Consider the following 72089-nt stretch of genomic DNA (forward strand, 5'->3'; position numbering starts at 1 on the left):
CTCCAATTTAGAAAACACAACTTTTTTTTTTATAAAGCTCTGACTTGTATTATGAGTCCGTGGTCTGGGAGAGAGTCTGTAACTCTCTGTCTCCAAAATACAGGATATAATGACCAAAGCTGGGAAATTAATCAATCAATCAATCTTTATTTATAAAGCACTTTTCATACAAAAAAAGTAGCACAAAGTGCTTTACATGGTTAAAAGCACCCCACCCCGCCCTCCAACTAACCCCCCACACTCTCATTAACATAAACAATCATGAATGCACCCATATCCCCCCCAGCCAGGCTGAGAGGACCCCCAGAGCCCCAGCAGCCACGGTCGATCACAGCCCCGGTGCAGAGAGCCCCCTCCGAGGAAACACTGGAGATATGTCACAATAGGATATATACAGGGTAAAAAGATAAAGTAAATAAGAACGGGATACAATAGAAATAGTAAGAAGATAAAAAATGAGTAAGAATAAAATCAATAAATATTAGGTAAAACCTAAATTAATAAATAGAATAACAGGATAGAATAAATAAGCATAAAATAAATAAACGTTAGGTGAAAGATAAATTAAAAAGGTGGTCTTGAGCCTGTTCTTAAAAACATGTACGTTCTCTGCGGCCCTGAGCTCCTCCGGCAGGCTGTTCCACAGACGAGGACCATACCACTGAAAAGCTGCCTCTCCGTGAGTATGTGTGCTGTCTTTGGGAACAGTCAAAAGGCCAGTACCAGAGGACCTCAAGGTCCGCGAGGGTTCTTATGGTAAAAGCAGATCTGAGAGATAAGACGGCCCAAATCAAATTCAAATTCAAATTTTATTTGTCACGTACACAGTCATACACAGTACGATATGCAGTGAAATGCTTGGACAACTGCTCGTGACCTAAAGAAAAAAAAAAAGGAAATAAATAGGAAATAAATAGGAAATAAATAGGAAATAAATAGGAAAAATTAAAAAGGGTAAATTTAACTAGGAGGGAATAAGATATAAATTAAGGTTAAAAATGAAATAACTGTACAACACAAATTAGAATGAAGGGTAAATTTAACTGGGAGAATAACATAAAATATATAAATTAAAGTTGAAAATAAAATAACTGTACAACAAAATACACAATATAGAACTATATAAGAATGTATGAAGAAATATAAATAAATAAATATATACACAATAACAGCAGCTGTACAAGTATTAACTGGAAATGAAGAATATAGTGACCAGTGTTGTGCAATCCACATTATGTCTTGTGCAGTGCAAATATGCTTAAAGTGATTTAAGTGATGAAGTGAAAACAATGTCCAGAAAGTCCAGTGTGTGTGTAAGAACCATATGTGTGGGTCAGTACTGTGTGGTGGTGTGATTGAGAGACCGTATCGCCTGTGGGAAGAAGCTCCTCCTCAGTCTCTCTGTGTTGGTCTTCAGGGAGCGGAATCGCTTTCCTGACCTCAGCAGAGAGAACAGTCTGTTGTTGGGATGGCTGAGGTCCTTCACGATCTTCCTGGCCTTGGTCCAGCACCGCCTGCTGTAGATTGAGTGCAGGTCAGGGAGCTCGGAGCGGATGGTGCGCTCAGCTGACTGCACAACCCTCTGTAGAGCTCGTCTGTCCTGCATGGTGCTGTTCCCGAACCAGGTTAAGATGTTTCCCGTCAGGATGCTCTCTATGGTGCACGAGTAAAAGTTCCTGAGCACCTTGGAGGGCAGTTGGAAGTCTCTCAAGCGTCTGAGGTGGTAGAGACGCTGTCGGGCCTTTTCACCACGGTGTTGATGTGACAGGACCATGACAGGTCCAGCGTGATGTGAACTCCGTGGTATTTGAAGCTGTCCACTCTCTCCACTGGGCACTCGTTGATGACAGGGGTCTGGTAGTTCCTCTCCTGCTTAGTGCTGAAGTCCACTATCAGCTCCTTTGTCTTACTGACGTTTAGAAGGAGGTTGTTCCTCTGGCACCAGTTCTCCAGATTCCTAATCTCCTTCAGGTAGGCCGTCTCGTTGTTATCAGAGATCAGGCCCACCACGACGGTGTCGTCAGCAAACTTGATGATGGTGGTGGAGCTGGTAGTGGCCACGCAGTCATATGTGTACAGAGAGTACAGCAGGGGGCTCAGAACACACCCCTGGGGGGCTCCAGTGCTGAGAGTGGTGGAGGCTGAGACATGTCCGCCCATCCTTACTGCCTGTGGTCTGCCAGTTAGGAAGTTGGAGATCCACTGACACATAGATGAGCTGAGTCCCAGATGCTCCAGCTTGGTGGTGAGTGTGGAGGGAATTATGGTATTAAATGCAGAGCTGTAGTCTATGAAGAGCATTTTAACATAATTCCCCCTTCTAGTGTCCAAGTGAGTGAGTGATGTGTGGAGGAGATGAGAGATGACATCGTCTGTGGAACGATTTGGACGGTAAGCGAACTGTAGTGGGTCCAGTGTGTCTGGTAGTGAAGAAATGATGAAGTCTCTGACCAGGCGTTCAAAGCACTTCATCACTACTGAGGTGAGGGCTACAGGGCGATAGTCATTGAGAGAAGCAGACCATTAAGACATTTAAAAACCAATAAAAGAACTTTAAAATCGATCCTGAAATACACGGGGAGCCAATGCAGCGATTCTAAAACCGGTGTACTGTGGGCCCACCCTCTGGTCTTCGTCAGCACACGAGCTGCAGTTTTGTAAAAGTTGTAAGGGTGATATATTCTTTTTGGGGAGACCAGAGAGCAGGGCGTTACAGCAATCAATGCGACTGGTAATAAAAGCATGCATCAACATATATAGCTGAATTTTTTTAATATTTTGTACACAATAACAGAATAATTTCAGAAAAACACAAAATGACTGGTGTCAATATTATTTGCCCCACAAAAAAGGTCGAATATAAAACAATATTGCAAATATTGCACAGTTGAAAAAAAAAAAGCACTACAGCTCAGTTGTTCCCGCCATCCTTTGTCCTCCTGTTTCCCCTCCCTCTCCCCTCCAACGACGAGTTTGATGGTGTTACGGATTCAAATATTGGGGATGGATACAAGAGGAAAAACCACAATAACAACACTGGTCCGACCGGGTTGAGTCAAACGATGATTTTAATGATCACACGCGTGGGAGATGGACACCGTACGCAGACAGCATCAGATCTCAAAATGGTGGAGCATTGATCAAACTCTTATAGCCTCTGGTGCCTCCACCTTATCATAAAAGCCTAAACATTCACATGCTTTCTCTCACACGGCGCCTAAGCTACGACCTTGGCTCCCTGTTTATCTGCTCCTGCTGAGATGGGGCAGAAAACTCCAGCATGTTCTGTTCTCTTCTAATCAGACAAATAAGGCGATGACTTTCTGCGAACAGTATTTCTTATAACTCAGCAGTATAATGCATCATGAAACAATATCATTCATTCACAATAAATCAGCAGTCTAATGTAATGCAAATCAGTTTAACAAATGCAATAGTTATCACCTTCTTCTAATTCAGGAGAATAATGCAAACTAAAACTACATAATAATTCACAATCTTCAATTAGGGGTCTAACGTGGCATAAAATAATATTATAATACCACACTGGCAAACTTCTCCCAATGTTTCCACTGAAGGGGTTGAAAGTTAAAAAGCGCCGAAGGTTAAGTTAGGTTTGGAGTAAATCATGGATGTGCGCACGTGTTTGTGTGCAGCTTGTAGTGAAAAACGTGCGTGCAGAATTCATGCAGACATGTGTAACTGGTCGTTTTGAGGTAGAAAAGAGTGATGCGCGGTCAAGCTGGTAGTTGAAAGTGTCAGTCAGAGTAGAAGAGCATTGTGTAAAAATGCAAGTAATAACAAAAAAGTGCAAGTCATTAATCGCATCACCCTGAAAAACCTGAGTAAGGAGTGCAGCTCCTGATGAAAGGAGGAGCACTGAAAACCAGGAAATGATGTTTCTGGAACAGTCTGATGACTGAAGCTGGATGTTTGAAGTCTCAGTGAACTGCTTGTCTTTTCCCCACAGCTCCTCCCTCAGCGATGTATATGGCTATATGTTATGAACAATGTGCTGATGTCCGTATCAGGTAACAAACAGCGTGACACAAATGGAGAACATTGTGTCCACTCGATAATATGCTGCTCTAAAAAGGCTCCATCCTGCAGGCAAGTCGGCCCAGCTTTACTCGCACAGCCTGCCAGCTCTGTTTGAACAGAAAGGACATCTGCACAAGAAACACAGCAGCCTGTCGCTCAGCACCAACCGCCTCACTGAGCGGATCAGTCTCAGGTACGACACGCCATCACAGATGCAGGGAAACAGGAGCTGTAGGTGCAGCAGTGTTAATAATGTCATGTATGATGCTACCACTTGATTTTGAGGAAGGAGGATACTGTAAACCCAATTTTGTCTGCTTGTTCTGACCTGGATATTCTCTGTTGGCCACAGAAAGTTTACCATATCTGTAAAGATTCCTGACACTAAAGGTTGTAGGAGGTGCAGTGTAGGTAAGCAATGCCGAGTTACTCTGGTCAGTCTGTTTGTTCACGGAGAACAACTGCAGACACTTAGTCCTGCTCTCGCTGTTTCAGCAAGAAACCCATACACAGATAGTACATATCTGTGCGGGGCTGTCCCATCTGGCCTGGTTTTACTCTTGTGGTATGAGCCTCTTCAAAAGTTCATGCATCTAAAGGTTTGTACAGATATGTCGAACTTGCCACCTGAATAAATGTCTTCCTTTCTAACTCTAACCCTATTTCCACAATGCAAACCAGCCATTAGACCTGGATTACATAAAAGTAGACAGACAGCATATCAAAATCTGAAGCTGAAGAATGTAATTGATTTTTTTTAATAACATATGCATACTTTTTATTCAAGCCCAACAAGATTTTAGAGACTAAATAAAAGAAACGTTGTATAAACGCCGTCCAAAAACACCAACAGCACCTTCTCTGGGTCCAAGCTCATGTAACTGAATGGTTACCATGTGTTTTCTGTGCTACAGGAACAGTGTTATCAGCACACAGTTCAACGCCAGCATGCACCATTAGATCACATAGCACAGATAATTGACAGTTTTTTTGTGAATGTCTCGCACATTTCATAACGATAATGTATGTACTGTGAGAACAGAGCTCTGTGTTAAGCCTGTCTGCAGTCCTAACACAGTGCTGCTTGGAGAAACACGCCTGTGTCACAACATTATGGAAAAGTGGCATCAGTCCAAAGACGTGCAGTTAGGGGATGGATGGATGGATGGATGGATGGAAGGATGGATCGACGGGTGGATGGATGGATGGATGGACGGGTGGATGGATGGATGGACGGCTGGATGGATGGACGGATGGGTGGACGGGTGGATGGATGGATGGACGGGTGGATGGATGGATGGATGGACGGATGGATGGATGGATGGATGGATGGGTGGGTGGATGTTTGGACGAACAGATGGACGGGTGGATGGATGGATGGATGGATGGATGGATGGATGGATGGACGGCTGTACGGATGGACGGGTGGATGGATGGATGGGTGGGTGGATGGATGGATGGATGGATGGGTGGATGGCATCGGTTTATCTTTAATCTCAAGATTTAATAATCATACAAGAATTCTGTTGTGCTGTTTTTGACGGTTGTATGAACAGGTTCAGCTCAGGTTTAACAAGCATCACTTAACCATCCATGAGAATTTATTTAGTTTTTTTTGTTTTCCTTGGTGACTGTTTCACAGCAACTCGCCATCAGACTCCCAGATTCTCTTCTCAGCTGTGTGTTGGAGTGAGAGACTGTAGTAATGATAAACCACCAACCGGCCAACAGCTCAGGTTTGATATTATAGAGCTGAACGGCGCTCCTGTTCCAGTGCCAGGTAGGACCGTTTCTGCGTGTCTCTGCTGACTTCCTGAAGCTTCAAGCTTCAACTTGTTGCAACAAGCTTCCTTCTTTCCGTGCATCAGGAGATAGTGGAGCACTCAGAGTCGTGCAGGTAACCCAGCTGGACCGAGACACTGTTCTCATCACCTTGGAAAGTAAGTCCCCTCGCATATTGTGAATCCTTCAAATGTCTTTCATGCTCATTCTCAATCTGTGTACTGTTTGGACAGGAACTGTAAAGATCGTGAACCTGCAAGGACTTCCATCCAGACAGCTGGCTGCAGAAATAGTCTTTGACTTCCCCATTGAAACACTAGGTAGAAATAATGATGTGACAAACAAAGTGAATGAGAGCTGATGTGTGTCCTGAAAGCTGAGTGACACCTCCTGTTCTGTCAGTCTGCTTGCAGGATAGTGTGCTGGCATTCTGGAAGCATGGCCTCAAAGGGAGGAGTTTCCATTCAGATGAGGTGATGAACTAGTAAATTCATCCAACGTTGGCTGAGCTCGTATCATGTGCTTATCATATTAGTTCTAAGTCATTACACATGTGAATTTTCACTTTATGTGCAGGTAACACAAGAAATTACAGATGAGAGTCGTGTGTTCAGAGTTCTGGGAACAAACAGGTATGTTAACTGTATGCTGACAAGAGCTATCAATCACTGTGAGAAACTAGTAATCCTAGTACATCAGAAGTAATCAGGATAGTATTTTTCTTGATACTATTGTTAATAGACCTGGAAGTGATTTTCAGAGTAGCATGTGGAAGTAGCATGAATACTGCTAGCATTAATGGTAGCATTAAAGCAGGAGTCACACTAGAGTGTTTGTTCTGTTGGTTACTCAGATCCAAGGATTTAGGAAATGCAGCCTATGTGTTTGCATGCAGCCCTCCAAAGAAAAACAGCCATTAAAGTTACCAACTACCGTCTACCTGACACTTTGTACAGAAAACTACTTTCCTTAGTGCTAATTTTCTTTATTCTAGTGCCAAATCACAACAATAGTCACTTCAAGACACTGTATATTTTAAGATAAAGGCCCTGCAATTATGGTGCACAAAGGTGAAAAACTCCCTTTTAGCAGGTGAAAACCTGAACCAGGCTGGGGGAGGGGCGGGCATCTGCTGCGATTGGTTGGGGGGGTGAGAGGAGGAAGACGGGACAAAGACAACCTGGGGAAGAGAGCCAGAGAATATTCTCAACTAATGATTGAATGCAGAGAGGTGTTTAAATAGATAGTGAGTGAAAAGGGCGACTGAAGAAGAAACACTTGGTGCATCACGGGAACCCGCCAGCAGCCTAGACTTAGGCTAACTAAGGGAGGATTCAGGGAAGAAAGGAAAGTTTGAAGCCTAATGTTAAAAGTAGAGAGGGTGTCTGTCTCCCAAACCCAAACTGGAAGCTGGTTCCACAGAAGTGGTGGCTGTAGTTCAGGTGGGGGAGCAGGTCACCTACTCCCCGTCTACATGCCAGATATCCTGCATGAAAGTTGCTCTTCGGTGCATCCGTCAGAGTATGAATGGGTGTGAACGGGTGAATGAGGCAAGCTTTGAGTGCTCAGAGTAGAAAACCACTATATAAGAACCGGTCCATTTACCATTTACCAAGAGGGGCCTGGAAACCGAAGGGTCTGGCTCCCATTTTACTTTTAAATACTTGGAACGAAGTGCTCTAATGGGGTGATATGGTACTATAAGGTCATTAAGATAAGACAGGGGCTGATTATTCAAAACCTTTTATGTGAGGATTTTGAATCTTTTATTCTGGATAAAACAGGGAGCCAATAAATGTTCTGTTTCTAGTCCCTGTCAGGACTCTCGCTGCAGCATGTTGCTCAGAGCAGTCTGGAATTGATTTTTGACTAAATAATTAAAACTAATAATAATATATTACTATATTATATTACTAACAAATCCAGGACACCCCTGTTGATCCAGCAGCTCTTAATGAAGTTTGTAATAAGAATCGTGGTGAGTTCATTAGAAATATTTCACTTTTCTTTTTTAAATCAGTCATTACTGGAATCATCTGAAGTGCAAAAACAGTGGGATTATATATGAGAAGGACGGACTCAAAGACTGTCGTGTATCACATATGTATTACATCGATGTCCAAAATCAATGCATCATTAATGAAACTGAAACAAAAGTACTGAATTTCATGTGGAAGACCAAACCTCAGCATTCAGGAAAGTCTTATACAGGAGCAAAGATAATGGACGTTACCCGGAGTTTTCCACTGTGAAACCAGGAATAACAGCTTAAAAATGTTTCTGTGATCTAAATCATTGTCAGCCTGGCAGGCAAATAGCGTGGACACCAAAGTTTGTGAACGTGATAACCTGAGAACAAAGACATGTAGGATTTTAAATCGGTACTGTTAAGGTTCAAAATACTGGGGATGGAGACAAGAGAAAAATCACAATAACAACACTGGTCCGGTCGGGTTAAGTCAAACGATGATGATCACACGCGTGGGAGATGGACACTGATGCAGACAGCCTCAGATCTCAAAATGGTGGAGCATTGCTCAAACTCTTATAGCCTCTGGTGCCTCCACCTTATCATAAAAGCCTAAACATTCACATGCTTTTCTCTCACACGGCGCCTAAGCTACGACCTTGGCTCCCCGTTTATCTGCTCCTGCTGAGTTGGGGCAGAAAACTCCAGCATGGTCTGCTCTCTTCTAATCAGACAAATAAGGCGATGACTCTCTGCAGCAGTATAATGCATCATAAAACAATATCATTCATCCACAATAAATCAGCAGTCTACTTTAATGCAAATCAGTTTAACTAATGCAATAGTTGTCAGCTTCTTCTAATTCAGGAGAATAATGCAAACTAAAACTACATAATAATTCACAATCTTTAATTAGGGGTATAACATGGCATAAAATAATATTATAATCTAACAGTACCATAGGTGTGTCTACTGGGAGGCTGAGGCTTGGCGCTGCTGGCTGCCAGTACTAAGTATTATTATACAACCCTTATTTAGTTGATCTTATCTTCTTTCCTTGTGTTTCAGTTAGTTTTTACTCAAACTGGGTGTAGAAGGAATCCCTGCAAAGGTTTCTTTTTCTTCTGTGTTATGGTTTATGTATTTCTCAGCTCTTTGCTTCCTTTTTTCTACTTTAAACTTGTTTGTATGCTGTTGTGTAAATGTTCACACTTATCATAAAGTTTAAAAAAGTAGTAGGCGTGGTGATGAGCAGGAACAGGAGTAAAACTCCAGTAAGTGTACCAGTACTGTACCAGTGTGTAGCATTAAAGTCAAACTACAGTGGTTGTAGTATCAGTAGAGTAGTGTTAGTACTAGAGGTGGGAGGAGTAGAAGCAGGTGGAGGCACTGGCTTTAGGTTAGTACTGCCTTTCTCTGGTTCTCCTTTACAACTCATCTCCTTCTCATTTGCTGACAATGTGCAGAGCCATCATCCTTCAGAGCACACCGACTGATGACCCGTCAGCACTGAGCAGCCTGTACATCCTGACAGGACACGAAAGCAGCTACTGAGAGAGGACACGGGGCTCATTCGACGGTGTTACCAAAGAAAAGCACAGCCTGTCTGTAACTGTGGGGTGGAAACGATGCTCTGTTTCACTGAGGCTGTGCCAGGAAACGGTTCAATGCTGGGAATGACAAATGTTAGGAAGGTATCCTGCTGACTGTCCAGCCTTCACCTGTACACAAGACACCTGTCAAGGTCCTCGCTGGGGTTATAGTTGATAAAGCTTTCTAGCTTTTCTTGTCTATTCAGCTTACCTGCTTAAATCAGACCTTTCTGTTAAAGCTAATGCAGACTCCACTGATCCGCCCGCTCAGTGTGGACGGGAGAATAACCTGAACATGGCCTCTGGGACATCATCATACTGATGTTATGAAGCGCTCAGTCAGGTTTTCTTCTTGATCAGACTGAGGGGCAGACTGAGTGTGTTTTGGTGCCTCAACATTCAGTCATATTCTGTAAAGCCATTTTCTGTCTGCATGCTGCACATAACCTCTTTGGACCAGAGTGCTGTGACACCTACACCTTACACCTGCAGGAGCTGCTCGGCCATAGAAAGCTGCTCTGTGAAGTGCACGGCTTTTTTGCCAGTGTTGATTTTATGGGTTTAATGTAATAACTAATTTTTCACATCATCGTCTGAGTCGTAATCCCAACGAGGAAACCTGGAATGTAAAACTTGATGGACGCTCCAGCTGAAGAGTGAAGTGTCAGACTTTTAATGGATCTTTCAAGCATTAGCGTACTTACAATGGCAGAAACAGTGCCACGTCTAAAGCATAGGAGCCATCTTCATCTCATTCTTCCCATTTCATGCAAGTTTCTTCTCATCCTCAGATGGACAGAATTTGGTTTGCTGACTTCATTCAGTCACACCATACTAGAGCATAAAAAGTGGAAATAAACTGGTCAGTAAGAAAGTGTGATGCTTGAAAGTATAGCGTAAGGACAGCAGCAGCACTGCATTTACAGCTGATATGATGACTTCAGCATCTTTAAAGAACTGTGAAGGAATTATCAGTGCTAACACAACCTTAAGCACGTGATGTGACCGTATACACTGCTTACACTTTCAGTATCCTTACTTAAAGAGAACATCTCAGAAAAAAGTACAGTTAGCAAGAAGCTTTGAGAACAAGGCAGTGTTATTGTATGCTAACCACCGTGGTGGTGTAGCTTGTCCTGATAAAAAGTGAATGTGGTCACATTATACTTGTTAACTAAAATGAAAAAATAAAATAATTCCACTACATGGGTAAAGATATTTATGATATTTATGGAAAGGATACTATAAAAGTAACACTGGCCTTTCCATGAGAGAAACTTGAAGTACAGTATGCATGTTGAGATTAATGTTTGTTTAATATGTTTTTGCTACTATGTGAAGATGTGATGTTATTAACAACACAGAATAGACAGAAATAAAGATTTTCATACTCTTGGAGTTTTATGAAGAGTTTGTTGGGTTGTTCTTCTTTGAATGTGTGGATCGATGCTTCTGCGATTTATATCTTAATCCTTCAATTTGTAAAAAACATTTTGAATTCCGTTTGAGAAGATAAATGAAGGTTCTTGCGTTCAAGTGGAGGCTCTAGCAGACTGAGAAAGTAACTGCATAACTGGTCAAAGGAGCTTGTAAAGAAACACGTCTGGACTTCTTTAAGTTACTTGAAGACGTTTCACCTCTCATCCGAGAAGCTTCTTCAGTTCTAAGGTCAAATGGTGGAGAGTCCCAGATAACTGCATAACTATGTTATTCCTGCACCCATAGCAGCAAGTAAGTGAAGGCAGTGAGGAGCGCTGATGAGTTCTCAGATCACTCAGTCAGTCTCTGAGCGTCACCTTTATTGTGATCGCGCACTTTAAGCTTTCATGCCTGTATTTTTGCACAATTGTGATAATACTGTATTGAAAGAAATCTGTGCACAGACGAACATGGGGTGGCTTTGCTCAGGTAGTAGAGGAAGGTGCTTCAATCCCCGTCTGCATGCCAAATATCCCTGGGCAAGATACCAACCCAGAGTTGCTCTCCGAATGTGTGTGAACATTACACAGAAAGTGCTTACAGAGAAAAGTGCTTGCGTACACCTGAATGAGGCAAGTTCTTTAAAGTGCTTTGAGTACTATATAAGAACCAGTCCATTTACATCGCCAAAGCACTCAATACTCTCTTTACAAAGTTCTCTGTAGTTTGTTTCTCCAGCACCATATTTGACCGCGGTCAAGTGAGCCCTCACTTACGACCACACAGTCAAGCCAGCCGCACCTAAAATGTTGTTGCACTATTCTTATGCATATTACGGTACGGGTGCCGACTGGCTTAGAAATGCAGTCTTTTGTGTCCTGACCAGAGATGGGCAGTAACGCGTTACTTGTAATCCGATTACTTTTTTCAAGTAACAAGTAAAGTAAGGGATTACTATTGCAAAAACGATAATTAGATTACCGTTACTTTCCCGTAGGAACGCTGCGTTACTAAAACAGTGATTTTTTTGCGAGAATGTCTCATGACAGTGACGTAAGCAAGTGCAACGTCCGTGACAACAGCTGTGTGCAGATCAACAATGGATAATATATCGAGTGCGGGAGAGAGTATGAGCGTGCAGCGTTTAAAGCGTGGAAGTACTGACCTTACTTTGAGTTTGATTCCATAAAAAGTGACAAAAACATTAGTGTCCGTTGTGCGTGGGAAGAAAACTTCTTTTTACGGCGAAAAAACCCCCTAAACTTCCAAGCAAGCACCGAGTGCGCTACGACGTAATGGGAAAGTCACAGAGAAACTCGCGGATTCTTCAACTGACCGCGGCACACCTGCACCAGGGTAAACCTCCGCCTACCCTACTCCTGCTTTACAGGTGAAAATAGAGCCAAAGGACCGCTAGTCTTTGATTTTATTTATTTTCTGCTGTGTTTTACTTGCATCTATTTGAAAGAGTGAGTGTAAACACAAAAAATATTTTATTTTATGTGCTGGAATGGGCAGAAAATAAGTTTAAATATTAAACAAATTTCTTCCAGTCAGAGAATGTTACATATAATTCAATTTTTGCTTGATGCATAAAGTTAAAAGATTAAAACTAATTAAACAAGTTTTAAAAAGAGAGACTTTTCCATTTGATTACATTTTATATGATGAATTATGCAGAAAAAGTAGAATTGGGCTGAAAGATCTATCGCTTTATCACCTATTCAGGTTGTAAATCGTGTTTTTTAAAAGTAACTAAGTAATTAATTACTTTTGAAAATAAGTAATCAGTAAAGTAACAGGATTACTTTTTGGGGGAAGTAATCAGTAATTAGTTACTGATTACTTTTTTCAAGTAACTTGACCAACTCTGGTCCTGACACTATTGTACTTCACAATCCACTCCCAGTTTTGGTTCATCTCCACTTTTCCACTTTTTCCACTCCACCCTGTGATCCACAGCCCAAATTACTGTACGATTCAGAGAAAATTAACAGTAAAATTTACCCAATTTACTGTACTGTACTCTATATTTTCTCATATTTGAGCTCAGATTACAGGAAAACTGTAAGAGGTGACACTGATATCTCACTAGATTCTGACTCTGGGTGACCCCCACACACCCAAGATTACTGTACGGTTTCTGAGATTGCTTTGTTAACCCTCTCAAGGCAGGCATTGCAGATATGCAACAGTTAAAAGCTAACAACCTGATCACCCCACATACATATTTCATGAGTTTTTTACTCAGAAGTACCACTGCAGGTATTCTTTTGTGCATTAGCAACAAAAACTTAATTTGAGCCTGAGAGGGTTAAGCATGAGTATGACAAAGGCTAAGAAAATATACTGCCTACAATAATATCAAATTTAAACAACAAATTACAAAATTGCCACACCTGCTGTTATTGCCAGGTGTTCGATAGAGCATTATTTAGTCATAAAAAATACATATCACTGAAATATCATCAGTAAAAGAAACACTCTGTCATGGTCCTGGGTCGGTGACCCAGTGCTTTTAGTTATCATTTTCTAGTTTATTATGATGATGATTATTATTATTATTGTTTGAGTTCTATGTGTGATATTCGGTCTGCCTTTGAGTCTGTGTCTCTGTCTGTCTATGGTGTCACCCCATCTGTTTGTGAAGCTGTCTGTTTAGATCTGTGTCTTGTTTGGTTCCCCGTGTCTGAGTTTCCTGTTTTATTGTGAAGGTCTCTGTCTGATGTGAGTATGTTCAGTTTACATTTCCCCTGTCCCATCAGCTCTGATTTCTCCCAGCTGTGTTGCCCTCCTGTCTCTCATCCCCTGATTACTGGTGTGTGTGTATTTAAGCCCTGTGTGTTCTCCTGCATGTTGCCGGTTTGTCTGTATTACTCAGTGTATCCACCGTGCCTTCGCCTTGCTTTTCATCGTCATTCTCCTCTGCTCGTTTTCAATCAGGATTGTGCTCTGTAGTTTAGTTGTTTCCCAGTTTAGTTTAGTTCGAGCCCCGTTTGCTGTTTGTCCACATTCTTTTTGTGTTCAATAAATCACCTTCACTTCTCCACGACTGCCTGTGATTGGATCCTCATTTATTCCGCACGGCTCGCCTCGGCAGCCGTGACACACTCACTATGTAAGACATGTTAGCAAATTCAGTTAATAAATAATGTATCAAATCTATACAGATGTTTGAAGGTATATTGCAAAGCATGTTTGTTTCTTATGGCTTACAAATGTGTTTGCCTTTAACATAATTTACATTTCATTTATACAGTTTCACAGACGAAACAAAATAGGTTTCCTGAACTGTTCTTCGTGGCCTAATTTTGAATCCTTCTGAGGGGGATGCATTATCCATGAAGGTGGGCAATTTGTTCGTCGATCTCTGACCCTCGCTGACTCTGACGCCTCCTAATTCTGCTTCCAGCCTCGCTGATTAATTTGTTGTCACTGATGCTGTCACCAGTTGTACACAACATCTCTGTTTGTCCACCAGTCTAATCTGTAATTCAGGTGAACCCAGAATTACCTGCATCTTTGTAATGTTTCAGAAAATATACACTATATGTTGATGGGCTTTGTCCCACTTTTCTTTCCTTTATAAGTAAGAATCTCTGTGGTTTTAATGACAATTCATATACAGATTGTGGAGGACATTTTATTCAACACTCAAAAAAGTTCCTCACCAGCAGACTGTAGTACAATTTCAGCCCACAGTTAATAAACCCATCCAATGCAGCGTTATCAGAGAAATTATGCAAGTGTTATGTTTGTATGTATTGGTAATCTATTTATCATTTATCATGATTCCTGCTCTGATGATTACTTTCTTCTCCTTCTGTAATTTTAATAGATAAAGGATGTTGAACATTAAGCTCCAAACAGGATGAATGAGGAAGACCACAGAGGAGAATCGTGGATGTAGTGAAAGAATATATGCAGATGGTTTTTTTCATGGTGGAGGAGCAACTTCTGATACCATCTTAAAGAAAAAACACATAAAATTGAAGAGTAAAAATAATGACAACAATATGTCTAAATTTTTTATTAAGTTTTTAGAGCAAATGCAGTCTTGTCATGGTCAGAGTTGCCCACTCATATTTAACTAATTCAAATACAATTACTCCATTTAAATGCTTATGTTCTAATAAAAGGCATTGTTTAATACTTCTGCCATGACAACCCAAATAAATCAATGAGAGGGAAACGGGAAGATTAGTCGTCAGGCAAGGTTTACTGTTCATTTACCATGCCTTGATAACAGTAAGCTTAACAAAAGAAAAATGTTGGCGACGAGAAAAGGTGTTCTGTCAAAACATCCTACCGTAGCGTAAATTTATAGTCTTGTCTATCAATCCGTGCTACCTTATCAGAATATGCTACCTTACGTGGTTAATGGCTCCGTTGTATAGGTAGCGTGTTCAGATGGCCCAATCACACTATTAAAACATGCTTCCTGCTGGGATTTATATAGGTAGCGTGTTCAGATGACCCAATCACACTATTAAAACATGCTTCCTGCTGGGATTTATATAGGTAGCGTGTTCAGATGACCCAATCACACTATTAAAACATGCTTCCTGCTGGGATTTATATAGGTAGCGTGTTCAGATGGCCAAATCACACTATTAAAACATGCTTCCTGCTGGGATTTATATAGGTAGCGTGTTCAGATGGCCAAATCACACTATTAAAACATGCTTCCTGCTGGGATTTATATAGGTAGGGTGTTCAGATGGCCAAATCACACTATACATAACATAAGTGGTGGCTCGTCCGGGATCTTTGGACATTTTAGTGGAGACTGAATGTCAGTTTGTTTTGCTTTTAAGTGGGTGAGTGATGGTGTTCAGTGTAATTGAGCAAACTCCCTTTAGTGTGTTTCAGCTGGGTGACTGTGCTGCCCTTCCATCGAAGCACTTGTTTGTTGTTTTGCTTTATTGTTTTAGTTTGTGTTTGGTGGCTATCCTGGGTGGGGGTACGCTTCAGAGTTTGGTAGGAGACTAAATCTCTGGTCTGCTGCCTGCTCTCGAGTTCGCGTTTAAAGTTGCCTCGAGCCTGGTACACCACTGAAGACTAGGGTAGGGAAAGTAAGGGATTTGTTGTTTTTAGTGTACTTTTGGTTTTGTGTTGTAGCAGGTCAGGTAATCATTTTGGGTTTGACTGTTGTGCTCTTTTGTGTTGGTCACATGTTACTTTTTGTGTGTTCAGTGTGGCAACTTCAGATCCTCATGTAGGGGCATCCATGCTTAAAGATGCCAACTTGCTTCAGAGGAACTTTTAATTTGTTTAGGGGTCCTAGAGGAACCCTTTTAAGGGAGGAGGTGTTACGTCCCTCTGCAGCTTCTAATCGTCTCAGTGTTTTCAGCTGGTGCTAATTGGCCACACCTAGTCAGGTGTGGATAAAAGCATACCTGAGGCAAGCTTCCCAGCAGTGCACTAGTCTTTACCTTGGTGGCACCAGCCATTTTAGCCAACCTGGTTTTCCATTTTAGGATGAAACCTCTTCTCACCCACACTCTGCTATTCATCTCTGTTTTTATGTTGCGGCTTTTGAGCTGGGTCGTAACACTGAAGATTACAAAGATCAACATTAAGACCAGTCTGTGCATTCAAAGCAGTGACAGAAAAGAGTGTGGGGCATTAACCCCCACTCACTGAAATGGCATCCAAGATGCCTTCATAACTTTAAGAAAAGGAAAGAAAAAAGGCAATAAAATGCAACAGCCTTTAAATTTGGTTTTATTTGTAGAGTAAATGTAATAGCGTACATGTTAAATAAACATTTAATTCCCACGAAACATACTAATGATATGGCAGACATCGAAACAGGTAAAAGAAACAATCATATTTATTCATTTTCATTAATTTAAAATACCCTTTACAAAGTATATATATAGAAACATAATCCAACATATGTGGAAAAAAAACAAAAAAAACTGACACCCTGCTTTAAACGCACATATATAAAAGTTACTCTTTTAATAATTTCTACTTTGTTGTCCTGATGACGCAGTCGTTCACCTGCATGTGGTGCAATCCAATTAGGCTGTCAGTAGTACTTCAGGTCTCCCAGCCCTTTGCCAGACAGGAGGAGACACCAACCCCCAGGTAACTCAAACAAAGATGTATTAATATAACATAAAACAGAGCTTTGACCTTGCAAGGTTAATATGTGTGCACGCCATATAAACATTGGAAGGTGTGATGGAAAAATGAATACATTTAATAAAGAAACGATATTGAACAATAAATGGAATATTTTAAAGTAGTGACTGTAAATTAAACTAAAGTGAATCAACGGGTGGTGAGGTGTGGAGCTTACCATGTGTGGCATGCCATCACACATGGCAACTGTCATGACCAACTCAGCGTGGAAACCTGAGATGAACCTAAAAAGTAGAAAACTCAGGGTTTTTTTTTTAAAATAATTTCTACTTTTTGTTGGCAGTCGCTGTCCTGATGACGCAGTCGTTCACCTGTGGGGGAGAAAACAAAACAAAATTGTCAAAAATGTTAAAGTTACAGTGAAACTTCAAATCCTTGTACAATTCAGTGGTATTTATACTGTAAACTTAATCCCTATGCTGTAAACTGACATGTAACTCTAGGAATCACTCATTTCAGCCACCTTTGCCACCATTTTCCACATTAATTAGAAGAAGAAATGAAATAAATGAATCGATTAGCTCAAAGAAATTCCACTGCAGACGAGTGTTTTGGTGGTTAAACTGCAAAGCAAGCCACGCACATGGTGCAGGCCACTTCTGTGGGCTCTATCAGGGATTTATGTGACTAGTCGACTAATTGTCACTAGTCTGTATCAGACTTACCAGTCGTTCAATCTAATTGTTAACATTTTAATTGATGCCCAATGCTGGTACATTGTGTTCTAAATGTTAGGCAGCGATCTACCACCAGATGGTGCACTGTTGTTGAGAAACGCCATAAATCTATTAATCTACCCTGATCTTCTTGTTAACACTGAGATCGCAGATACACGCAGAGGAAATTAGTTTCCTGAGAGGTGGAAAACCTCTCCTTTAGGAGAGCAGTTAAGTCAATGGGGGAGGGGCTCAGAGTAGAGTCACTACTCCTTCACATCAAAAGGTGACAGCCACCTTGGCCAGGAGGCTGTTCCAGCTGGGCACGTCCTACCAGTAGGAGGCCCCAGCATCCTTGGTCATGCTAGCCAGTTTACATCTATCAGCTGTGGTCAGGAGTAGTCCTTCCTGCTGCCCCCACAACCTGACTAGAAAACGGCTGTATAATGTATTACCTGAATCATTCTCGCCACACTTAGACGTACTTTTAGATTCTCAAATGATTGTCATATTTTAATAGAACATCTTTTGTAGTAATGCATTTTCATTTGTATTTAACAGAATGTGATAAATGGTTTAAGATACCTCTGCGTCTAGTTTGACAGTTTCTATTAATCAGTTCTGAAAATCAACTCAATATCTGAATGTTCCTTAGTTTTACATTAGTTGGTTAGTCTAATTATTTCCCCCTCGATTAGTCGACTAGTAAATAAGACGCCAGGAACATCCCTACTCTTCAGACAAAATGTGAGTATGAATTACACACCAAGGTATTAAAATGGATATGGAGTATGGCTTTGGTTTACCATAAACAGCTGATGTAAGGACATCATTAAATTATCTTTTTTTCTTAAAGAAATCTACTTCATCATGTGTAATATTTTATATCATGTGTAAGTTCCATCACAACCTGCTGTGGTTTTATTTTGAAATGTTTTTATTGTTGCATGCTGCACCCAGTGTGAATGTAGAGATTTGTGAATTTCATCAGTAATAAATGTTTTTGGACCCTTTAAGGCTGAAAGCGTTTGTCACACTCATATCACAGACGTCTAACGTCATCTTGTTGGCCACACTAACTAAAGAACAAACAAACAAACAGCCCACCTGTAGCATTTCTACACATTGACCTCCACAGAAAAGTGTCAGTGTTAAAGGACCTACATGACATAAAGCAGATCATTGTAATGTTGTTGCACACTGTTGCAGTAATGAATGTCCTAATGTGTATATTGTCAATTAGGGCTGCCACAAACGATTATTTTGATAGTCGACTAGTCACCGATTATTTATGCGATTAGTCGACTAATCAGATCATCATCCACTGGACGTAAAACTACAGCTTATTGCACCAGCAGCATCTGCTCTTATATAACTATCATTAGCTTACAGCTTTAAGCTTTTAAGGTGCTAACTAAAAATAAAGACAAGATGATAGTTTATTCAATTTTAATGAAATTTGCAGATTGTTTCGGTAAAGTTTAATAAACTCCTTGCTATCTAAAATATAACAGGACACCAGAGTATATTCTCCAGCATCTCACACTTCTGATAATCAGCTGTCTGCTTGACGTTTATTCAGCTGTGTAAAAACTGTAACTTTAATCACAGCCAAACCGATTTACTCAGGAACAAATAAAATACAAAAAAAAAAAAAAAAGCCAAACAACAACATTTTTAATTTATCTAAGTGACTCATATATATTTAACCTGAGTCGCGAAAGACGGCGGTGGGTTTGAAAACAATTTGCCGGGAGTCCGGTGTTCTCACGGTGCTAGTGACCTAGCCCCCGGCTAGCTATCGAGCTAGTGACTAACAGACGTCTCCGAAAACGTCGGAGCGCTTTTGAAAATATGTGGTGTCCTGATAAACTGAGCCGATATTTGAGGTTTACACAGCTACATTCTCGCCTGAAAATATGTTAAACGTTTATTTTGTGACCCAGAAAGAATAATAAGAGTAATATTAAAACTAACTAGCTACCGCCATTGTTGGAAACTAAGCTGGGCCGCGCTATGAATTCTGGGACACAGCTGCTTCTTCTTCTTCGGGGTTTAACGGCAGCTGGCATCCTTGTACATGCTGTGCTGTGTTAAGGTTCAAAGTTGAGGAAGGAGAGTACACACCACCCATGGTCCAGAAGGTCTTTGGTCAAACAATGATTTTAATGAACACACGTGTGGGAAGACACTCTGTACGCAGACAGCCAGTAGTCCTCGACTTAATCAAAGCATGAACAGATATTTTATAGCATCAGGGTTTGTTTACTGACGCCCCTTCATGCGTCACCGGTACATTTTATACATAGATCAGATCAACATCACCATGACTTTTCACCTAGAAAATCATCTTCTATTTTCATGGCTTGGTACTTTCCGTTCTTATCTTAAAATGAATTGTTCCTCTTTCCTGCCGAGACAACAAGGACGGTTCCTCTAAATAAATTTAACTAATGTGTGTGTATGTGTTGACCTCACATGCTCTTTGTGTCACCTCTTCACCTACTGTCTGTGTCTCGTCCTCAAATGCTCCTCAAAATAACCTGCACTTAGACTCTGCTTTTGGTTTCAGTTCTGCAAAAGGCACACTCTGCAAACCTGCAACTTCCTGTCAGCCTGCAACTCAGTCTTTCTGAAAGACACACACTGTTCAACCCCTGAATGCAATATAAACTCCAGATTATATTATTAATGCAATGGTAATAATGACAATTATTTAACAATAGCAGTAAAATAATTTCCCTGCTCCACACTCCCTCTCTCGACCTCTGGAACACCAGAGGTCGCAATACATTGTGTCCTCACTCAGACCCTCTCTGGTGGTCTCGGACCTCGAGATCTCCAGGATCCTCGCCCCTCCTGTGGTCGCCGAGATCTTCTGCAAAGGAAACAAAACACCTTTTCCTGCACCTCCCTAACTTATCCTATCTGGGACTCTTTAATCAAAAGCCTGATCCTAATTATCTTCTTAACTTATTGACTTATATGTATATATATTCTTCAACGTTACTCATCCCTTTAAAACTCTTCAAGCCCTGCTTTCACGTCCGGTTGCACGCTCTATTTTTCCCTTATCTGATCATCAACATCCTGTGCACAAATTGTCGCTGCTGCAAGTTCCTCTACTCTAAAAGATCCAAAAGAAAACACCCATTCTAATCAATTAAGTTTAAGCATATAAGCAATTACTCCTGTATACATTTCATCATAGCTAAATGCTGCCTTGAAACAACTCCTGTGTGTTAACACTAACTTCATTTTAACCTCACATTTCCTATGTTATAACCCATTTTGGTATAGCCTTTTTATTTCATTTGCTCCCTTTAATGTAACAATACCTTCTAATTCTAATTTATCAGACTTAACCAAAATATATGCTTTCCTTCCTCTTTGGTCCTTCTTTTAAGTTCAGTTAAAAGCTAAATGAATTTAAGGCCTTTTGCCTGGAATCAATACTGTCATGTGTGTTTCTTAACTCTGTGTCTGTAAGCGTGTGCAATCCTTCATGAACTCATATTATCCTCACAGTAGATTGGCTAATCATAGCGCTAGCCAAAGGCTCGTGACCCTCCAGAGACAAATTTGAGCCACAACTCCTTTAAAAGCACAAAATGCAATATGTATAAAAATCATTTCTCCGTATAAGCTCCCCCTTTATCCTAAAAATACCTCCTATGTAATATCTGTATGTGTAAGCCTACATTATAACCACTACTTCTAGAAATCAAAAAGAACTCAAAGCTGTTCTACCCCTTCAACCCTCACTAATTTTCCCTCTAAGAATTATTCACAGCTTTGAAAAACCGGCATTGTATCTTCTAAACAGGATTCAGTTCTGTCATGGTCCTGGGCCATGTTGGCCCAGTATTCTTGGTTCCTTGTATTTTCGCTCCTTATTTAGGCCAGGTTTTCTGAGGTGTCCTGTTGTGGTGTTCCCTAAGTGTTTTTTTCCCTTTGTGACTCTTACCCCCTTGTGCCCCTCTGTGTATTTATGAGCTCTCGTCTCTCTTTGTGTTTATTCCATGTTTCCCCCAGCCTGTTATGTCTGTGTTCTCCCCGTGCTTTCTCTCCTCCTGTCTGAACCTCTGTGTACTTCCTGTTTTACTTTGACAGTCTCTCGTCAGTATGCGTAATTTTGTGTTCACTCCTGCCCTGTCTCGTTATGTTTATCAGTATCCCCTGTGTTCCCCACCTGTGTGTAATCTCCCTGTGTTCTCTGGGTGTATTTAATTTGTGTCTTCTGTTATTCTAGTTGCTGGTTCGTCTGTCTTGTTTCCCCTCGGTCTCCCTGCATCTCTTGTGTATTTCCCCGGACCTCCCTGCATCCTCGTTTCTGGTTTGTGTTATTAGCTTACCCAGTTTAGGTTTCCGGTTTCTTGTTTTTCCACCAGTGCTGTTTTGTGCCCACCGTTGTAAATAAATATTCACCTGCACCAGAGCTGCCGCCTTTTGGGTCCTTTTCTACAACTCCACACGGCTTGGCCCGCAAACCGTGACAAGTTCACTTTAATCCTTTAACCTTAACTTAAAAATAACAGTTTCAGTTTTACCATATCCAAATGATCAAAAACCCAAAAGGTCCTGAAATGATCCTAAATTATTAAACAATTAAATTATTAAACCCTAAACCCCCCTTTATCTTGATACATTTCATGTGTCAAGATACTATACAAAACTTAAAAATGCTCAGTTTCCCCACTCATGATCCAATCTATGTCATAAAAATAAACTTAAAACAGAACAGTTATCAGTCATGTGTTTCTTCAATTAATGGTAACTGAGTTACATCAAAAAATATTTCCCCTTTAGCATTTGGCATTCTCCCAACAATATACTATAATCCCATAATCTAACCCCAGTCAACAAAACAAAACAGAAATTTTCTCTGGTAAAAACAAATTGTTTGTCCGCATTTATTCATCCACACCTTCATCCAGTCACACATTCACATGCAGTCACACCATATATTTGCTAATAGTGGAGCTTCCCGCGTCAGATTCTCCACCCTCAGCAAAATGAGCTCAGTCATTTTTTTTTTTTATTTTCCATAGGAAAATATTTCTTTATGCTTTTGGACTGGATTAACTCGCATAAAATCCTTTTACAGGGACTTACGACCTGAATAGTCCCCAGGTAGCTTTTTCCTCAGCCAATTGTAATCTGGAAAGCCCACCTTATATTTGCTCTTCCCGATAATTTTCAGCGCCGTTATTCACTGTTGCAGGCCTGCTTAAAACAGAAATGAAAAAATAGAGCTGATTGTTAGCTCATAAAAACAAAACAAAATCACCTGACAGGTTTTCTTTAAGTGCACTGTTACAAAATAATGGGCCCCTCCCAGACATGTCCATGTTTCCTAAAACTCCCTCTATTAAAAACAAAAACACCAATCACATAACTTCACCTCCTCAATACACCGAAAGTCTCATTAAAACCACACAATTTGCAAACAAAAATCACCCCCTTTAACATACTTAAATTCAGCATAAAACCCCCTTGCGACAACGTATAATCACTAAACTATAAACTATTTCCTACCCAAATCTATACTTCTCTTGTCTGCCATGCTTCCTCGTCTGAAAGTCACTTCCTCAGTCACACACACACACAGGAAGTTCCGTCGTCACCACTCACTCCAACTAATTTGCATACTGAGTCATCTCTCAATGAGTTGCTGTAACAACAGAAACATTTAAACATTACCACCTTATTAAATTATTTTATTTCTTTCTGCAGTGATCACTGGTTTTGATCACTTAGTACGAGAGAGCACTCCTAAGTCACTCTTTTTAAAACTACTTTAATCACTTTTATTTTCATAACTCCCTTTGTCATATAGCTGCTTTGAGTTATTCCTCAGCTTCAAACTCAAGTGTATTTCATTAACCATTCACACCATTGTATCATTCATACAAAATAGCAAGCTGTTCTTCATTGCATATGTTTGTGTTCTTAGCCAGGTTTAATCAGTGTCTATGCATTAAACTCCATGAGCTTGTCTTGTCTTCATAAGGTTAATGCATTTTCTGCTTGTGTGTGTGATTTTGCATATGTTGCTTTTGCAGTGTTTCAGACTCCTGCACAATTCTCCACCTAAGCCGTCAGTTCTCTTTCCCAAATTTGCTAACCCAAATTTTAAGTTCCCACCTTATTCCTGCTCCTCAGCCAGAAGCTAGGGCCCACTTGTCATGTTTATGGAGACATGGCGCTGTGAACAATTCAACCAGAAACTTGCCTTGGCATGTCCAGTCAAGTTAACCTACAGGTTTCTTCCGACCGCTGCACGTGGAAAATTGATCCAGATCTGTTTCGCCCCTATAGAAACACAACTGAGACATTTTCATTATTATCATAAGTACTTAAACTACCCGTTTCCCTTTCTCTGGTCAGAAATCCCAACTTATGTCATGTATATACGTGTAAGCAGGTCTTCATTGCTTTTCCTATGTATTTTGTTAATGTTCAGTGAGTGTAAGCTGCTTTCTTCATTGCCTCTGTATGTTATAATCAGGTTTAATTCATGCATCTTTTCCCTGATTTCTTAATTCAAAACTGTCTCACTTCTGATTCTTTCCAGAAATAATTTCACATGTAACACTTTGTCTATGTGTGTTTTCTATTCTTGTTTACCTCTTTGTTTGTGACGGTGGACATCTCTAAACCATCATGAGTTCAAGCTTCACTTTCAGTCCAATTACACCCTGTATTCTCACAGTCGAAGTCGTCCAGCTTCGCCTCTCACTGGTCACCGTCCTCTTCTCTCAGTGTCCTTTTGTTGTCTTGAATTCCAGCAAACACAGTCTGTTTCTTCTCTGTTTCTCTTCAGTATTTTCCTTTTGGATCAAGTCCCAGCCTGGCAAAATACCACATTCAGTGCCTTTAAACAGTCATGTCACACTGTTCTTACCAGCCTGCTGTCCACCGTGCATGGTTCATCACGTGGTTTCTTCTTTTCTGTTGATCCTCTCAGTCATCTCTTTCAAGATTACTCCAAGCATGGCAAATCTGACAATCAGTGTCCAGTGCTTTCCACAGCTCATTATCCCACTGTTCAACTGCCCCGCCTGTAATTTACAGTACATGTTTCCACCTCGTGGTTCCTTACATGCTGCTGCTGGTGTCGTCAGCGTGGTTTCCGTTGCACTGTCTTTTGCCTGCTGTTAATTCTTGAAGTCCACGATGTTCTGTCGGTCTTCATCAGGAGATTAACTGTCCTTTGAGCTTCTTCTCAGGATGGGGACAAGTGTGAGGTCAAGCTGTAAAATTTTAAGCCAAAATCTGGCCTGTTTTCTCCCAATTATGCTACTCTAGTGGTTTTGGCGCCGTACTCAAAATTCCAGGTTGAGAGAAGTCCACCTTTATTTATCTGTAATCTGTGTTGACACACTAAAACATACAATTAATATCCTTTTCATTTCTTTTTTCAAAACCTCCATTCGCTTTATCTGCCTAGAGTTTAGCTCATCTGTTTCTCTCTCTGGGTGCTCACTCGTCACCTTATATGGGCATGCAAACTTCCTGTCACCCACACCATTTCCTGTTACACACACACAGCACGCAGCTGCTCTGCTGTTTCTCCAGGCTAATCAAACTTATTTTGTATTTACAATCTACAAACCCTCTGTAATTCTACTAACTTTTGATCTAAAATGTAGCATCATTCACACAATGATTTCATAATCCTCTCACACACACCTTTTAAATAAACTAAACTCTTATAACATCACTCATGCATCTCTTAAATTAAAAACACTTTCAAACTTTAAAACATCCTACTTTACATCACCAAAGAAATACCTCTCACACCTTTATTCATCATTCAAAACCTTCTAGTCACCGCATTCACACTTAAACTGTGACTAGAGTTGAGGAATATAACTCAAAACACATTTTCCTAAGAGTATTTTAGACATGCTTGTCATAATCAAAAAAGCAAGTAAAAAACAAACAAACAAAAATTGAAACCTCTATTAATTCTCACCGCACACACAAGAAATTGAAAAAATAAAACATACCAGCAACTAATGCTGGAGAAAAGTTACTACTGAAAGTCATGTGTTAGTCTTAAGTATATACAGTGCACTCAATATATTTATATATCTACATCCAAACTCAGTCAGTTACTATGCATCCCCTACGGCAACTCAAGACTTTATTTATAGTCCTCTAATAAACATAAATGGCATTTTAAACACACACTCAACAATGTTTGCAGCAGTATTTGTAAAACCAACTGTGGCTTAAACAGTTCACTGCTTACTCATTTGCATTAGTAAGCATGTTCTGATTTTATCTGTTTTGATTTTATATACTGTTTTGATTGTTTGTTTGTTTGTTAATTAGTTAGTTAGTTTATTTGCTTGTTTTAATCAATTTTAAATCATGCTTTTTATTTGTTCTTGTTTCTAATGTCTCTGTAAAGCACTTTTAAATCACCTTGTTGTTGAATTGTGCTATACAAATAAACTTGCCTTGCCTTGCCTTGCATTTTCACACTCACACACACACATCTAAAAATAGCAGCAGGCAGTCAGTGCATTACTGACTCGACACACAGAGATCTCTCACACCAAATTTTCTTATTCTATATTACAACGACGTCTTATATTTACAACCACTGTCAGATCTGTCAGCTTTAGCGCCTACACAATTTTAGACAAATTTAAAATAACCGCCCAGCGGATAAACTCCCTGAGTTTTTTGCGACCAATTAACCAGTATCAAGACTTTAACTGTTTCTGGCCTCATTTCTAAAATCCCTAACTCAATTTAAAAGCGTCAACCAACCCAAACTTTGAAGTTTTAGGTTAAAGTTACACGCCCGAAGTCCAACTTCTTCTGACCAAAAAAGCGCAGACTACCGTTCCAAACGGTAAGGAGACTCTAACTCCTAGCTTAATTCCAGGATGCCCTGTACCCCACAGTTAAGCCAAACTGAACTAACCCTGTTCGCCGACAGGTCAATGTCGCGCGTCCACGACAAGGAGGGAGCGTAACCTCCGGGCTCTGCGCTTCCTAGAACCCCCACGGTTCCGTTCTAAAATAATTTATAATACTTTGAAACAACAATCAACACCCGAAACAAGTGTATAACTGAGGCAGGTGCAACCTAGTGGTCAATGGAGACTCCAACTCACAAAATGACCGCTCAGGTCCACTCTTATGACCAAATTTGGACTCTAACCAACACAATAACCAATTCCCTACCAAACTACTTGAGACTCGAACTCAATTTCTTTGGGACTTCAACCCAGTATTTAAACTTTTCTTATCAGACTCTTAACTACTTTCATTTCTTCTTAGCAGAACTCTAACTGCATCAACTCATGAAATTTTCATCAAAATCAAAACAGACATCCACCAGTAACTTTAGTGAGTAGACTTAAATTTTATCATGTCCAATTTGGCACACTTTGGAAATAATTCAACAGGTAGTGCCTTACCTTTTGGATAAGCCGGCTTATGCCCACTCACTTCGACCACTGGAATTCATGTCTGCCCGTCAGACCACCTAAGACCCCGGATTTCTCCGTCTAAACCTCCAACTCTCCCTCCTCAATAACCGGACGAAGCCCCCAAATGTTAAGGTTCAAAGTTGAGGAAGGAGAGTACACACCACCCATGGTCCAGAAGGTCTTTGGTCAAACAATGATTTTAATGAACACACGTGTGGGAAGACACTCTGTACGCAGACAGCCAGTAGTCCTCGACTTAATCAAAGCATGAACAGATATTTTATAGCATCAGGGTTTGTTTACTGACGCCCCTTCATGCGTCACCGGTACATTTTATACATAGATCAGATCAACATCACCATGACTTTTCACCTAGAAAATCATCTTCTATTTTCATGGCTTGGTACTTTCCGTTCTTATCTTAAAATGAATTGTTCCTCTTTCCTGCCGAGACAACAAGGACGGTTCCTCTAAATAAATTTAACTAATGTGTGTGTATGTGTTGACCTCACATGCTCTTTGTGTCACCTCTTCACCTACTGTCTGTGTCTCGTCCTCAAATGCTCCTCAAAATAACCTGCACTTAGACTCTGCTTTCGGTTTCAGTTCTGCAAAAGGCACACTCTGCAAACCTGCAACTTCCTGTCAGCCTGCAACTCAGTCTTTCTGAAAGACACACACTGTTCAACCCCTGAATGCAATATAAACTCCAGATTATATTATTAATGCAATGGTAATAATGACAATTATTTAACAATAGCAGTAAAATAATTTCCCTGCTCCACAGCTGCCATCTTCTGTTTCAGTCCGTTATTACACTCTTAAATCCTGCTATTATTCCTGCGTCTTTTGCGATCTTACAAAGCTTCAAACGACACGTCGACTATTAAATCAGTCGTCGACGATTTTGATAGTCGACGTAATCGTGACTAGTCGACAAATCGTGGCAGCCCTATTGTCAATAATAATGTGGATACTCAAATTGCAACTCAGTCTGAAGAATCTAAAAACGGTGAGTCGAGATTTTTTACCTATTTTTTTGGAGAAATCATGGGTGACAATAAACAGGCAGTTGCTATGCTTCTACGTTTAATGATGATTACTTAACCTGACCTGCATCATTTTACACTCAGTGGTCACATCACATCTCACTGCTGTCAAAGAGTTCATTAAGTTGGCACAGGTCAGCAGTCCTCCTCCACCGCTCTCTGTCCCTTCAGCAGGTCGATGCCAGCACTTCAAGCTCTTTCAGTCAGAAACCTTTGCTGACCAGCCAGTCCTTCAGCTCATATCGAAGTGACCTTTGACCTTCACGGTCATGGTGATCACATTGACCTGTGTAAGCAGCTCTTTCCCCATCACCTCCTTCAGGTACTGCCTCACGTCCTTCTCTAGAGCCCGAATGTCACCCTCCCTTTTCCATATCAGCGTTAATTTCTGGTTGCTATTGGTTACATCAGTGTAAATCAGGATGTCGTGTCGGGAGCTGCAGATCATGTAGGGCAGAGACGAATTCGGGCAGATCCCGCAGTAGGCATCCAGCCTAATGGGGTAGGACCAGTGTGTTTAGGCAGAGTGGGGATCTGTGATGGTGGGATGAGCCGCTCAACAGCTGAACTCTTCACTCTTGGTAAGATGTTGAAACTGTTTTGGGTTCTAATCGTAGGAATAGACAGTTTTTAGGTTATATAAAAAACTTTAAATTGGTCTGAATTGATCATAATGGGAACAAGTTGTTGAAAAATCCTTCCTGAATATGCATCTGAACAGACCCAACAGAGCACCTCAGTAAAGGACTTTAAATTCTTATCACTACAAAATTTAATAACTGGGCAAAGGACAGACGCAACAATACTGATGATTACAACCTCACAAAGAAAACAGAATGTATGTTGTATCACTCAACACTAGAGGATATATTAGCTGTGTCAGTTGTTAGACTTGAAACAACAGCTTTATTGTCCACATTTTGACTTTAGTCTGTACAGTTTGTTCACTGACCTTCTGTCCCTCACTGACTCAAGTGCCTCCAGATTTGAACAGTGTTGGTCAAGTTACTTGAAAAAAGTAATCAGTAACTAATTACTGATTACTTCCCCAAAAAAGTAATCCCGTTACTTTACTGATTACTTATTTTCAAAAGTAATTAATTACTTAGTTACTTAGTTACTTTTTAAAAACACGATTTACAACCTGAAGAGGTGATAAAGCGATAGATCTTTCAGCCCAATTCTACTTTTTCTGCATAATCCATCATACAAAATGTAATCAAATGGAAAGGTCTCTTTTTAAAACTTGTTTTATTAGTTTTAATCTTTTAACTTTATGCATCAAGCAAAAATTTAATTATATGCAACATTCTCTGACTTGAATAAATTAGTTTAACATTTAAACCTATTTTCTGCACATTCCAGCACATAAAATAAAATATTTTTTGTGTTTACACTCACTCTTTCAAATAGATGCAAGTAAAACACAGAGTCAAAGCATGACATCTCTCATGATCAGGGCTGGACTGGGACAAAAAAATCAGCCCGGGCATTTTGACTAGAGACCGGCCCACCAGGTATTATAGGAAAAACCATAAAGCCTTTGAATGAAAACAAACGTCGTTGTGACAGTGATGTACACTGTCTTGTTGGTACATATGTATCAATCTAATAAACTTAAACCTACACCATCCTCCCTATTCTGGTATTCTAAACAGTACTTCCTACAAAACTGCTCAAAGAAGTCCTGCCATTAATTAATTCTTCGATCTTAAATATGACCAACCTATCTCTAATGATCGGCTATGTACCACAGGCCTTCAAGCTAGCTGTAGTTAAACCTTTACTCAAAAAGCCATCTCTAGACCCAGCAGTCTTAGCTAATTATAGGCCAATCTCCAACCTTCCTTTCATATCAAAAATCCTTGAAAGAGTAGTTGTCAAACAGCTAACAGATCATCTGCAGAGGAATGGTTTATTTGAAGAGTTTCAGTCAGGTTTCAGAGCTCATCACAGCACAGAAACAGCTTTAGTGAAGGTTACAAATGATCTTCTTATGGCCTCTGACAGTGGACTCATCTCTGTGCTTGTCCTGCTAGACCTTAGCGCAGCATTCGATACTGTTGACCATAATATCCTATTAGAGCGATTAGAACATGCTGTAGGTATTACAGGTACTGCACTGCAGTGGTTTGTATCATATCTATCTAATAGACTCCAATTTGTTCATGTAAATGGAGAGTCCTCTTCACACACTGAGGTTAATTATGGAGTTCCACAGGGTTCAGTGCTAGGACCAATTCTGTTTACATTATACATGCTTCCCTTAGGCAGCATCATTAGAAGTGTCACGGTTTGCGGGGCAAGCCGTGTGGATTTGTAGTAGGACCAAAAGGACGGCAGTTCTGGTGCAGGTGGGTGTTTATTTATGATAGTGGGTCAATACAAACAGCAAGGGTGGCAAAACATGAAACTAGAAACCTAAACTGGGTAAACTAATAAGACAAACCAGAAACTAAGATGCAGGGAGGTCCGGGGAAATACATACGGGGAGACGCAGGGAGACCGAGGGGAAACAACACAGACGAACCAGCGATTACTAAGACAGAAAATACAACTTAAATACACTCAGAACACAGGGAGATTACACACAGGTGGGAGACACAGCTGGGAGTGATTAACATGACGAGACCAGGGAGGCAAACTGAAAACACTCACATAAGACGCAGACCTTCACAATAAAACAGGAACACACGGGGGGGGGGGGAACAGGGTAAACACCAATTAGAGAACAGAACCAAAATCGCGAAGAGAAAACACAAAACGCTGGGTCAAAAGGACCCAGGATCATGACAAGAAGACATAGCATACATTTTCACTGCTATGCAGATGACACCCAGCTCTATCTGTCCATGAAGCCAGATAACACACACCAATTAGTTAAACTGCAGGAATGTCTTAAAGACATAAAGACCTGGATGGCCGCTAACTTTCTGCTTCTTAATTCAGATAAAACTGAGGTTATTGTACTCGGCCCTGAAAAGCTTAGAAATATGGTATCTAACCAGATTCTTACTCTGGATGGCATTACCTTGGCCTCCAGTAACACTGTGAGGAACCTTGGAGTCATTTTTGACCAGGACATGTCCTTCAATGCACATATTAAACAAATATGTAAGACTGCGTTCTTCCATTTGCGCAACATCTCTAAAATTAGAAATATCCTGTCTCAGAGTGACGCTGAAAAACTAGTTCATGCATTTATTACTTCCAGGCTGGACGACTGTAATTCATTATTATCAGGATGTCCAAAAAACTCACTGAAAAGCCTTCAGCTGATCCAAAATGCTGCAGCAAGAGTGCTGACAGGGACTAGAAAGAGAGAGCAGATTTCTCCTGTTTTGGCTTCCCTTCATTGGCTTCCTGTTAAATCCAGAATTGAATTCAAAATCCTGCTCCTCACATACAAGGTCTTAAATAATCAGGCCCCATCTTATCTTAATGACCTTGTAGTACCATATCACCCTATTAGAGCACTTCGCTCTCGCTCTGCAGGCCTACTTGTTGTTCCTAGAGTATTTAAAAGTAGAATGGGAGGGAGAGCCTTCAGTTTTCAGGCCCCTCTTCTGTGGAACCAGCTTCCAGTTTGGATTCAGGAGACAGACACTATCTCTACTTTCAAGATTAGGCTTAAAACTTTCCTTTTTGCTAAAGCATATAGTTAGGGCTGGACCAGGTGACCCTGAATCCTCCCTTAGTTATGCTGCAATAGACATAGGCTGCCGGGGGATTCCCATGATGCATTGAGTTTTTCCTTTCCAGTCACCTTTCTCGCTCACTATGTATTAACAGACCTCTCTGCATTGAATCATATCTGTTATTAACCTCTGTCTCTCTTCCACAGCATGTCTTTTATCCTGTCTTCCTTCTCTCACCCCAACCGGTCGCAGCAAATGGCCGCCCCTCCCTGAGCCTGGTTCTGCCGGAGGTTTCTTCCTGTTAAAAGGGAGTTTTTCCTTCCCACTGTTGCCAAAGTGCTTGCTCATAGGGGGTCATATGATTGTTGGGTTTTTCTCTGTATCTATGAAGCGCCTTGAGGCGACTTATGTTGTGATTTGGCGCTATATAAATAAAATTGAATTGAATTGAATTGAATTACTTAGCCGAAACCCAAAGACTGCTTGGTTGAGTTAACTTCCTGAACTATCTACACCAAAAGAACAAATCCTTTAAAAATATGATCCTGGTTCCAAAAATATGGGGTAAAGATAAGAAGGGAGGAGGGAAAGAAGAGGAACTAGGAAAAAGATGAAAGAGTATAAAAAGTAGACCAAGCCTGGACTTAACCTCTGCTAACTCCTAATGAGCTCAGTAAAACTGCTGAGGTGGTTCAGGGAGGATTTCACAGCAGGCTGTTTGCACATCCCTGGATTTCAGACATCCACTCTTCCACTATTTATGGGCCTGACTATGTGCAGCGCTTCAGCTGCTGAACTGCGCAGTTTGATTGCAATTCTCTGTGAGGTTGTGTGACGAGAAAGAGCCCGTTCTTCTTAAATATTCCACGTGGCCAGTTTTTAATCGTAAATTAGGATCATGTGCTGTGGCTTTAACAGCTTCACGTGTGGAATTTTAAAGACACTCTGAGACAATATCTGTAGATCATGTTGTTGTGTTACAAGTCAATATAGAATCAGAGCAATGTTTTAACTTCTTTTGCTGAAATAATCTACCAGTGTTAAAAAGTGACATGCCAGTTGCTCTGATGTCCGCTGATCAAACAGTGTATAAAAAGTATAAAAAGTAGACGTGTGTTTTGACAGGTTAGAACGTTAAAGCTTACCAACACTAATTGTGCCTGTCCAGTAAATAATAGAACTATTTCTGAATGAAATAAGCCTGTTGTTGGGCAGCATCTTTCATTCTTTCACTATTAAGAGTTTAAAACTAAAGACGACTTGAATAATTTTGACTCACATAATGAAAAGAGAGGTTTGTTTTACTTACCCTGAAGGCTCTGAGGACTGCTAATGGGTCATCAGTTGTGAGTCTCTGCAGGAGTGCTGGCCAGCAGCGACGAGCCATAGGCAGCAGTTCATTTTCCCTCTCACTCAGCACCTGAACGCACAACTCCAGCACGTCTAGTACCTAAAGACAAAGACGCACAACACACCTAACAATTATCTCTGTTTTGATCCTGATTATATGTGAGCTGAAACTAATTACTGAGGTCTTCATTGAGAGCCCAAACTCCTGAGCAGGCACGACTTCAGCACAGACTTATTTCTGTTTCACTCCTGGACCAGACTGAATGTTTTTCCTTGATGAGCATTACACCACTGAACAGTCATCCACACAGTTCTGACAGGATGAATTGTACCAACGCTGGCGGTCCTACCTTCACAAGAATGATTATTTTTGTTATTAGTCCAACAGTTGACTCTACGTAAAACTACTGATACAGTACCTTGAGTCGGAGCCTGAGGCTGGGATCAGACAGCAGATGAATGCAGCGCTCCATAACATCCTTAGTGATGCTGAGGTGGGAGGGAAGCTCTGCTTTCACATCAGGACTACCAGTATCTTCAACATCCTCACACTCAGTGGGAGGGACTTCTGCAATGGAGCACATGTACAGTTAGACTGCCAGTTTAGCAGTGAGGTTCAGATTTCTATGACTCTTAATTACAATGATCCATCTCCTCTACACTCTGAATCTAAAATAATCACCACTACAACCTATAGCTTATATTCCACTGGCCCTTAGACAGACCTATTACCTTGGTCTTCAGTGTTATAATCATCCTCTATTCCAATGCCCTCTGCCAGTTCTTTCTGTTTGCGGTAATTCAGCAGGAATTGGCGAATGCTGAGGTCTTCCTGGTCACTGGAGCTCTACCTGGAGCTGACAGACATACTGGTCCTGCAACAATTGGAAGGAAACCACCTCGCTAAAGGAAAAAAAAGACAACAATATCAAAATAGGTTTGATTACAATAAAATAAGTCAGTTAATCAAAATCAGTGTGACAGAGATGCTGATGTTTTTGAAAAGAGCCCATTAGTGACATTTAATTCCATATTTTTACCGTGACGGCTTGTAAAACTGCAAAAACTGCAAACACCTATAGTGCCGCTGTCTAAATATTATTATGAATATGAATTCTATAACAGAAAACGACTGAGCATTTAAACCATCACGATGTATTAAATGTTTCCAAAGATACTGATAATTTGATAACAAGAAAAGTTAGTTCTCCTCAAAATGCGCCTGACTAAAAGTGGGATCAACCAGTACATATAATATTCATCCTGCTACATTTAGAAAGTGGCAACAACAGTAAACATGAGTAACTCCACCGTGTGTCTATCCGGTCTTTAAGTGATGACGTGATCAATCCTACTTCTGGGCCCAAACTACTCTGCGTTTAATAAGGCTGTTGTGTTTTTAACATGTTTTAATGCTTTGTAACTTGTTCTATTTAATCTCAACAAGCCCCTTACAAAAAGTAAGCGATCACTGTCGGCCTCTCTCAGTTTTTATTACAACTATTCATTTTAAAGCTCAGTTTTTAAAACCTTACCATGTAACTACAGCCCAGGCAATGCAGCAGCACATTAATGACTAAACTGTATGTGGATGGATTATCTCAGTTGTTCTCTTGACTGAAGTTTGGTCCGTTTACAGCATCCTGCCATGCCACTGCATTTGTCCCTAACCATCGGGAACCCTCACCTTAACTCTTATCCAGTGGAAAAAAGTTCCCCTTCATCACTGTGTTAATGTTATGCTAACATAGCTGTTTCGCTAGTCACATAGCACATCACTATATACCAGCTAGCCAAACTTCAGTAACCCTACAAACATCACTGCTGCTTACTTTCCTGTCTTCATGTATGTCAGAAGTGATAGCAGAGCTGTGCCTTTTAATTTGTTTTAGAAATCCCTCAGTCAGAACCTGGTATATTATATTTAGACGGAAACTAGTGAGCTAACTCTCTGCTAACTTCTAACTTCAGACAGATTTTTAACTCTCAGTGATCATTTGACTTTGGGACCTGCAGTGTAGTTTGGGTCCAGACACGCTAATGACCAGACTTAAAGACCAAATTTCGGGTCACTTTTGCTGGTCCCAAGCCCCAATAAAGAAGCTAGCTTGAAGCTTGACATAAAAAACAATAATTGCTAAGAAAAGTGTAATTTGTAGTTCTAAATATATTCTAAATGCATTTAGATCGTTTTTACTCACTTTATGTCTCTTCCACGATGTTACGTCTCTCTCCTATGTTGGTTACAATTACATAAGCACTTAGCAGGACAGTGGAAAAACCCAGGGCCACAGTGATACTGAGAATTCCACGGTGTTCACTGTCTTCAGCAACCTTACGAGGGCCGGTTGAACGGCTACAGTCTTATCATACACGTGCAGTGTTCCTACAAGCCATAAGGTTACCTTGAGTGAGGAAGATGATGATTGAATGTCCGTCTGAGTCCATAGGTTGAGGTGCAAGCACATTTCTCCCATTCTCCACAGAGGGCAGTGGCGCATAGGTGTGACGTCACTAACACTTTAAAAGATAGAGTTTGCACAGATGTACAATCAAATCTTCTTCTATTTAAACACAAGAGACAGCAGGTCTATTTGCAGTGAGATGTAATACTCCGATGAATTTTAAACACGCTATAACATTTCACACATCGTTATGAGAGGAGCGTTTCTGAGGCAACGACAAAAGGCTGGTTTTCAAGGGGATATTTCTGAATTTTCTTTTTCGCTTTCCATCTTCTCTGCATCACAGCACAACAATTGGATTAATAAACCTGCAGCTGAATAGCAGCAAAGGGATTTCAAATATTGCTTCATCGCTAATAATTTCTGGTGTTTGTATCTAGTCATTTCTAGACAGTGCAGCCACTCCACCACTAAATATTCAATTTATGTCTGCAGCAAAATTCCAGCTTTTTTTATTCATTTTTTCCCCCCCAAGCATGACTGAGTGCAGACAAATCTACATTGTGGTCATAACTGTGTTTACTGTTGTTTACTGATTTAATCCCCTTGAATACAGATGAGCCAGGATCACAGTTTTAATGAGTGCCAGGTGGGTGCAAAAATATGTTAATTCAAGGTCATGTCAAGGGGTTAAGACTCACTGTGTTTCAGGTCAGCGGAGCCACAGCTCTGACTACTGCCACCTGTGACCCACTATGTTATTACTTTAGAAGGAAGAGGTGAGGTGATAGCAATGATTAAACATCCACTTTGTTAAAAAGAGCTGAAAGTCAAATACTGGAAAGCCACGTGTACTATTGGATTTTACTTTGCTCCAAGCAGATCTAATCTATATTTCAGAGGGAAAGATCTTTGTCCCAGGCCAGCACTGCAAAATCATCTGAAGCAGTCATTTAACAGAGAACAAGCAGCAGTTAGCCACACTTTGGACAACCTCTCCACTAAGAAGCTGACCTACATTCTTAAAGCAGCCAACTTTGAATGCTAAATCCTGCTGGGTTAGAGTTGAGAGACACACAAAGAGAATTCTTCTTTATACATATTCTACTATGACTGCAGCGACAACTAATACTGTTGTCTAATGCTATCTGGACACTTGACTCTCAGGGCAGATGTTCATAATGATGATGACAAAAATGTGGCCAATGTTTTAACACAACCTGCACTAATGATTGTGAGGAATATTGAAGCTCTAACACCACATGTGTCTCATTCTTACATAATGCATCACAAGTATTACTAGGATCAATGAAAAATAAAGCATAGCTGTGCTTTTTAACCATCTGTATTGAACATCTGGATCTCTGCACTGTGACATAAAATAGAAATCTTATGTAGTACATAAAATTTTTCCCTTTCTCCATCACAGATTATAGACATTCGAAAAACGTCAAACACTTAAAAACTGAAGACAATCTGTTTCGTCTCGTATTTTAAAAATGGCGTCAGGTGGTTGCTGTCAGTGCCTCTGTCAGTGCGCCCCAGGGTGGCTGTGGCTACAATGTAGCTTGCCATCACCAGTGTGTGAATGTGTGGATGACTGGATATGTAAAGCGCTTTGGGGTCCTTAAGGACTAGTAAAGCGCTATATAAATACAGGCCATTTACCATGCTGTGCACGTGATGAAATTGTATGTTTAATGATTTTTTTCCCTGCCATTATTCAGATTGAAGACTCGTGGAACACAAGTAATAACATGATTAAGTACTCACTCTAATGCGATTACTGAGTTCAGCAAAAGTAATGAGTTACCGTTAAAATACTGCATTAAAGACAAAGTAGTAATGCTTTAATGGCTAAAAATTATGATGCATGAACGCTTCCCGGCCAATGCAGCCTTGCAGTCTGCTGTATCATTTCTGTCAGACAACCTTCAAGTAACCCGTCTTAAATCTGACAGCCACCTTCTGCTTTTCCGACTTCATGCCGTTTCCTGCAGCACCACATGGCTTTTTGCTTTGACTCCTCAATCACTTTCAAATGAAAACAAACTGTCCCACAGAGGGAAGGACAAACTTTTAAAAAGTCCAAAATAATCCTTTCAGGGAAAACAAAACAGGAACTACTACTCATTCTAAATCTGAGTGGGACTAGCAGCGTATAAAACCAACTGTGGAGTCGACGCTGTTGTTTTAACATAAAGCACCGAGGCAATACTGTTCCTAAAATTCAGTGGGACAATTTTTCTAAAAAAAAAAGGAAAATACTGTGTGGACTGAATTCCAAGCAGAAAGCTACACGACAAGAGTAAGTAATGCTTTTACCAGAAAGTACAGCACAGGAGGACTTACAACAGCCATTAAAATGCACCCACATTTGGGTTGAGCGACCTCTGCATCAAACAGAGAGCATTACTGTGGAGAGCACAGATACAGGACTTTCCACTGCAGCATTCAATTACAGCAGTGTGGTTCAGAATGCAAAAACAGCTGGTGATAGTACAAAAGAGCCGTGTAATGCAAAAAAATTGATGAGAACATACCTGTCTCTCCCCACAGTGTGTCATGACTATCAATTTGCACAGCGTGCTCATTATTCAACGCCAGCAAGCCTCTCACAACCTGCCAAAAAAGAAACTTAGATTAATGACATGCTGTTTCAGCAGAAAAAAAAAAAAATCAAATAAACCTTTGAGAGGTTACAGTATACAAAATGCTAATCTTAAAAAACATTAACAAAAACGCGCATTCAAATAGTTGAACTTTAAAAGGGTCTTTTCTGCATGCAGGTTGACTTCACTTGGCCCAGTTATGTTATTCTAATCCAGGCCTTGGGAGCCAATTCCAGCTAACGGGGGAGCCAAACTAAACCTTGAGCCTACGTCTCACCGGGGCAGCTGAAGGCGCTGCACTGTTATCGATTGTGAATCTACATGCAATTCTGAACAGTACTTCTGGCTTTGAGTCATATTCACAGAGAACGCTGTGTGCTCATTTTTATTTTATATATCTATAGTTCCTTCTGATCTTTAAAAAAAAATAAATCAGAAATTCTTTGTGAAGGCTGTTGTGAAACCATGCAAGAAAGAAAAGGTCTTGTCTCACTATTAAAACTGGAAAAACCAGGATCCTGTGTGGCTTAAAGTATGTTTTTTGTACATCCATGTTTTCTTTCTTTTGTAGCGAGAAACAGTACAAAAAAAAGGGCATTTATGTCTATGGATCTGGTAAAATACATGCATGTGTGTCAGTCAGACCTGTGTGTGCCCCATGCTCGAGGCTGCAATCAAAGCCTGCTGCAGAGCTTTGCTCTTCAGAGAGCAGTCCTGCTGCTGCCCCTCAGCACTCCATTCTAGCTCCAGCAGGTACTGGATAATCTCAAGGTGTCCTCGTAGGGCAGCATGGACCAGAGCACACTGGCCACTCTTATCTACATGATCAACCTGGCAAAAAGAAGATTCTTGGTTTTAATAAACAGAAACAGCAAAAACCTGTGAGGTAAATGTACCGTATGCATGGTTCAGACGCATTTTTCAAATTTAAGTAATTTTTACGCACTTTCAAAGTCCATTATCAAGCTTTTCCAGTACATTACCAAAAAAAGAATGAATGTTTCAATTTGCATTACCTCAATAAGACCATGTAAAGATTGAAACAAATCATCTTAGGTCGACTTAAAAGTCCTTTGTTCTCCTTTTGTTAAAACAGAGAAAAATGCACCACACGAAAACACTGAAAAAGGAAATGGTTGATTTATATGCATATAGTGTACAAACTCAAAACACATATTTCTCTTAAAACAGAAAGATGTGCAAATGTGAACAAATCAACTTAAAGATATTCATCTCCACTTGACAAAAAACAACAACCACACAAAACAAGAAAACTGCACAAATTAATGTCTTTAATCATTAATAATAATTAATAATTTTTGTGACACAAAAATAGGAGACAGATGTTTGTTATTTTAACTAGTTAAGCACACATGCCCAGAGAAATGGGGGGAAAAGGGAGGAGACCACGTTTAATCGATTATAACACGAGGTCAGAAATATAAGTGCTGACATGAGTAGTGTCCACAGAAACCTCTGAATCTCAGCTAAAAACTCATGTAAACCATGTCTACAAACACCAAACAAAGCAAAGACACCAGACAGTTAAAAGAGCAGTTACTGCACCATGAATCTGTGGACAGGTAATATCCCTATTTTGATTTATGATTTTCTGGAGTTAAATGTGAACCAAAGCATATTTTCAAAGGTGTTATATGCTATAAAATACTTTTAAAAATTAGGTGAGGGAAATAAAAAATCATTTTTTCTATGTTTGAGTCACAGTAACTTTGACATAGTAACATCTGCAGTAATATTTACAGCTCTGATGACATCTCACCAGTGTTAGCTTTATTTTGACACCAAGACTGTTTACACAGAGTTTGTAATTGCAGAGAAATACATTTATTTTGGTCATTTCCTTTTCAAGCAGGAAGCTCACCCTTCTTGGTATACCCTTTAGATGAATACAGAGTTTTTAATTAAATACATATTCTTTAAATAATGTTCCCTTTTAGAAAAAGTAGGATAATTAAAAAAACAAAACATTTATTATAGCTCTGTCACGTAGAAAAAAACCTGTCTTTTTTCTGTGGTCTGTTATATAACATTAGGGGTGTTCGTGGCAATTAACTTTTTAATCGACTAAGCGGGTCAAGTAAGAAACACTTAAATATTAAGTTACATTTGAAAACTGTTTAAAAAAAAACATATCCCCATTCCACATTCCAAAATGTCATGTGACAATCTGATTGGCTTAGGAGTGATGATGTCACAAGGATGTCACAAGGATGTCACAAGGATGTCACAAGGATCCTTTGAAGTTTTTCTATAAATAGGGGTGAGAAACAGCAATTTTCAGTTCGTTTCTTCGCAGCCTTTGTGTTTGCAGCCTTCAAACGTTGACTACAGAAAAATTTGGAAACCTCTCAGAGTCATCGGATACAAACGCCAACATGTATCCAAGATTACGGCAACCGAGACAAAAAGATTTCGCCGCCTCTCCTTCCACGCGTGGCCGGCCAATTTCTCCAAATGGCCTCTTATCCATCCAAAGGGCATTACAGGAGAGTAGGAATGAAAACAACCATCTCCAGAACAAAATTCGACAAATTGAAGAAGAAAAACGTCACCTGGAGAAGAAGTGCTTACAGATGGAAGCACAAAACAAACACCTGGAAGAAACACTACAGCGCCAGCCCGACATCAACATTATTAATGAGGGCTGGGGGATCAAGTTTGCTCAAGCCAGAGAGCAGATTGTATCCCTCATCAAAGAAAACAAGAAAAAGAGCGCTGAAGTTAAAGAAATGTCCGAGCAGCTTCAAGGCAGGAAAGCGACGATTGATAAAATGGAGTGGGATCTGCAATACATGGACCAAATGAATCACCTGCTCCAAAGAAAGCTTGATGAAGCTGAAGAAAAAAATAAAGAAGTCCTCCAACAGAAGGAACAACAGGACACAAAGCAAAAAGACCTGCAGCGCGAGCTCCAAGGCATGCAGGAAAAGTACAGAATGGTGAAGGCAGAGTTGGAACAAACATTGGTCCAAAATAAAGACCTCCTTCAAGAGAAAGAGCAACAGAAAGAAAGACTGCCAGAAGAAAAGTGCATTATCAAGGACTTTGAGAGTAAAAATCAAAAGTTGCAAGGATTCTGTGATGAACTGAAGGTCAAAACAAGTGAGCTGGAGGGAGAAAAGGAAACACTAGAAAAACGATGCTCACACATGCAGAAAAAGATTGATCACATGGCCAAAAACAACTCAGAGCTCATTAAGGGGATATTGTTGGAATTCAACAACTTGAAGCGGGAAAACACAGAAATGCAGGCCCAAAAGCAAAAACAAGACAAAACGCATGAGGACCTGCAGTGTACGCTCCGCGATATCCAGAAAAGAAATGAGCAGCTAGAAGGCCTGCACAAAGAAGATCAAGTGAGAAATGCAGACCTGCAGAAGGCAAAGCTGACACAGGAGGCAACATCCAAAGACCTCAAAGAAAAGCTTGAAGAAACACAAGCAACATTAGAACAGGTGGAACAAACATGCAAGAAACTAGAGAGGCAAAACACAGAAACCATCCATGAGTTGAGAACCCTCATCCTGGACAAAAAGGCGCTCGTGGAAAAGTCCATGAAAAAGAAGAAAAGATTCTTCAGCTTTTTCCGGTAGAGGGACAATACTGCTTCTTCAACTGATGTAGCCTCGTCTTGCTCCACCTCTGTTCACCCCCCCAACCAGTCCCGGCAGTTGACTGCCCCCTCCTGAGCCTGGTTCTGCCGGAGGTTTCTGCCCGTTTAAAGGCAGTTTTTCCTCCCCACTGTCGCCTAGTGCTTGCTCAGAGGGGATTGTTGGGGTTTTCTCTCCTCTACCTTGTTTCGTTATTTACTTGTTAACTTTTTGCTCTTACCTCATTTAACCTTGTTTCGTTATTTACTTGTTAACTTTTTGCTCTTACCTCATTTAACCTTGTTTCGTTATTTACTTGCTTGTTTAACTTTTTTTTCAACTTATCTAACAAAATAAAACAGTTGAATTTATCCTTTGAGTATTGTTCATCTAATCTTTACAGAGTTTTTCCAAAACACTTTCAAACATTCAGATCTGTCTTTCATTTTCTTCTTGAAACCTCATGAACGGTGAACTAAAAACTCTGGAACATGGTTTGAAACACTGAAATTGTTTCAGCTGAAACTGGCAAAGTCATACGTGCGTGTGTGAGTGTCACAGGTGATATGGTGTCATTAGTCCGGTCATCATGTTTAGGCTCATTCACTCCAGAATTATTTAGGCCAAATCTTTAAAACAGTGTCACTGCACACACATTTCAATCACACAAATGCAGGATTAATTCTTTGCAGTATTTTATCTGATTTATTATGAGAATGTCATGCCTGATCATTTGCACCCACAACATCAAAAATGGGGGCAAAAGAGAGGAGACCACGTTTAATCGATTATAACACGAGGTCAGAAATATAAGTGCTGACATGAGTAGTGTCCACAGAAACCTCTGAATCTCAGCTAAAAACTCATGTAAACCATGTCTACAAACACCAAACAAAGCAAAGACACCAGACAGTTAAAAGAGCAGTTACTGCACCATGAATCTGTGGACAGGTAATATCCCTATTTTGATTTATGATTTTCTGGAGTTAAATGTGAACCAAAGCATATTTTCAAAGGTGTTATATGCTATAAAATACTTTTAAAAATTAGGTGAGGGAAATAAAAAATCATTTTTTCTATGTTTGAGTCACAGTAACTTTGACATAGTAACATCTGCAGTAATATTTACAGCTCTGATGACATCTCACCAGTGTTAGCTTTATTTTGACACCAAGACTGTTTACACAGAGTTTGTAATTGCAGAGAAATACATTTATTTTGGTCATTTCCTTTTCAAGCAGGAAGCTCACCCTTCTTGGTATACCCTTTAGATGAATACAGAGTTTTTAATTAAATACATATTCTTTAAATAATGTTCCCTTTTAGAAAAAGTAGGATAATTAAAAAAACAAAACATTTATTATAGCTCTGTCACGTAGAAAAAAACCTGTCTTTTTTCTGTGGTCTGTTATATAACATTAGGGGTGTTCGTGGCAATTAACTTTTTAATCGACTAAGCGGGTCAAGTAAGAAACACTTAAATATTAAGTTACATTTGAAAACTGTTTAAAAAAAAACATATCCCCATTCCACATTCCAAAATGTCATGTGACAATCTGATTGGCTTAGGAGTGATGATGTCACAAGGATGTCACAAGGATGTCACAAGGATCCTTTGAAGTTTTTCTATAAATAGGGGTGAGAAACAGCAATTTTCAGTTCGTTTCTTCGCAGCCTTTGTGTTTGCAGCCTTCAAACGTTGACTACAGAAAAATTTGGAAACCTCTCAGAGTCATCGGATACAAACGCCAACATGTATCCAAGATTACGGCAACCGAGACAAAAAGATTTCGCCGCCTCTCCTTCCACGCGTGGCCGGCCAATTTCTCCAAATGGCCTCTTATCCATCCAAAGGGCATTACAGGAGAGTAGGAATGAAAACAACCATCTCCAGAACAAAATTCGACAAATTGAAGAAGAAAAACGTCACCTGGAGAAGAAGTGCTTACAGATGGAAGCACAAAACAAACACCTGGAAGAAACACTACAGCGCCAGCCCGACATCAACATTATTAATGAGGGCTGGGGGATCAAGTTTGCTCAAGCCAGAGAGCAGATTGTATCCCTCATCAAAGAAAAGAAGAAAAAGAGCGCTGAAGTTAAAGAAATGTCCGAGCAGCTTCAAGGCAGGAAAGCGACGATTGATAAAATGGAGTGGGATCTGCAATACATGGACCAAATGAATCACCTGCTCCAAAGAAAGCTTGATGAAGCTGAAGAAAAAAATAAAGAAGTCCTCCAACAGAAGGAACAACAGGACACAAAGCAAAAAGACCTGCAGCGCGAGCTCCAAGGCATGCAGGAAAAGTACAGAATGGTGAAGGCAGAGTTGGAACAAACATTGGTCCAAAATAAAGACCTCCTTCAAGAGAAAGAGCAACAGAAAGAAAGACTGCCAGAAGAAAAGTGCATTATCAAGGACTTTGAGAGTAAAAATCAAAAGTTGCAAGGATTCTGTGATGAACTGAAGGTCAAAACAAGTGAGCTGGAGGGAGAAAAGGAAACACTAGAAAAACGATGCTCACACATGCAGAAAAAGATTGATCACATGGCCAAAAACAACTCAGAGCTCATTAAGGGGATATTGTTGGAATTCAACAACTTGAAGCGGGAAAACACAGAAATGCAGGCCCAAAAGCAAAAACAAGACAAAACGCATGAGGACCTGCAGTGTACGCTCCGCGATATCCAGAAAAGAAATGAGCAGCTAGAAGGCCTGCACAAAGAAGATCAAGTGAGAAATGCAGACCTGCAGAAGGCAAAGCTGACACAGGAGGCAACATCCAAAGACCTCAAAGAAAAGCTTGAAGAAACACAAGCAACATTAGAACAGGTGGAACAAACATGCAAGAAACTAGAGAGGCAAAACACAGAAACCATCCATGAGTTGAGAACCCTCATCCTGGACAAAAAGGCGCTCGTGGAAAAGTCCATGAAAAAGAAGAAAAGATTCTTCAGCTTTTTCCGGTAGAGGGACAATACTGCTTCTTCAACTGATGTAGCCTCGTCTTGCTCCACCTCTGTTCACCCCCCCAACCAGTCCCGGCAGTTGACTGCCCCCTCCTGAGCCTGGTTCTGCCGGAGGTTTCTGCCCGTTTAAAGGCAGTTTTTCCTCCCCACTGTCGCCTAGTGCTTGCTCAGAGGGGATTGTTGGGGTTTTCTCTCCTCTACCTTGTTTCTTTATTTACTTGTTAACTTTTTGCTCTTACTTCATTTAACCTTGTTTCGTTATTTACTTGTTAACTTTTTGCTCTTACCTCATTTAACCTTGTTTCGTTATTTACTTGTTAACTTTTTGTTCTTACCTCATTTAACCTTGTTTCGTTATTTACTTGTTAACTTTTTGCTCTTACTTCATTTAACCTTGTTTCGTTATTTACTTGTTAACTTTTTGCTCTTACTTCATTTAACCTTGTTTCGTTATTTACTTGCTTGTTTAACTTTTTTTTCAACTTATCTAACAAAATAAAACAGTTGAATTTATCCTTTGAGTATTGTTCATCTAATCTTTACAGAGTTTTTCCAAAACACTTTCAAACATTCAGATCTGTCTTTCATTTTCTTCTTGAAACCTCATGAACGGTGAACTAAAAACTCTGGAACATGGTTTGAAACACTGAAATTGTTTCAGCTGAAACTGGCAAAGTCATACGTGCGTGTGTGAGTGTCACAGGTGATATGGTGTCATTAGTCTGGTCATCATGTTTAGGCTCATTCACTCCAGAATTATTTAGGCCAAATCTTTAAAACAGTGTCACTGCACACACATTTCAATCACACAAATGCAGGATTAATTCTTTGCAGTATTTTATCTGATTTATTATGAGAATGTCACGCCTGATCATTTGCACCCACAACATCAAAAATGGGGGCAAAAGAGAGGAGACCACGTTTAATCGATTATAACACGAGGTCAGAAATATAAGTGCTGACATGAGTAGTGTCCACAGAAACCTCTGAATCTCAGCTAAAAACTCATGTAAACCATGTCTACAAACACCAAACAAAGCAAAGACACCAGACAGTTAAAAGAGCAGTTACTGCACCATGAATCTGTGGACAGGTAATATCCCTATTTTGATTTATGATTTTCTGGAGTTAAATGTGAACCAAAGCATATTTTCAAAGGTGTTATATGCTATAAAATACTTTTAAAAATTAGGTGAGGGAAATAAAAAATCATTTTTTCTATGTTTGAGTCACAGTAACTTTGACATAGTAACATCTGCAGTAATATTTACAGCTCTGATGACATCTCACCAGTGTTAGCTTTATTTTGACACCAAGACTGTTTACACAGAGTTTGTAATTGCAGAGAAATACATTTATTTTGGTCATTTCCTTTTCAAGCAGGAAGCTCACCCTTCTTGGTATACCCTTTAGATGAATACAGAGTTTTTAATTAAATACATATTCTTTAAATAATGTTCCCTTTTAGAAAAAGTAGGATAATTAAAAAAACAAAACATTTATTATAGCTCTGTCACGTAGAAAAAAACCTGTCTTTTTTCTGTGGTCTGTTATATAACATTAGGGGTGTTCGTGGCAATTAACTTTTTAATCGACTAAGCGGGTCAAGTAAGAAACACTTAAATATTAAGTTACATTTGAAAACTGTTTAAAAAAAAACATATCCCCATTCCACATTCCAAAATGTCATGTGACAATCTGATTGGCTTAGGAGTGATGATGTCACAAGGATGTCACAAGGATGTCACAAGGATCCTTTGAAGTTTTTCTATAAATAGGGGTGAGAAACAGCAATTTTCAGTTCGTTTCTTCGCAGCCTTTGTGTTTGCAGCCTTCAAACGTTGACTACAGAAAAATTTGGAAACCTCTCAGAGTCATCGGATACAAACGCCAACATGTATCCAAGATTACGGCAACCGAGACAAAAAGATTTCGCCGCCTCTCCTTCCACGCGTGGCCGGCCAATTTCTCCAAATGGCCTCTTATCCATCCAAAGGGCATTACAGGAGAGTAGGAATGAAAACAACCATCTCCAGAACAAAATTCGACAAATTGAAGAAGAAAAACGTCACCTGGAGAAGAAGTGCTTACAGATGGAAGCACAAAACAAACACCTGGAAGAAACACTACAGCGCCAGCCCGACATCAACATTATTAATGAGGGCTGGGGGATCAAGTTTGCTCAAGCCAGAGAGCAGATTGTATCCCTCATCAAAGAAAAGAAGAAAAAGAGCGCTGAAGTTAAAGAAATGTCCGAGCAGCTTCAAGGCAGGAAAGCGACGATTGATAAAATGGAGTGGGATCTGCAATACATGGACCAAATGAATCACCTGCTCCAAAGAAAGCTTGATGAAGCTGAAGAAAAAAATAAAGAAGTCCTCCAACAGAAGGAACAACAGGACACAAAGCAAAAAGACCTGCAGCGCGAGCTCCAAGGCATGCAGGAAAAGTACAGAATGGTGAAGGCAGAGTTGGAACAAACATTGGTCCAAAATAAAGACCTCCTTCAAGAGAAAGAGCAACAGAAAGAAAGACTGCCAGAAGAAAAGTGCATTATCAAGGACTTTGAGAGTAAAAATCAAAAGTTGCAAGGATTCTGTGATGAACTGAAGGTCAAAACAAGTGAGCTGGAGGCAGAAAAGGAAACACTAGAAAAACGATGCTCACACATGCAGAAAAAGATTGATCACATGGCCAAAAACAACTCAGAGCTCATTAAGGGGATATTGTTGGAATTCAACAACTTGAAGCGGGAAAACACAGAAATGCAGGCCCAAAAGCAAAAACAAGACAAAACGCATGAGGACCTGCAGTGTACGCTCCGCGATATCCAGAAAAGAAATGAGCAGCTAGAAGGCCTGCACAAAGAAGATCAAGTGAGAAATGCAGACCTGCAGAAGGCAAAGCTGACACAGGAGGCAACATCCAAAGACCTCAAAGAAAAGCTTGAAGAAACACAAGCAACATTAGAACAGGTGGAACAAACATGCAAGAAACTAGAGAGGCAAAACACAGAAACCATCGATGAGTTGAGAACCCTCATCCTGGACAAAAAGGCGCTCGTGGAAAAGTCCATGAAAAAGAAGAAAAGATTCTTCAGCTTTTTCCGGTAGAGGGACAATACTGCTTCTTCAACTGATGTAGCCTCGTCTTGCTCCACCTCTGTTCACCCCCCCAACCAGTCCCGGCAGTTGACTGCCCCCTCCTGAGCCTGGTTCTGCCGGAGGTTTCTGCCCGTTTAAAGGCAGTTTTTCCTCCCCACTGTCGCCTAGTGCTTGCTCAGAGGGGATTGTTGGGGTTTTCTCTCCTCTACCTTGTTTCGTTATTTACTTGTTAACTTTTTGCTCTTACTTCATTTAACCTTGTTTCGTTATTTACTTGTTAACTTTTTGCTCTTACTTCATTTAACCTTGTTTCGTTATTTACTTGTTAACTTTTTGCTCTTACTTCATTTAACCTTGTTTCTTTATTTACTTGTTAACTTTTTGCTCTTACTTCATTTAACCTTGTTTCGTTATTTACTTGCTTGTTTAACTTTTTTTTCAACTTATCTAACAAAATAAAACAGTTGAATTTATCCTTTGAGTATTGTTCATCTAATCTTTACAGAGTTTTTCCAAAACACTTTCAAACATTCAGATCTGTCTTTCATTTTCTTCTTGAAACCTCATGAACGGTGAACTAAAAACTCTGGAACATGGTTTGAAACACTGAAATTGTTTCAGCTGAAACTGGCAAAGTCATACGTGCGTGTGTGAGTGTCACAGGTGATATGGTGTCATTAGTCCGGTCATCATGTTTAGGCTCATTCACTCCAGAATTATTTAGGCCAAATCTTTAAACAGTGTCACTGCACACACATTTCAATCACACAAATGCAGGATTAATTCTTTGCAGTATTTTATCTGATTTATTATGAGAATGTCACGCCTGATCATTTGCACCCACAACATCAAAAATGGGGGCAAAAGAGAGGAGACCACGTTTAATCGATTATAACACGAGGTCAGAAATATAAGTGCTGACATGAGTAGTGTCCACAGAAACCTCTGAATCTCAGCTAAAAACTCATGTAAACCATGTCTACAAACACCAAACAAAGCAAAGACACCAGACAGTTAAAAGAGCAGTTACTGCACCATGAATCTGTGGACAGGTAATATCCCTATTTTGATTTATGATTTTCTGGAGTTAAATGTGAACCAAAGCATATTTTCAAAGGTGTTATATGCTATAAAATACTTTTAAAAATTAGGTGAGGGAAATGAAAAATCATTTTTTCTATGTTTGAGTCACAGTAACTTTGACATAGTAACATCTGCAGTAATATTTACAGCTCTGATGACATCTCACCAGTGTTAGCTTTATTTTGACACCAAGACTGTTTACACAGAGTTTGTAATTGCAGAGAAATACATTTATTTTGGTCATTTCCTTTTCAAGCAGGAAGCTCACCCTTCTTGGTATACCCTTTAGATGAATACAGAGTTTTTAATTAAATACATATTCTTTAAATAATGTTCCCTTTTAGAAAAAGTAGGATAATTAAAAAAACAAAACATTTATTATAGCTCTGTCACGTAGAAAAAAACCTGTCTTTTTTCTGTGGTCTGTTATATAACATTAGGGGTGTTCGTGGCAATTAACTTTTTAATCGACTAAGCGGGTCAAGTAAGAAACACTTAAATATTAAGTTACATTTGAAAACTGTTTAAAAAAAAACATATCCCCATTCCACATTCCAAAATGTCATGTGACAATCTGATTGGCTTAGGAGTGATGATGTCACAAGGATGTCACAAGGATGTCACAAGGATCCTTTGAAGTTTTTCTATAAATAGGGGTGAGAAACAGCAATTTTCAGTTCGTTTCTTCGCAGCCTTTGTGTTTGCAGCCTTCAAACGTTGACTACAGAAAAATTTGGAAACCTCTCAGAGTCATCGGATACAAACGCCAACATGTATCCAAGATTACGGCAACCGAGACAAAAAGATTTCGCCGCCTCTCCTTCCACGCGTGGCCGGCCAATTTCTCCAAATGGCCTCTTATCCATCCAAAGGGCATTACAGGAGAGTAGGAATGAAAACAACCATCTCCAGAACAAAATTCGACAAATTGAAGAAGAAAAACGTCACCTGGAGAAGAAGTGCTTACAGATGGAAGCACAAAACAAACACCTGGAAGAAACACTACAGCGCCAGCCCGACATCAACATTATTAATGAGGGCTGGGGGATCAAGTTTGCTCAAGCCAGAGAGCAGATTGTATCCCTCATCAAAGAAAACAAGAAAAAGAGCGCTGAAGTTAAAGAAATGTCCGAGCAGCTTCAAGGCAGGAAAGCGACGATTGATAAAATGGAGTGGGATCTGCAATACATGGACCAAATGAATCACCTGCTCCAAAGAAAGCTTGATGAAGCTGAAGAAAAAAATAAAGAAGTCCTCCAACAGAAGGAACAACAGGACACAAAGCAAAAAGACCTGCAGCGCGAGCTCCAAGGCATGCAGGAAAAGTACAGAATGGTGAAGGCAGAGTTGGAACAAACATTGGTCCAAAATAAAGACCTCCTTCAAGAGAAAGAGCAACAGAAAGAAAGACTGCCAGAAGAAAAGTGCATTATCAAGGACTTTGAGAGTAAAAATCAAAAGTTGCAAGGATTCTGTGATGAACTGAAGGTCAAAACAAGTGAGCTGGAGGGAGAAAAGGAAACACTAGAAAAACGATGCTCACACATGCAGAAAAAGATTGATCACATGGCCAAAAACAACTCAGAGCTCATTAAGGGGATATTGTTGGAATTCAACAACTTGAAGCGGGAAAACACAGAAATGCAGGCCCAAAAGCAAAAACAAGACAAAACGCATGAGGACCTGCAGTGTACGCTCCGCGATATCCAGAAAAGAAATGAGCAGCTAGAAGGCCTGCACAAAGAAGATCAAGTGAGAAATGCAGACCTGCAGAAGGCAAAGCTGACACAGGAGGCAACATCCAAAGACCTCAAAGAAAAGCTTGAAGAAACACAAGCAACATTAGAACAGGTGGAACAAACATGCAAGAAACTAGAGAGGCAAAACACAGAAACCATCCATGAGTTGAGAACCCTCATCCTGGACAAAAAGGCGCTCGTGGAAAAGTCCATGAAAAAGAAGAAAAGATTCTTCAGCTTTTTCCGGTAGAGGGACAATACTGCTTCTTCAACTGATGTAGCCTCGTCTTGCTCCACCTCTGTTCACCCCCCCAACCAGTCCCGGCAGTTGACTGCCCCCTCCTGAGCCTGGTTCTGCCGGAGGTTTCTGCCCGTTTAAAGGCAGTTTTTCCTCCCCACTGTCGCCTAGTGCTTGCTCAGAGGGGATTGTTGGGGTTTTCTCTCCTCTACCTTGTTTCTTTATTTACTTGTTAACTTTTTGCTCTTACTTCATTTAACCTTGTTTCGTTATTTACTTGTTAACTTTTTGCTCTTACCTCATTTAACCTTGTTTCGTTATTTACTTGTTAACTTTTTGCTCTTACCTCATTTAACCTTGTTTCTTTATTTACTTGTTAACTTTTTGCTCTTACCTCATTTAACCTTGTTTCGTTATTTACTTGTTAACTTTTTGCTCTTACTTCATTTAACCTTGTTTCGTTATTTACTTGTTAACTTTTTGCTCTTACCTCATTTAACCTTGTTTCGTTATTTACTTGTTAACTTTTTGCTCTTACCTCATTTAACCTTGTTTCGTTATTTACTTGTTAACTTTTTGTTCTTACTTCATTTAACCTTGTTTCGTTATTTACTTGTTAACTTTTTGCTCTTACTTCATTTAACCTTGTTTCGTTATTTACTTGTTAACTTTTTGCTCTTACTTCATTTAACCTTGTTTCGTTATTTACTTGCTTGTTTAACTTTTTTTTCAACTTATCTAACAAAATAAAACAGTTGAATTTATCCTTTGAGTATTGTTCATCTAATCTTTACAGAGTTTTTCCAAAACACTTTCAAACATTCAGATCTGTCTTTCATTTTCTTCTTGAAACCTCATGAACGGTGAACTAAAAACTCTGGAACATGGTTTGAAACACTGAAATTGTTTCAGCTGAAACTGGCAAAGTCATACGTGCGTGTGTGAGTGTCACAGGTGATATGGTGTCATTAGTCCGGTCATCATGTTTAGGCTCATTCACTCCAGAATTATTTAGGCCAAATCTTTAAAACAGTGTCACTGCACACACATTTCAATCACACAAATGCAGGATTAATTCTTTGCAGTATTTTATCTGATTTATTATGAGAATGTCACGCCTGATCATTTGCACCCACAACATCAAAAATGGGGGCAAAAGAGAGGAGACCACGTTTAATCGATTATAACACGAGGTCAGAAATATAAGTGCTGACATGAGTAGTGTCCACAGAAACCTCTGAATCTCAGCTAAAAACTCATGTAAACCATGTCTACAAACACCAAACAAAGCAAAGACACCAGACAGTTAAAAGAGCAGTTACTGCACCATGAATCTGTGGACAGGTAATATCCCTATTTTGATTTATGATGTTCTGGAGTTAAATGGGAACCAAAGCATATTTTCAAACGTGTTATATGCTATAAAATACTTTTAAAAATTAGGTGAGGGAAATAAAAAATCATTTTTTCTATGTTTGAGTCACAGTAACTTTGACATAGTAACATCTGCAGTAATATTTACAGCTCTGATGACATCTCACCAGTGTTAGCTTTATTTTGACACCAAGACTGTTTACACAGAGTTTGTAATTGCAGAGAAATACATTTATTTTGGTCATTTCCTTTTCAAGCAGGAAGCTCACCCTTCTTGGTATACCCTTTAGATGAATACAGAGTTTTTAATTAAATACATATTCTTTAAATAATGTTCCCTTTTAGAAAAAGTAGGATAATTAAAAAAACAAAACATTTATTATAGCTCTGTCACGTAGAAAAAAACCTGTCTTTTTTCTGTGGTCTGTTATATAACATTAGGGGTGTTCGTGGCAATTAACTTTTTAATCGACTAAGCGGGTCAAGTAAGAAACACTTAAATATTAAGTTACATTTGAAAACTGTTTAAAAAAAAACATATCCCCATTCCACATTCCAAAATGTCATGTGACAATCTGATTGGCTTAGGAGTGATGATGTCACAAGGATGTCACAAGGATGTCACAAGGATCCTTTGAAGTTTTTCTATAAATAGGGGTGAGAAACAGCAATTTTCAGTTCGTTTCTTCGCAGCCTTTGTGTTTGCAGCCTTCAAACGTTGACTACAGAAAAATTTGGAAACCTCTCAGAGTCATCGGATACAAACGCCAACATGTATCCAAGATTACGGCAACCGAGACAAAAAGATTTCGCCGCCTCTCCTTCCACGCGTGGCCGGCCAATTTCTCCAAATGGCCTCTTATCCATCCAAAGGGCATTACAGGAGAGTAGGAATGAAAACAACCATCTCCAGAACAAAATTCGACAAATTGAAGAAGAAAAACGTCACCTGGAGAAGAAGTGCTTACAGATGGAAGCACAAAACAAACACCTGGAAGAAACACTACAGCGCCAGCCCGACATCAACATTATTAATGAGGGCTGGGGGATCAAGTTTGCTCAAGCCAGAGAGCAGATTGTATCCCTCATCAAAGAAAACAAGAAAAAGAGCGCTGAAGTTAAAGAAATGTCCGAGCAGCTTCAAGGCAGGAAAGCCACGATTGATAAAATGGAGTGGGATCTGCAATACATGGACCAAATGAATCACCTGCTCCAAAGAAAGCTTGATGAAGCTGAAGAAAAAAATAAAGAAGTCCTCCAACAGAAGGAACAACAGGACACAAAGCAAAAAGACCTGCAGCGCGAGCTCCAAGGCATGCAGGAAAAGTACAGAATGGTGAAGGCAGAGTTGGAACAAACATTGGTCCAAAATAAAGACCTCCTTCAAGAGAAAGAGCAACAGAAAGAAAGACTGCCAGAAGAAAAGTGCATTATCAAGGACTTTGAGAGTAAAAATCAAAAGTTGCAAGGATTCTGTGATGAACTGAAGGTCAAAACAAGTGAGCTGGAGGGAGAAAAGGAAACACTAGAAAAACGATGCTCACACATGCAGAAAAAGATTGATCACATGGCCAAAAACAACTCAGAGCTCATTAAGGGGATATTGTTGGAATTCAACAACTTGAAGCGGGAAAACACAGAAATGCAGGCCCAAAAGCAAAAACAAGACAAAACGCATGAGGACCTGCAGTGTACGCTCCGCGATATCCAGAAAAGAAATGAGCAGCTAGAAGGCCTGCACAAAGAAGATCAAGTGAGAAATGCAGACCTGCAGAAGGCAAAGCTGACACAGGAGGCAACATCCAAAGACCTCAAAGAAAAGCTTGAAGAAACACAAGCAACATTAGAACAGGTGGAACAAACATGCAAGAAACTAGAGAGGCAAAACACAGAAACCATCCATGAGTTGAGAACCCTCATCCTGGACAAAAAGGCGCTCGTGGAAAAGTCCATGAAAAAGAAGAAAAGATTCTTCAGCTTTTTCCGGTAGAGGGACAATACTGCTTCTTCAACTGATGTAGCCTCGTCTTGCTCCACCTCTGTTCACCCCCCCAACCAGTCCCGGCAGTTGACTGCCCCCTCCTGAGCCTGGTTCTGCCGGAGGTTTCTGCCCGTTTAAAGGCAGTTTTTCCTCCCCACTGTCGCCTAGTGCTTGCTCAGAGGGGATTGTTGGGGTTTTCTCTCCTCTACCTTGTTTCGTTATTTACTTGTTAACTTTTTGCTCTTACCTCATTTAACCTTGTTTCGTTATTTACTTGTTAACTTTTTGCTCTTACTTCATTTAACCTTGTTTCTTTATTTACTTGTTAACTTTTTGCTCTTACCTCATTTAACCTTGTTTCGTTATTTACTTGTTAACTTTTTGCTCTTACTTCATTTAACCTTGTTTCTTTATTTACTTGTTAACTTTTTGCTCTTACCTCATTTAACCTTGTTTCTTTATTTACTTGTTAACTTTTTGCTCTTACTTCATTTAACCTTGTTTCTTTATTTACTTGTTAACTTTTTGCTCTTACCTCATTTAACCTTGTTTCTTTATTTACTTGTTAACTTTTTGCTCTTACCTCATTTAACCTTGTTTCTTTATTTACTTGTTAACTTTTTGCTCTTACTTCATTTAACCTTGTTTCTTTATTTACTTGTTAACTTTTTGCTCTTACCTCATTTAACCTTGTTTCGTTATTTACTTGTTAACTTTTTGCTCTTACCTCATTTAACCTTGTTTCGTTATTTACTTGTTAACTTTTTGCTCTTACTTCATTTAACCTTGTTTCGTTATTTACTTGTTAACTTTTTGCTCTTACTTCATTTAACCTTGTTTCGTTATTTACTTGCTTGTTTAACTTTTTTTTCAACTTATCTAACAAAATAAAACAGTTGAATTTATCCTTTGAGTATTGTTCATCTAATCTTTACAGAGTTTTTCCAAAACACTTTCAAACATTCAGATCTGTCTTTCATTTTCTTCTTGAAACCTCATGAACGGTGAACTAAAAACTCTGGAACATGGTTTGAAACACTGAAATTGTTTCAGCTGAAACTGGCAAAGTCATACGTGCGTGTGTGAGTGTCACAGGTGATATGGTGTCATTAGTCCGGTCATCATGTTTAGGCTCATTCACTCCAGAATTATTTAGGCCAAATCTTTAAAACAGTGTCACTGCACACACATTTCAATCACACAAATGCAGGATTAATTCTTTGCAGTATTTTATCTGATTTATTATGAGAATGTCACGCCTGATCATTTGCACCCACAACATCAAAAATGGGGGCAAAAGAGAGGAGACCACGTTTAATCGATTATAACACGAGGTCAGAAATATAAGTGCTGACATGAGTAGTGTCCACAGAAACCTCTGAATCTCAGCTAAAAACTCATGTAAACCATGTCTACAAACACCAAACAAAGAGCAAAGACACCAGACAGTTAAAAGAGCAGTTACGTCACCATGAATCTGTGGACAGGTAATATCCCTATTTTGATTTATGATTTTCTGGAGTTAAATGTGAACCAAAGCATATTTTCAAAGGTGTTATATGCTATAAAATACTTTTAAAAATTAGGTGAGGGAAATAAAAAATCATTTTTTCTATGTTTGAGTCACAGTAACTTTGACATAGTAACATCTGCAGTAATATTTACAGCTCTGATGACATCTCACCAGTGTTAGCTTTATTTTGACACCAAGACTGTTTACACAGAGTTTGTAATTGCAGAGAAATACATTTATTTTGGTCATTTCCTTTTCAAGCAGGAAGCTCACCCTTCTTGGTATACCCTTTAGATGAATACAGAGTTTTTAATTAAATACATATTCTTTAAATAATGTTCCCTTTTAGAAAAAGTAGGATAATTAAAAAAACAAAACATTTATTATAGCTCTGTCACGTAGAAAAAAACCTGTCTTTTTTCTGTGGTCTGTTATATAACATTAGGGGTGTTCGTGGCAATTAACTTTTTAATCGACTAAGCGGGTCAAGTAAGAAACACTTAAATATTAAGTTACATTTGAAAACTGTTTAAAAAAAAACATATCCCCATTCCACATTCCAAAATGTCATGTGACAATCTGATTGGCTTAGGAGTGATGATGTCACAAGGATGTCACAAGGATGTCACAAGGATCCTTTGAAGTTTTTCTATAAATAGGGGTGAGAAACAGCAATTTTCAGTTCGTTTCTTCGCAGCCTTTGTGTTTGCAGCCTTCAAACGTTGACTACAGAAAAATTTGGAAACCTCTCAGAGTCATCGGATACAAACGCCAACATGTATCCAAGATTACGGCAACCGAGACAAAAAGATTTCGCCGCCTCTCCTTCCACGCGTGGCCGGCCAATTTCTCCAAATGGCCTCTTATCCATCCAAAGGGCATTACAGGAGAGTAGGAATGAAAACAACCATCTCCAGAACAAAATTCGACAAATTGAAGAAGAAAAACGTCACCTGGAGAAGAAGTGCTTACAGATGGAAGCACAAAACAAACACCTGGAAGAAACACTACAGCGCCAGCCCGACATCAACATTATTAATGAGGGCTGGGGGATCAAGTTTGCTCAAGCCAGAGAGCAGATTGTATCCCTCATCAAAGAAAAGAAGAAAAAGAGCGCTGAAGTTAAAGAAATGTCCGAGCAGCTTCAAGGCAGGAAAGCGACGATTGATAAAATGGAGTGGGATCTGCAATACATGGACCAAATGAATCACCTGCTCCAAAGAAAGCTTGATGAAGCTGAAGAAAAAAATAAAGAAGTCCTCCAACAGAAGGAACAACAGGACACAAAGCAAAAAGACCTGCAGCGCGAGCTCCAAGGCATGCAGGAAAAGTACAGAATGGTGAAGGCAGAGTTGGAACAAACATTGGTCCAAAATAAAGACCTCCTTCAAGAGAAAGAGCAACAGAAAGAAAGACTGCCAGAAGAAAAGTGCATTATCAAGGACTTTGAGAGTAAAAATCAAAAGTTGCAAGGATTCTGTGATGAACTGAAGGTCAAAACAAGTGAGCTGGAGGGAGAAAAGGAAACACTAGAAAAACGATGCTCACACATGCAGAAAAAGATTGATCACATGGCCAAAAACAACTCAGAGCTCATTAAGGGGATATTGTTGGAATTCAACAACTTGAAGCGGGAAAACACAGAAATGCAGGCCCAAAAGCAAAAACAAGACAAAACGCATGAGGACCTGCAGTGTACGCTCCGCGATATCCAGAAAAGAAATGAGCAGCTAGAAGGCCTGCACAAAGAAGATCAAGTGAGAAATGCAGACCTGCAGAAGGCAAAGCTGACACAGGAGGCAACATCCAAAGACCTCAAAGAAAAGCTTGAAGAAACACAAGCAACATTAGAACAGGTGGAACAAACATGCAAGAAACTAGAGAGGCAAAACACAGAAACCATCGATGAGTTGAGAACCCTCATCCTGGACAAAAAGGCGCTCGTGGAAAAGTCCATGAAAAAGAAGAAAAGATTCTTCAGCTTTTTCCGGTAGAGGGACAATACTGCTTCTTCAACTGATGTAGCCTCGTCTTGCTCCACCTCTGTTCACCCCCCCAACCAGTCCCGGCAGTTGACTGCCCCCTCCTGAGCCTGGTTCTGCCGGAGGTTTCTGCCCGTTTAAAGGCAGTTTTTCCTCCCCACTGTCGCCTAGTGCTTGCTCAGAGGGGATTGTTGGGGTTTTCTCTCCTCTACCTTGTTTCGTTATTTACTTGTTAACTTTTTGCTCTTACCTCATTTAACCTTGTTTCGTTATTTACTTGTTAACTTTTTGCTCTTACTTCATTTAACCTTGTTTCGTTATTTACTTGTTAACTTTTTGCTCTTACCTCATTTAACCTTGTTTCGTTATTTACTTGTTAACTTTTTGCTCTTACCTCATTTAACCTTGTTTCGTTATTTACTTGTTAACTTTTTGCTCTTACCTCATTTAACCTTGTTTCGTTATTTACTTGTTAACTTTTTGCTCTTACTTCATTTAACCTTGTTTCGTTATTTACTTGCTTGTTTAACTTTTTTTTCAACTTATCTAACAAAATAAAACAGTTGAATTTATCCTTTGAGTATTGTTCATCTAATCTTTACAGAGTTTTTCCAAAACACTTTCAAACATTCAGATCTGTCTTTCATTTTCTTCTTGAAACCTCATGAACGGTGACCTAAAAACTCTGGAACATGGTTTGAAACACTGAAATTGTTTCAGCTGAAACTGGCAAAGTCATACGTGCGTGTGTGAGTGTCACAGGTGATATGGTGTCATTAGTCCGGTCATCATGTTTAGGCTCATTCACTCCAGAATTATTTAGGCCAAATCTTTAAAACAGTGTCACTGCACACACATTTCAATCACACAAATGCAGGATTAATTCTTTGCAGTATTTTATCTGATTTATTATGAGAATGTCACGCCTGATCATTTGCACCCACAACATCAAAAATGGGGGCAAAAGAGAGGAGACCACGTTTAATCGATTATAACACGAGGTCAGAAATATAAGTGCTGACATGAGTAGTGTCCACAGAAACCTCTGAATCTCAGCTAAAAACTCATGTAAACCATGTCTACAAACACCAAACAAAGCAAAGACACCAGACAGTTAAAAGAGCAGTTACTGCACCATGAATCTGTGGACAGGTAATATCCCTATTTTGATTTATGATTTTCTGGAGTTAAATGTGAACCAAAGCATATTTTCAAAGGTGTTATATGCTATAAAATACTTTTAAAAATTAGGTGAGGGAAATAAAAAATCATTTTTTCTATGTTTGAGTCACAGTAACTTTGACATAGTAACATCTGCAGTAATATTTACAGCTCTGATGACATCTCACCAGTGTTAGCTTTATTTTGACACCAAGACTGTTTACACAGAGTTTGTAATTGCAGAGAAATACATTTATTTTGGTCATTTCCTTTTCAAGCAGGAAGCTCACCCTTCTTGGTATACCCTTTAGATGAATACAGAGTTTTTAATTAAATACATATTCTTTAAATAATGTTCCCTTTTAGAAAAAGTAGGATAATTAAAAAAACAAAACATTTATTATAGCTCTGTCACGTAGAAAAAAACCTGTCTTTTTTCTGTGGTCTGTTATATAACATTAGGGGTGTTCGTGGCAATTAACTTTTTAATCGACTAAGCGGGTCAAGTAAGAAACACTTAAATATTAAGTTACATTTGAAAACTGTTTAAAAAAAAACATATCCCCATTCCACATTCCAAAATGTCATGTGACAATCTGATTGGCTTAGGAGTGATGATGTCACAAGGATGTCACAAGGATGTCACAAGGATGTCACAAGGATCCTTTGAAGTTTTTCTATAAATAGGGGTGAGAAACAGCAATTTTCAGTTCGTTTCTTCGCAGCCTTTGTGTTTGCAGCCTTCAAACGTTGACTACAGAAAAATTTGGAAACCTCTCAGAGTCATCGGATACAAACGCCAACATGTATCCAAGATTACGGCAACCGAGACAAAAAGATTTCGCCGCCTCTCCTTCCACGCGTGGCCGGCCAATTTCTCCAAATGGCCTCTTATCCATCCAAAGGGCATTACAGGAGAGTAGGAATGAAAACAACCATCTCCAGAACAAAATTCGACAAATTGAAGAAGAAAAACGTCACCTGGAGAAGAAGTGCTTACAGATGGAAGCACAAAACAAACACCTGGAAGAAACACTACAGCGCCAGCCCGACATCAACATTATTAATGAGGGCTGGGGGATCAAGTTTGCTCAAGCCAGAGAGCAGATTGTATCCCTCATCAAAGAAAAGAAGAAAAAGAGCGCTGAAGTTAAAGAAATGTCCGAGCAGCTTCAAGGCAGGAAAGCGACGATTGATAAAATGGAGTGGGATCTGCAATACATGGACCAAATGAATCACCTGCTCCAAAGAAAGCTTGATGAAGCTGAAGAAAAAAATAAAGAAGTCCTCCAACAGAAGGAACAACAGGACACAAAGCAAAAAGACCTGCAGCGCGAGCTCCAAGGCATGCAGGAAAAGTACAGAATGGTGAAGGCAGAGTTGGAACAAACATTGGTCCAAAATAAAGACCTCCTTCAAGAGAAAGAGCAACAGAAAGAAAGACTGCCAGAAGAAAAGTGCATTATCAAGGACTTTGAGAGTAAAAATCAAAAGTTGCAAGGATTCTGTGATGAACTGAAGGTCAAAACAAGTGAGCTGGAGGCAGAAAAGGAAACACTAGAAAAACGATGCTCACACATGCAGAAAAAGATTGATCACATGGCCAAAAACAACTCAGAGCTCATTAAGGGGATATTGTTGGAATTCAACAACTTGAAGCGGGAAAACACAGAAATGCAGGCCCAAAAGCAAAAACAAGACAAAACGCATGAGGACCTGCAGTGTACGCTCCGCGATATCCAGAAAAGAAATGAGCAGCTAGAAGGCCTGCACAAAGAAGATCAAGTGAGAAATGCAGACCTGCAGAAGGCAAAGCTGACACAGGAGGCAACATCCAAAGACCTCAAAGAAAAGCTTGAAGAAACACAAGCAACATTAGAACAGGTGGAACAAACATGCAAGAAACTAGAGAGGCAAAACACAGAAACCATCGATGAGTTGAGAACCCTCATCCTGGACAAAAAGGCGCTCGTGGAAAAGTCCATGAAAAAGAAGAAAAGATTCTTCAGCTTTTTCCGGTAGAGGGACAATACTGCTTCTTCAACTGATGTAGCCTCGTCTTGCTCCACCTCTGTTCACCCCCCCAACCAGTCCCGGCAGTTGACTGCCCCCTCCTGAGCCTGGTTCTGCCGGAGGTTTCTGCCCGTTTAAAGGCAGTTTTTCCTCCCCACTGTCGCCTAGTGCTTGCTCAGAGGGGATTGTTGGGGTTTTCTCTCCTCTACCTTGTTTCGTTATTTACTTGTTAACTTTTTGCTCTTACCTCATTTAACCTTGTTTCTTTATTTGCTTGTTAACTTTTTGCTCTTACTTCATTTAACCTTGTTTCGTTATTTACTTGTTAACTTTTTGCTCTTACCTCATTTAAACTTGTTTCGTTATTTACTTGTTAACTTTTTGCTCTTACTTCATTTAACCTTGTTTCGTTATTTACTTGCTTGTTTAACTTTTTTTTCAACTTATCTAACAAAATAAAACAGTTGAATTTATCCTTTGAGTATTGTTCATCTAATCTTTACAGAGTTTTTCCAAAACACTTTCAAACATTCAGATCTGTCTTTCATTTTCTTCTTGAAACCTCATGAACGGTGAACTAAAAACTCTGGAACATGGTTTGAAACACTGAAATTGTTTCAGCTGAAACTGGCAAAGTCATACGTGCGTGTGTGAGTGTCACAGGTGATATGGTGTCATTAGTCTGGTCATCATGTTTAGGCTCATTCACTCCAGAATTATTTAGGCCAAATCTTTAAAACAGTGTCACTGCACACACATTTCAATCACACAAATGCAGGATTAATTCTTTGCAGTATTTTATCTGATTTATTATGAGAATGTCACGCCTGATCATTTGCACCCACAACATCAAAAATGGGGGCAAAAGAGAGGAGACCACGTTTAATCGATTATAACACGAGGTCAGAAATATAAGTGCTGACATGAGTAGTGTCCACAGAAACCTCTGAATCTCAGCTAAAAACTCATGTAAACCATGTCTACAAACACCAAACAAAGCAAAGACACCAGACAGTTAAAAGAGCAGTTACTGCACCATGAATCTGTGGACAGGTAATATCCCTATTTTGATTTATGATTTTCTGGAGTTAAATGGGAACCAAAGCATATTTTCAAACGTGTTATATGCTATAAAATACTTTTAAAAATTAGGTGAGGGAAATAAAAAATCATTTTTTCTATGTTTGAGTCACAGTAACTTTGACATAGTAACATCTGCAGTAATATTTACAGCTCTGATGACATCTCACCAGTGTTAGCTTTATTTTGACACCAAGACTGTTTACACAGAGTTTGTAATTGCAGAGAAATACATTTATTTTGGTCATTTCCTTTTCAAGCAGGAAGCTCACCCTTCTTGGTATACCCTTTAGATGAATACAGAGTTTTTAATTAAATACATATTCTTTAAATAATGTTCCCTTTTAGAAAAAGTAGGATAATTAAAAAAACAAAACATTTATTATAGCTCTGTCACGTAGAAAAAAACCTGTCTTTTTTCTGTGGTCTGTTATATAACATTAGGGGTGTTCGTGGCAATTAACTTTTTAATCGACTAAGCGGGTCAAGTAAGAAACACTTAAATATTAAGTTACATTTGAAAACTGTTTAAAAAAAAACATATCCCCATTCCACATTCCAAAATGTCATGTGACAATCTGATTGGCTTAGGAGTGATGATGTCACAAGGATGTCACAAGGATGTCACAAGGATGTCACAAGGATCCTTTGAAGTTTTTCTATAAATAGGGGTGAGAAACAGCAATTTTCAGTTCGTTTCTTCGCAGCCTTTGTGTTTGCAGCCTTCAAACGTTGACTACAGAAAAATTTGGAAACCTCTCAGAGTCATCGGATACAAACGCCAACATGTATCCAAGATTACGGCAACCGAGACAAAAAGATTTCGCCGCCTCTCCTTCCACGCGTGGCCGGCCAATTTCTCCAAATGGCCTCTTATCCATCCAAAGGGCATTACAGGAGAGTAGGAATGAAAACAACCATCTCCAGAACAAAATTCGACAAATTGAAGAAGAAAAACGTCACCTGGAGAAGAAGTGCTTACAGATGGAAGCACAAAACAAACACCTGGAAGAAACACTACAGCGCCAGCCCGACATCAACATTATTAATGAGGGCTGGGGGATCAAGTTTGCTCAAGCCAGAGAGCAGATTGTATCCCTCATCAAAGAAAAGAAGAAAAAGAGCGCTGAAGTTAAAGAAATGTCCGAGCAGCTTCAAGGCAGGAAAGCGACGATTGATAAAATGGAGTGGGATCTGCAATACATGGACCAAATGAATCACCTGCTCCAAAGAAAGCTTGATGAAGCTGAAGAAAAAAATAAAGAAGTCCTCCAACAGAAGGAACAACAGGACACAAAGCAAAAAGACCTGCAGCGCGAGCTCCAAGGCATGCAGGAAAAGTACAGAATGGTGAAGGCAGAGTTGGAACAAACATTGGTCCAAAATAAAGACCTCCTTCAAGAGAAAGAGCAACAGAAAGAAAGACTGCCAGAAGAAAAGTGCATTATCAAGGACTTTGAGAGTAAAAATCAAAAGTTGCAAGGATTCTGTGATGAACTGAAGGTCAAAACAAGTGAGCTGGAGGGAGAAAAGGAAACACTAGAAAAACGATGCTCACACATGCAGAAAAAGATTGATCACATGGCCAAAAACAACTCAGAGCTCATTAAGGGGATATTGTTGGAATTCAACAACTTGAAGCGGGAAAACACAGAAATGCAGGCCCAAAAGCAAAAACAAGACAAAACGCATGAGGACCTGCAGTGTACGCTCCGCGATATCCAGAAAAGAAATGAGCAGCTAGAAGGCCTGCACAAAGAAGATCAAGTGAGAAATGCAGACCTGCAGAAGGCAAAGCTGACACAGGAGGCAACATCCAAAGACCTCAAAGAAAAGCTTGAAGAAACACAAGCAACATTAGAACAGGTGGAACAAACATGCAAGAAACTAGAGAGGCAAAACACAGAAACCATCGATGAGTTGAGAACCCTCATCCTGGACAAAAAGGCGCTCGTGGAAAAGTCCATGAAAAAGAAGAAAAGATTCTTCAGCTTTTTCCGGTAGAGGGCCAATACTGCTTCTTCAACTGATGTAGCCTCGTCTTGCTCCACCTCTGTTCACCCCCCCAACCAGTCCCGGCAGTTGACTGCCCCCTCCTGAGCCTGGTTCTGCCGGAGGTTTCTGCCCGTTTAAAGGCAGTTTTTCCTCCCCACTGTCGCCTAGTGCTTGCTCAGAGGGGATTGTTGGGGTTTCTCTCCTCTGCCTTGTTTCGTTATTTACTTGTTAACTTTTTGCTCTTACCTCATTTAACCTTGTTTCGTTATTTACTTGTTAACTTTTTGCTCTTACCTCATTTAACCTTGTTTCGTTATTTACTTGTTAACTTTTTGCTCTTACCTCATTTAACCTTGTTTCGTTATTTACTTGTTAACTTTTTGCTCTTACCTCATTTAACCTTGTTTCGTTATTTACTTGTTAACTTTTTGTTCTTACCTCATTTAACCTTGTTTCGTTATTTACTTGCTTGTTTAACTTTTTTTTCAACTTATCTAACAAAATAAAACAGTTGAATTTATCCTTTGAGTATTGTTCATCTAATCTTTACAGAGTTTTTCCAAAACACTTTCAAACATTCAGATCTGTCTTTCATTTTCTTCTTGAAACCTCATGAACGGTGAACTAAAAACTCTGGAACATGGTTTGAAACACTGAAATTGTTTCAGCTGAAACTGGCAAAGTCATACGTGCGTGTGTGAGTGTCACAGGTGATATGGTGTCACTAGTCCGGTCATCATGTTTAGGCTCATTCACTCCAGAATTATTTAGGCCAAATCTTTAAAACAGTGTCACTGCACACACATTTCAATCACACAAATGCAGGATTAATTCCTAATTAATTACCTGTTTCGATGTCTGCCATATCATTAGTATGTTTCGTGGGAATTAAATGTTTATTTAACATGTACGCTATTACATTTACTCTACAAATAAAACCAAATTTAAAGGCTGTTGCATTTTATTGCCTTTTTTCTTTCCTTTTCTTAAAGTTATGAAGGCATCTTGGATGCCATTTCAGTGAGTGGGGGTTAATGCCCCACACTCTTTTCTGTCACTGCTTTGAATGCACAGACTGGTCTTAATGTTGATCTTTGTAATCTTCAGTGTTACGACCCGGCTCAAAAGCCGCAACATAAAAACAGAGATGAATAGCAGAGTGTGGGTGAGAAGAGGTTTCATCCTAAAATGGAAAACCAGGTTGGCTAAAATGGCTGGTGCCACCAAGGCAAAGACTAGTGCACTGCCGGGAAGCTTGCCTCAGGTATGCTTTTATCCACACCTGACTAGGTGTGGCCAATTAGCACCAGCTGAAAACACTGAGACGATTAGAAGCTGCAGAGGGACGTAACATTCAGTATTGATATTTGTAAATGTAAACTATGAGGATTTATTTATTTTTAATTCTTTTCTTCTTTTTTTTCCCTCTTTTTTTCTTTTTCCAAATAAATGTCCCGATTGAGTAATGAAACTAACCCAAAGGAGAATTCTAACAATATTAGACAGGCCATTCAATATGCTTTATCGTGGACAACTCGTGGCTAAAAACCCACACACACACACACACACACACACACACAAACCTCTAATCAAACATGAAAACGGATAATCCAGCTGAAGCTTCAGACAGCCGTCAGACAGTGAAACACTGCCATCTGCTGGACTCGAATAACAAAGACGCTGCTTTGACGGGTGAGGGAGTTTCAACAAGTCTGCAACGACTCAAGCATCAGACTACAGAACTATTCTAGCGGACATGGTGCTCTAATGACTGCTTCATTAACGCAGCTCAGAAAGGATCAAACATATCAATAAATTATAAAACACAAAACGTCTCTTATTGCCCAGGGCTCAGGAAGTGAGTGTGTTCCTTATAGCCTATTAAACCTTAGCAGGTTATTTTGATGTGTTACAGATGAAACAGCTATCCAGTAACATTCAGCTACAAAAACGCTTTTTTATAATTACTTTTTTACAGCTTCGCACTTTTACACAAGTTTTATCATCAGTGTCACAATGGCTGCTGCTAAAATTGAGTACAAGATATTTGTTGGCCTGATTAAAAGGTCTTGATGCGTGCTCAATCATCAGGGAAGTAAATCTCCAAAAGTTGATTCTGTTCTTCTGGACGTAGCGTTTTCAGTCAGAGAAACCAGCCGACTGAAGGAACAATGGGCTGGGAGGTCAGTTCCTTAATCATGATTATGCAAATTCTCATGACCATTGATCAACAACCACTGATCAATGGTCCTGAGTACCATTCACAGAGAGTTGGAGAACGGCTGCAATCACAGCATTGTAAGATGGTGACAGATGTACCCTTAGGCCCCCTCCTTGATTCAGAGAGGGTCTTTCCCTTTTCACGTAAATGGCCTCCTTGACTCCGCCCTCAAACCAGCGTTCATTGCAGTTATTGTTGACAATCACATTGTGTCGTGTAACCATCCAGCTCACATATTCAATGTAAATGATTTGTTGAACTGAAGACATGATGAATGTTCCTGCATTAAAACACATCCAGCCTAGTGTTCTCACTCTCCCTAAATGGATCTGTTACATTAGTGATATATGGGAGTTGTGTTTCAGTCTTTTCCACATGAGGACATTTACATTTAGTTTTTGCTTTACTGATGAGTGGCTGGTTAACCTGCAGTGGTTGAAGCATGTGTCGGTCGTCTGGAAGAGTAGGTGTAGAAGACGTCTTTAATGAATGTAATGCTCTGAAGGTGTCAGTGATTACTGTGAATTCATTATAAAAGTGGATTTCAGTGAATAAAGTGAATAAAGACAGGCCCTCATGGTGACGCTCAGGTGTCCATAAAGTGTAACAGGAGAGCTTTGTCATACTTTCAGAGATTTTACATGAGCCAGTCTTTCAAAAATTACATAAATAAATAATTCATTCATTCATCCACAGGAAACACAATGCTCATATCTGAAAGTAAACTCTGATATATATCCCCGACTAGAGTTACTACTAAATAAAGGATCGCCCCAAAATGACTAAATATATAAAGACACTCTCCAGAAGAAGTTAAAGGGATTTTATTTATTGTACAAGCAATATCTTCATAAGAATTACAAATTCTGCAGACATATTACCTTCTTACTGAACCTGAACAACTCACACACAGACGTGTCTGCTGCTTATCTTTGTTCAAACATGATGTTTTATCTTCTCTTCAAAACACATTACTCATCTTTCTGGCATCGTGTTACATGAAAACACCTGCATTCTACCTGTGTCATTGTACCACAAAGACAATGATTGCAACACTGTGCTTGCAAAATAGAAGAAATAAGACGACCAGCAAATACATAAAAGATGGTAAAAGTGATTCCATCTTTGTGTCTCCTCCCATTGTTTCCCCAGTCTGTCTAGTTCCCATATTCCCAGGACACCGCTGGACAACAAGTGGGTATTCCAAGACTGAGAGACAGCCAGAGTTGGCAAAAGATCAGACATTCTCCACTTAAGTAGAAGTAAAAATACTATTGTTCCAGTGAAAGTTAAAGTACTGATTCAACTTCATTACTCAGCTAAAGCAAAAAAGTACAGGCTCGAAGCGCTTACAGAGAAAAGCAGACAACAGAATACAACAGAATGCTGATGGCGGCAGTAACACACACTTGGAGGAGAGGCTCCAGCCGTCCATTCCAGCCCTATCCCTAACATTAACTCTAACCATAACTTTAACCTTAACCCTATCAGGTCTTGTTTTACAAAGCGATTCATGATTAGAACAAAAAACACATTTACACATACCGATGATTTGTCACATAGCATCGTTACCTGTTGGGATGAGAACGTGTTGTTTCCAGAGCACCACAAATTGGGGTGTCTGTAGCTCAGGTAGAGCAGGAAACCTACTAATCAGAAAGTTGCTGGTTCAATCCCCGCCTGCTCCAGCCTGCATGCCAAATATCCTTGGGCAAGATGCTAACCCCAAGTTGCTCTCCGATGCATCCATCGGGAGGATGAATGCGTATTAATGTTAGATAGAAAGCACTTACAGAGAAAAAGCATAGAAAAAAGTGAGTGCATGAATGAGGCAAGTTGTAGAGAGTAGAAAGGTTTTATACAAGAACCAGTTCATTTACCGTTATATTTTAGTTTCATTTTCAGTTCTGTACTTTTTACATGTAATATTGATTCATTAGATTGACTACATGTATTAGACCTAACTTGCTGACAGCAAATTTAAACAACCGTAATAATTTATTTTCAGCGTCTGAAATATTTATTTAGTTTGTTTTTTGTTTTCTTTTTGGCTCCTGATATTAGTCAACTACTATTTGTCAATGTTGAACTAATAATGAATCTAAGAAAAGCTATTTGTCACGGTTGGCCAGCGTCAACCGTGGGGATGTGAGGAAGGAGGAGCCAGGCACGGAGCTCTGAATGCAAGCAGTGCGTTTATTTACAGTGAATGGAAAATAACAATAAATCCGCAGTGCGTTCCCGACTCCCGTGAAATGTCCTCTTCCCAGTGCTAGTGTTCCTTGTCTCCGCTCCTCAGTGTCTGAGCACCCCGTGCTCGCTGCCCTCTCATCTCCACGCTTCTCCTGGGGAGATAACAAACAGGCAGCTGTAAGACACATACAATGCGGCAGACTATCCGTACTGACTGGCCGAGAGACTAACGTGAAGTCACGCAATGATCCAGCGTCAGAGAGAGCGCCACCGCATTCTCAAGTAGCTCCTCTGACAAGGCTTGATCAGCTGTGTGATGGTCTTCAAGTGTGGCCAACCACCTGGCAGGGCCACACCCACCAGGCCTGAAGGTGCCTGTAAACAGGTGCTCTCAGAAACTCCGGCATCCACACACACACACAGATATACCTGCAAGCAGGGAGAACGAGGGACAGCACACCAAAAACACACATGTCCATAACTGCTGGGTCGTTTAGACTCCTGAGCTGTGCACGAGGGGTCGAACACCCACTGGAAGGCCGGGCACTGGTTTTCAACCGTAATATACCTGATGTGCTCAGGTAACCTGTAGCGCCATGAAACCACTGTCACACCAGGGCGCATAAGAAATGATGCTTTAAGAGACTGATGGGATCGGGCAGCAGGGAAAACATCCACAAAATGCTACTTTCAGTTTGACTCCCTAAGACTACCTAAACTAAGTAGAGTCATTACATGCTTGTTAAAAGCAAACTCTCATATAGTTTTTAATGTGCTTCTTTCATTACAATGACTAGATAAAGAATGTGGCCCTGTCTCTATTTAACACTGGCTACCCCAAAATGTTTCCAAACCTACAACCGTAACTTTCACTGAGAGATTTTTAGATACGGTTATTGAAGCTGTGGGGTTAATTTTTTAAGTAACATGAGAGAGAGGCAGCAGCATACTGTTAGATTATAATATTATTTTATGCCATGTTATACCCCTAACTAAAGATTGTGAATTATTATGTAGTTTTAGTTTGCATTATTCTCCTGAATTAGAAGAAGCTGACAACTATTGCATTAGTTAAACTGATTTGCATTACATTAGACTGCTGATTTATTGTGGATGAATGATATTGTTTTATGATGCATAATACTGCTGCAGGAAGCCATCGCCTTATTTGTCTGATTAGAAGAGAACAGAGCATGCTGGAGTTTTCTGCCCCAACTCAGCAGGAGCAGATAAAAGCATGTGAATGTTTAGGCTTTTATGATAAGGTGGGAGAACCAGAGGCTATAAGAGTTTGATCAATGCTCCACCATTTTGAGATCTGAGGCTGTCTGCATACGGTGTCCATCTCCCACGCGTGTGATCATTAAAATCATCGTTTGACTTAACCCGGCCGGACCAGTGTTGTTATTGTGGTTTTTTTCTCTTGTCTCTTGTCTCCATCCCCATATTTTGAACCATAACAATACACACAGAGCATCAGTGATAGAAAGCTAGGCTAACATAGGGTAGCTACCTGTTCAAGGAGAAACATGTATAGGCCCATCTCAAGTGCCAGTGAACATCTAAATGATTCAGGGAAGACTTTGGAGAAAGTGCTGTGGGGAGATGAAACCAAATTCCAATTATGTGGCTTTAACTGACCTTTTGAAATAGGAGTGTGATGCAAAAAATAGCATCCCCGCAGTCAAGCAGAGAGATGGAAACATTATGATGTGGGCTACAGGACGACTTAGTCGGGGTTCCAAGCAGTCAGGAAATGTGACATCGTCAGACTGCAGGCCACGGATTGGCTCGTCAGTCGCGGCACTCAATGAGTCATGAGACGGTGTCTTTCACTAAAATCAAAACTGCAGTTTTTTAAAAACCCTGCAACAAGGCAAATAGCTGCACAACACCGTGGTTTCCAAGTGTGACAAAAAGCCACAGATACATCATTCACACATTCACACACTGGTGATGGCAGCTACATTGTAGCCACAGCTGCCCTGGGGCGCACTGACAGAACATTGCAGAACCTTCAGCACCTCGTATGAAAAATATTTGACTGTGTGCATGCTTTTAGCACTGTTTGGATTTGAGAAAATCTAAAATAAATCAAAATTTGCTTTTAGAAGTTGTTTTATAAAGTTCAGTGGTATATTATGCATACAATAGGACATCTATTTAGATTTACATCTTCCACAGAAAAAACTGCACATTACTGAAACTTAGTATACTGGACTTTGTTGTTGTCCCACACAGGTTCAATTTCGAGTGGTAGATGGCTCAGTGCTCAGTCAACCAAGATTTTATGATAGTGGGCACAATGAGATAGATAAGCTGCTTGTAAACAGTACTTTTATGCTCTCTTTTTCCATTTGGATAAGAAAGAAAGAACCAGGAAACAAAGGCAAACAAATAATCTGTGCCTTTATCCCAGATTCACATTATAGGAACAGCTGCTCAATGACCACTGTAGTCTTTGCTTACAGCACTTTTATCTAGATCTATGCAAAGTGATCCACTACACCTACTTTTACAGTTAAATCATTTTATGAGCACTGATGCCATTTTAATCTGAGTTTCTACTCAAATACAATCAGTAAAGAAAAACACAGTCTGTGACGTTTGTTTTGAAGGAAAAGGTATTCCCTGCAAATGTTTATCTGTGTGAGACTATTCAGAAAACAGTCATTTTGTTTTATAGGTGAGACACTTGGCCTCTTTTTTCCTTGTTCTACGTTTGTCTTTTGTCCGATTACTCTGGAACACAAGATGGAAAACTGATATTCTCATGTTAAAAATATAGAAAAAGGATTTTATCACCCATAAATGTTAACTTCTCATGCCTCTAAGCACAAGCAGGAGCAGAAGTGCCCTCTGCAGTTTGTGTGTGGAAGTGCAAAAGCTTACAGCACCTGGTATTCCCAGGCGGTCTCCCATCCAAGTACTGACCAGGCCCGACCCTGCTTAGGTCATGATATCGGGCAAGCAGAGCTGAAGAGGAGGATGCAGGAGGCCTGTGTGTGTTCAGCAGCCTGCTGCATTGGAGTTTGCCTGGTAACAGATGACTCAAACAGCCCACACACCCGCTGGACGTGACCGCAAACATGCCCCCCTACACCTTTTACATAGCCCGGCTGCTCGAGTTCTTTTGCTGGTTTTTCCCGCGACCCCCCACCTTCTTCAAATCCAACAAAAGTGGTATCAAACGTTTATGCTACGTTTGTGCTGTAAAAATTTTTGTTTGTGCTGCTATCATTTTAAAGATATTCAAGAAAATTTCTAGAGGTCCCCAGAGGTCAACCAGCCCCCCCACATTAATTAAATCAAACAAAACTGGTGTCAATCAACTGTGCTACGCTTGTGCTGGTTTGTGCTGCTAAAATTCTCGTTTCTGCTGCTTCTGTTTTAAAGATATTAACGAAAATGTAAAGGTCAAAAGGTCTCTTCAGTATCCTTCCTGATGGCAGCAAACTGAAGGCGCTGTTGAAGAGATGAGTGGAGTCACCTGTAATGAAGAGGACCTTTCGAATGAGGCAGGCACAGTAGATCTCCTGGGGAGGGAGGCAAGAGAGGACCCTGCAATCCTCTCCACTGCTCTCACTACCCGTTGTCATATTTTTCCTGCAGGACCCAGTGCAGGAGTCATACCACACAGTGATGCAGTTGGTGAGGATACTTTCAATGGTGCTCTTTAGAAGGTGCTCATAGTGGGGGTTGAATCTCTT

General features: G+C 39.9%; 3 protein-coding genes across 5 annotated transcripts; 2 read left to right on the forward strand and 1 right to left on the reverse strand.

Annotated features, from left to right (window-relative positions):
• The first annotated feature begins 3687 nt into the window (after window positions 1-3687).
• On the forward strand, window positions 3688-4723 carry LOC146675641 (mitogen-activated protein kinase kinase kinase kinase 2-like). Its single transcript, XM_085400671.1, has 4 exons — window positions 3688-4031; window positions 4111-4234; window positions 4394-4452; window positions 4537-4723. The coding sequence occupies exons 1-4, from the start codon at window positions 4004-4006 to the stop codon at window positions 4674-4676; spliced, it is 351 nt and encodes a 116-aa protein (XP_085256797.1). The 5' UTR covers window positions 3688-4003; the 3' UTR covers window positions 4677-4723.
• A 755-nt stretch (window positions 4724-5478) lies between these two features.
• On the forward strand, window positions 5479-10759 carry LOC146675642 (mitogen-activated protein kinase kinase kinase kinase 2-like). Its single transcript, XM_085401175.1, has 7 exons — window positions 5479-5482; window positions 5684-5821; window positions 5910-5981; window positions 6057-6143; window positions 6226-6296; window positions 6400-6455; window positions 9259-10759. The coding sequence occupies exons 1-7, from the start codon at window positions 5479-5481 to the stop codon at window positions 9344-9346; spliced, it is 516 nt and encodes a 171-aa protein (XP_085257301.1). The 3' UTR covers window positions 9347-10759.
• Window positions 10760-16533: 5774 nt separating this feature from the next.
• Window positions 16534-38993, reverse strand: LOC146675643 (TELO2-interacting protein 1 homolog). 3 transcript variants are annotated; one of them, XR_014910295.1, is made up of 8 exons: window positions 38767-38989; window positions 38053-38131; window positions 36211-36262; window positions 35510-35624; window positions 33837-34007; window positions 33524-33672; window positions 33064-33204; window positions 16534-17267 (listed from the first exon to the last, which is right to left on the reverse strand). XR_014910295.1 is itself a non-coding variant. In XM_085400672.1 (7 exons), the coding sequence occupies exons 5-7, from the start codon at window positions 33575-33577 to the stop codon at window positions 17223-17225; spliced, it is 240 nt and encodes a 79-aa protein (XP_085256798.1). In that variant the 5' UTR covers window positions 33578-33672; window positions 33837-34007; window positions 35510-36262; window positions 38053-38131; window positions 38767-38993; the 3' UTR covers window positions 16534-17222. The 3 variants fall into 3 exon arrangements, 1 of the variants encoding a protein (XP_085256798.1); XR_014910294.1 differs by lacking the exon at window positions 36211-36262; XM_085400672.1 differs by having other exon boundaries at window positions 35510-36262; window positions 38767-38993.
• Between the last annotated feature and the right edge of the window lie 33096 nt (window positions 38994-72089).

Source organism: Rhamphochromis longiceps, linkage group LG3 (assembly GCF_057381845.1).
Source record: "Rhamphochromis longiceps isolate RC_006_pf linkage group LG3, R_longiceps_female_GT1.1, whole genome shotgun sequence".
Classification (NCBI taxonomy): Eukaryota; Metazoa; Chordata; class Actinopteri; order Cichliformes; family Cichlidae; genus Rhamphochromis; species Rhamphochromis longiceps.

Bases quoted from the DNA above. Each gene is read 5' to 3' on its own strand.
- LOC146675641 (XM_085400671.1), top strand. From the start codon at position 4,004: ATGAACAATGTGCTGATGTCCGTATCAG. The intron at 4,032-4,110 runs GTAACAAACAGC...TCCATCCTGCAG, and splicing joins TGTGCTGATGTCCGTATCAG to GCAAGTCGGCCCAGCTTTAC. The intron at 4,453-4,536 runs GTAAGCAATGCC...TCGCTGTTTCAG, and splicing joins TTGTAGGAGGTGCAGTGTAG to CAAGAAACCCATACACAGAT.
- LOC146675643 (XM_085400672.1), bottom strand. From the start codon at position 33,577: ATGGAGCGCTGCATTCATCTGCTGTCTGATCCCAGCCTCAGGCTCCGA. The intron at 33,205-33,523 runs GTACTGTATCAG...CTTTGTCTTTAG, and splicing joins GCCTCAGGCTCCGACTCAAG to GTACTAGACGTGCTGGAGTT. The intron at 17,268-33,063 runs GTAAGTAAAACA...TCTCCCCCACAG, and splicing joins CAGTCCTCAGAGCCTTCAGG to GTGAACGACTGCGTCATCAG.
- LOC146675642 (XM_085401175.1), top strand. The intron at 5,822-5,909 runs GTAGGACCGTTT...TCCGTGCATCAG, and splicing joins CGCTCCTGTTCCAGTGCCAG to GAGATAGTGGAGCACTCAGA. The intron at 6,297-6,399 runs GTGATGAACTAG...CTTTATGTGCAG, and splicing joins GGAGTTTCCATTCAGATGAG to GTAACACAAGAAATTACAGA.